Below are 72089 nucleotides of genomic sequence, written 5' to 3'. Positions count from 1 at the left end.
GATTCCTCATTATCTATTCCAGCTTCTCGAGTAAGGCCTTTTGCCACCAATTGTGCCTTGTATTTTTATATTGACCCATCTGTTTTGCGTTTAACTTTAAGAACCCATTTGTTCCCAATGGCTCTACGCCCAGGCGGAAGGTCAACTAGATCTCATACTTTATTGGTTTTCATGAATTCTAATTCTTCTTTCATTGCTTTCACCCACTCATCTTTTCCAGGGCTCGATAAAGCCTCGGTCATAGACTTGGGCTCATCCATTTCTGTGGGAGATATCAAGAAAATGTAATCTTCAATCTCATAAGTACGTTTCAGTATATTTTTCTGGTGCTCTATCATAGTTGAAATTTGGATTCGTCATAAGGATTTTGGGATTGAGAACTCCCACTCAAATCAAGAACAAGATCTTGATCGATTTGATTATCAATTGTGTCAGAAGACACATGCTGACTATCTGAGTTCAACATTTCATAAAGAGGCTCCCCATTCTTTACCTAGCCCTTCTTTGAAAAATTATTTTCCAGAAATGTGGCATCTCGTGATTCAATCTCAGTAACACTTTCATCCTCTAATTCACCAATGAACATATATCCTTTGGAGTGTTCTAAATATATTATAAAGATATATTTCTTACCTTTTGGACCTAATTTACCAAACTTGCTAAAAGAATCCTTTACATATGCAGCACAACCCCAAGATCGTAAATCTTTTATGTTTGGTTTGTGACCAGACCATAGCTCATAAGGAGTGGAAGATACTGATTTAGAAGGCAATTTGTTCAATATGTAGGCTACAGTCAATAACGCACCTCACCAAAAAGAGATAGGTAAATTTGCATGTGCCATCATGGACCTTATCATGTCCAGTAGTGTTATATTCCTCCTTTCTGCTACACCATTTTGTTGAGGTGTGTAAGAAATAGTTAACTATATGTTGATGCCCTTTTCATTACACAATTCTTCAAATTCTTTTGAAAGATATTCACGCCCTTTATCGGTTCTTAAGGTCTTAATCCTTTTGTCTAATTGATCTCAACTTCATTTAAATATTTCTTAAAACATCCGAGTGCTTTAGATTTATGAGAAATCAAATAAACATAACCAAAACGCGTGAAATCGTCAATGAACGTAATGAAATATAAACCACCAGATCTAGCCCTTACATTTATTGGACCACATATATTTGATGGATTAATAGCAATGGAAAATCAGCTCTCTTAGCCTTTCTAAATGTTAATCTTTCCGGCAAGACAATTTTCACAAGTAGGCATTTCAAATTTAGAGAAAGAACCCAAATGTCCTTCCTTGGCCAATCTATTCATTTGATCCTACCCTATGTTACCTAATCTTGCATGCCATGTAATAACACCAACATCATTGTTACTAGAATAACAAGCCATAACACAACAGTCAACATAATAGTTATACGTAGAAGGATTACAATCTAGCACAATAAAACCATCATAATGATGTACAAAATCATAAACAACATTGACTAGAGTATTTCTAAGAATATTGCGACTAAAGTTCAAATTGAAATCTAAATCTGGAAGAACAGACATAGACACTAAGTTTCGTCGAATCTCTGGAACATATACGACATCATGCAACATCAAAGATCGGCCACCACGCATGTCCATTCTGCAAGTGCCTTTCCCTTTGGCTTCAAGCTTTGCATTCTTTCCTACATATACATGCCTTGATCCAGGTGGAACTCGACGAAACTCTATAAATACTTCTCTATCACGGCTCACATGGTCGGTGGCCCATGAGTCTATAATCCACACAAGATAAGATTCAGTTAGTAAAACAGTGCTAGAAACATATATAGCACTTAGATATGTATTTTGAAATGCTAGGATTTTTGGCTTAGTGCACTCACGAGCAAAATGCCCTAGAACTTGACAATTGTAGCACTTCATCTTGCCCTTGTCTTCCTTCTTGTAGAACCGTTTACCTTTTTTGGAATTTGGCATATTTCTTTTCTTGGAGGATCCTTCTCCGGTCTCCTTACCCTTTCTGTCATTTTTCCAGTTTCTCTTCCGCTTGAAGCTTAATCTCTTTGTACCACTTGATTCTTCCACAAAGGCATTAGGTACAGCTTTAGTAGTACCAAGCCCCTCATCTTCAAGCTCCACATGACGGGCAGCATCAACAAAAGTTTTGATGCTATCATTGTGGGTCAAGTTAACCTTCAGATGTTCCCAATTATTGAGAAGAGACCGAATCACTGCTTGAACCTGCTGCTCATCAGAGAGAACATAGCCAACACTTTTGAGTTAAGTAAGTATATTTGACATCACCCTTAGATGTTGCTTGACATTGTGATCGTGACGCTTTTTGTACGTGTCAAACTTGATTGTCAGCTGTCGAAGGCGAGTCACGGTTGTACCCCTATATGCCTATCTTAAATGTGCCCACATGGCTTGAATGTGAGCAATACAAAATGTGCCCCTTTTTGTATTACTCACATTCGTGGATGAGATCATTAGCAACTGAACTTACAATAATACCACGTGCAGTGGAATATTTCTTTTTCCAAATATTGTAAGTTTTCAAATCCCTCCTGTGTTGGGCAGTGTTACCCTCCTCTAGGTGACTCATAACATGGTTAATACTTTCAAGAGCATCTTGCTCTTCGAGTACATATCACATCTTACGACTCCAGATGTCGTAATTTTCACCATTCAGTTTGTCACCTTTGTTCAAGTCAGCAATGATACTTTTCGATGCCATGTCTGTTATTAGAGACAATATTACAAGTTTAACTCATCAATATATACTTCAGTCAATTTATGCATATGACTACACACTCAAGTAAATTAATTATAATATTAATTCTATATTTAGTATAGAATCGAACGGTCACTACATTTCCATTCATCATCTATATCTAAATATTTTAATTAATATTAAAATCACTTCTTAGTGTGTACTTTATTTCATGTCTCAATCCATTACAAGATAAAATAATAAATAATATATGTAACTGGTGAGACAAAGAACATAATTTAAATTTCATTAATATAAAATATATAATAACAATTTACATATTTGCTAGGACATCCATGTACCAATCGAATACTAACTCTTGCACATATACGCTAAAAGGTGCACTAGGCCAAATATCATGATAAATCTCAGTTAAGATTTCACCCCAAGGCCCTCGAAAAGAGTCCGCTAAAATAGCTAATGCTTCCCCATCAGTAATTTTTATGTAATTAGCCAACTCAGCTCTTTTTAACTGAAAAAGGTGTACGTGTTCAGGAATGGAAGTATTGGGGCAAATTTAAAATTCCTTAAACTACATAAATTTCTTTTCTCCTTCCCTTCGCTTAGCCCTCTGATCCCTTAACTCATTTTTCCTCGCTCTTAGAACATTCCTGATGACTTCAGGCTCCGAGTCTGAATCATTACAGAAATAAGTCCTGCGACGACGTATCCCTCCATGTTGTCCCCTTCCTTGACTTTGAGAACTCCCACTTGGAGTAATTCGAACTTGTCCCTGTTCAGCCATATCTGAAATAGGACCAAGAAAATAATAAGAATGGCTACAACTATTCAATGTTACAACATATGTGTAAGGCCCTGTGAATTTTGCCTAAAAACCCGGGGTACGAACCTTTTGAGTTGAACAGTGCGCTGGGAAGTAAAAGAAAATTTTTGGAAGAAGAAGACATTTTTGCGTCCCACTATGCGGACGCAGAATCACTCTACGGGCCGCAGAATGGTAGCAAAGTGAAGCAGGAAACTAGGCAAGGTTGGATGGTATTATGCGGTTAATTATGTGATCGCAAAACCATTTCGCGGGCCGCACATGGACCGCATAACCAACATGAAAATTATCCAGAGGGAGATTCTGCGGTGCATTATGCGACCGCAGAATATATTTGCGGACCGCACAATAGCCGCAGAGTGGGGGCAGGATTGGCCAGTTTCGGAGGGCCATTTCTCGGCCCATTTTGCGGACCGCAGAAGGATTATGAGGTTGCATATGCGACCGCAGATTCTGCTTCGGAGCTTCATTTTTTTTATTTTTATAACCCGACCTCATTTCGTTATATAGACTCTATGGACCATTTTTTAAGTAAGAACCTGACATTTTGAGAGTGAGAAAGTGCTCTAGAGAGGGAGAGAGTTCCTCAACCAATTGTTCCTTAATTCTTACTCAAATCTTGGAAGATTAATAAGAAAAACACATTAGGTCTTCATCCTAGAGGTATATGCTTCCTAAGGTCCCACAACACTACTTTCCCATCAAGATGATGTTTATGTCGTGGCACCGCCTCCCTATGCGATGATGAATGTGCGACCTTACACGCGGCTAGAGCATTATACACAAAACCGAGCTCCACATCCCAGAAATGCTCGTCCCTACCAAAGCTCCATTTAATCCCCAGCCAAATGTTCCCCAATACAATCCTCGCCCAAGAGAGCCCCTCAGAAGGAATCAGTTCACCCCTATTGGTGAATTATATTCAAGTTTGTTTCAAAAGCTAATTGGGCTAGGTTTACTACGGCCAGTGTCCTCGAATCGGCCAAACCCCGAGTCCCCCTCGCACCAAGCTTATGCTAGATGGAAATACCACTCTGGAGCAGTGGGACACGTTACCTGCTCACAACACTGGGCTAGTCGTTGGAATGATCTGTGATGATGAGGAATTTGATCTGGCACTGAAGGCCATGGTAACCATTGCCGAGACAAAAGAAAAGTAAAAAACAAACGGTCGCCAAACCTGAAAGTTCCCTGTCAGACGGGAGTCTCGGTAGCTGGTCTTGTTATCTTTTCTGCATCCAGATTATTTTCAGGGTGTAATCCGTATGTTTTACTTTATTGTCTTACTTTCTGATGTAAACCCTTCTATCTTTAAAATAAATTTTTTTTAAAAAAAGAGCAAATGAAATTAATATCTCATTGTTGAGGAATGTTTCTTTTCTTAATCTTGTCACTTTTCTTATTCTCTTTTGAGTTCTGTTAATGCAGATTTTAATGACATGACATGCTTGCGGATTTCATGCCTAGATCCTAAAACACTGTCAAGCCCCGGATTTTATGCCTCTCTTCGGATCATTGTTGAAGCCGAGATTGAGGATAAAGATTGGGTCCAGAACCGATTGGAATAATTGACACTGATTGATGAAAAATGATTGGTCGCAGTTTGCCATGGGCAATTGTACCAACAAAGAATGACCCGTGTCTACAACAAGAAAGTGAGGCCCATGAATTGTGAAATAGGACAACTCGTTCTGAACGTATCCTCTCACCTCATGAAGAAGCTAAAGAAAAATAGGCTCCAAATTGTAAAGGTCCACACATGACCCTCTATGTAGCATTAAAGTTCTCTTATTGGGATGATGAAGACTTTCATTCTCACTATCCAAACTCCATCAACCCTTTGCTAACCCTTTTGAGCCAGTTACCTTTCTTTGATTACCCTCTTTGGAGCCTGAAGATGTTATTTAAAAAAAACAAAGAAGAAAAAAAAACAAAGAAGAAAAAAGAAAAAGGAAAAGAAAATCAAAATAGTTCATGTGCTTGAACTACGTTTGACTTGATTCCAGAAGGATACGTAGGCAGCCTCTCTCTGGGGTTCAGTCACACCAAAATAAAAATTCACATTCCCCCAAAAGTTAAAACTGGGAAAATGTTACAATGGTTCGGCGATGGTCTCGCCTGAGAGGTTCCAAAGTTGTAATTCAATCCAAATCCTTTTTACCCAAATCCTTTTCAAGTCCTTCCGATCAATCAACGAGAATATTCAAGAATTGGAGGATACAGTCACTTGAATCAGATGCCTCCAAAATGAGAAAAATAAAATGAGAATCTTATTGGTGAAAACCCTCACGAGCACCATAGGGTGATGACGAGCAGAGAAAATGAAAATGAGAGTCTTAGTAGTGAAAACCCGCAAAGGGCACTATAAGGCGATGGTGAGAAGAGAAATGAGAGATTAGCTGTTGAAAACCCGCAAAGGGCACTACTGATCGAAAAGAGGATCTTCACAGCCATTGGTATTGACAGTCCTAGGCATTGTTTCTCGGTTTCGAGGCAAAAGTTGTGATGAATTTCTAAGAGTCGGTCGGTTTACACAGATCAGGCATCCAGTCCAAGAGGCATATCATGGTCATTGAAGTCCGCATATACTCTAGATAAGTCTTTATTTCCTTTTCCCTCAAAAGGGATACCTCTTGTCTAAATTTATTGTCCATTCCATTATTTGTTTTTCTTTGAATCCCTTTCGGTGTAACTCTATTCCAAAACTAAGGCAAATAAGGGATAGCAAAATTGATTTACGGGGCTTTTGTTTGATACAAGCTAATATTCAAGAGGCACCCAGCCTTGGCAAGGGCATCAAGTCAACCCCGACTGGCCATGGTGGTTGATGCTTTGAAATCAAAAACTCTCGAAAGGAAGAAATCAAATTGAAAGTGCCTACAAGGACAAATGAAGTTGAATAGGTTAAGTCCCAGGTGGCTAACCATTTTGTAAAGTTTGAAAAGCCAAAGGTTCCTCAATGCTCTGAAATTGAAAGTTTTGGAGGAAAAAAGTCGAAAGTGAAATGCCCCAAAGGCAAAATAAAGTTGAAAAGGTTAAGTCCCACGCGACCAACCGTCATGTAAAAGTTTGAAAAGTCAAAGGCTCTCTGGGGCCAGAAATGCAAGTGGTATTCACGAAACATCTAGTGGAAGGTTGAAATCATCATATAAAAAGGATGGCCACAAAGCCAAGCTGCCAACGACATCAAGGCCGCAAACCAATCACCACTTTGAAAACTCACAGTTTTTCTTTTTTGAAACAGGAACAAAGCAATGCAGAATGGCGATTCTCAAAGGACGAATATCACATAAGGTAAGTCCCTCAAAATCTCCATTTTATTTTATTTTAAGCATGCATCACTACTATCCATACCTTTCATTTTCGTAGCTTAACCCAAGTAGAACCTTTTCGCCTAGGGGGATCCAGCTCATAGTTCCGGGTAGAGTTACTCTTCGCCCAGGCTTGTTTTTCATAGCTTAACCAAGGTAGAATCTTTTCGCCTAGGGGGATCCAGCTCATAGTTCCGGGTAGAAGTAATCTTCGTCCATGCTTGTTTTACGTAGCTTAACCCAAGTAGAACATTTTCGCCTCAGGGGGATCCAGCTCATAGTTCCGGGTAGAAGTACTCTTCGCCCAGGCTTGTTTTTCGTAGCTTAACCTATGTAGAATCTTTTCGCCTAGGGGGATCCAGCTCATAGTTCCGGGTAGAAGTACTCTTCGTCCATGCTTGTTTTACGTAGCTTAACCCAGGTAGAACCTTTTCGCCTAGGGGGATCCAGCTCATAGTTTCGGGTAGAAGTACTTTTCGCCCAGGTTGTTTTACGTAGCTTAACCCAGGTAGAACCTTTTCGCCTCAGGGGGATCCAGCTCATAGTTCCGGGTAGAAGTACTCTTCACCCAGGTTGTTTTTCATAGCTTAACCCAGATAGAATGTTTTCGCCTAGGGGGATCCAGCTTATAGTTCCGGGTAGAAACACTTTTCGCCCAGGCTTATTTTTCGTAGCTTAACCCAGGTAGAACTTTTTCACGTAGGGGGATCCAACTCATAGTTCTGGATAGAAGTACTATTCGCTCAGGTTGTTTCACGTAGCTTAACCCAGGTAGAACCTATTCGCCTAGGGGGAGCCAGCTCATATTTCCGGGTCAAAGTACTCTTCGCTCAGATTGTTTTACGTAGCTTAACCCATGTAGAACCTTTTCGCCTAGGGGGATGCAACTCATATTTTCGGGTAGGAGTACTCTTCGCTCAGGATATTTTACGCAACTTAACCCAGGTAGGACCTTTTCGCCTAGGGGGGATGCAACTCATATTTTCGGGTAGGAGTACTCTTCGCTCAGGATATTTTATGCAACTTAACCCAGGTAGAACCTTTTCGCCTAGGGGGATCCAGCTCATAGTTCCGGGTAGAAGTACTCTTCGCCCAGGTTGTTTTACGTAGCTTAACCCAGGTAGAACTATTTCGCCTTGGGGGATCCAGCTCATAGTTTTGGGTAGAAGTACTTTTTGCCTAGGCTTGCTTTTTGTATCTTAATCTGGTTAGAAGTACTCTTCGCCCAGGCTTGCTTTTTGTATCTTAATCCGGGAAGAAGTACTCTTTGTCCAGGTTTGCCTTTTAATAGTTTAACCTAGGTAGAACCTTTTTGCTAAGGGGATTCAACATTTTTTTTCCAGTAATACAGGGCACTAACCCCTGGTTACATTTCCTTTTCAGTAATACAGGGTGCCAACCCCTGGTTACATTTCCTTTTCAGTAATATAGGGCACCAACCCCTGGTTATCTTTCCTTTTCAGTAATACAGGGCGCCAACTCCTGGTTACATTTCCTTTTCAGTAATACAGGGCGCCAACTCCTGGTTACATTTCCTTTTCAGTAAACCAGTATAGGGTACTGACCCTTGATTACATTTCCTTACTAGTATAGGGTACACCAATCCCTGATCTCCTTACTAGTATAGGGTACACCAATCCCTAGTTGTGTTCTCCAACATAGGGTACACCATTCCCTAGTTGATTTGATTTTAAATGCAGGATACACCACTCCCTGATATCATTGCCAATATAGGATGTACCATTCCTTGACCATATTTTCCCAACATAAGGTACACCAATCCTTAGTTGAGACATTCTTTTGGACAATAAAGGAACACCATCCAAAAAATAACACAAAAGAATCATCATAATGATCTTTTCAGGGTACACCATTCCCGATTTTTTTTTATTTTATTTATTGCTTTCAATAAAGAAGTAGTTTAGAATTTTGTTACAATAACTCACAAAATTTTCCTAGTGAAAACTAGGGCAGAAAATTTCCATTCGTTTGTTTGTTTTGGTGTCTGAGCAGGTTTTACCTCGAGGCACAAGGTTCAAGATGACCAAAAGAAGAAGTCTCAATCCAGAATAAAGAAAAGAAAAGAAAAAGAAGTGAATCCAAATGCAGAAGCAGATGGAAAGGATATGGACTGCTCAAAACATGACTAAAGTTACGAGCTTCACATTTTCTGTTTTTGCTCAGATGAAGCCGTAGAAGAATGAACTAGCACCTACAGCTAGCAAGTATCAAGGTTCAGATTAGAGTCTGCATGAACAACCAGTCAAGACTCAAGATCAAGCTCAGAGGACTTATAAATAAGAATCTTGTAACTCATAGCCGATAGGCTTGTTTAGTTCCTTTTAGATTTTGATGTAATAACAAGGCCACGGATCGGAGCCTCGACGGAACTTCACTCGACTCTCTCATCCTCTCCACACACTCCATCAATTCATTCATTTCTGAACTACACGTGTCCTGATTCCTTTATAGCCAATGATATGTAGGCAGCTCAGATACCAGGGTTCGGTCACAATCTTCTAACCATCTTTCTTTTCTTTTGAATAAGTGTCGGGCCAGAAATCAATTATGTCGCTTACTTGTTTCTTTGCTCAAAAACACTTCGTGTTTCCAAGCAAAGAGAGGTAGCTGTAAGCACGTAATTTTTGACCCGCATATTAGAATTATCTTTAATAGTCTTAGTATTTCTAGAATATTTATTTAATTTTATTTTTATAGGATTTCACTTTATTATTAATTTTAATTCTAGTTTTAAAGCACAAAAATTGAAAAATACAAAAAACATAGTTTCATATAGTTTGCCTTAATTAATTGGAATTAATTTTATATTTAATAGTATATATTAAAATTATTATGTTTCTTAAGTGATGGACTTTAAGAGTTGAAATCCTAAATTTTGAGCACAAACTTGGCCACTAAAGGACCAAATCTGAGCCCAAATTGTTCAAGCCCATACCCACTCCCTATTTGACCTAACTTAATTCCTACTCCCTATAAAAGCTCTCACTCTCATTTCCAAAGGGGGGATGGCTGGACAGAAAAGAAACATAAAAAAAGGCTAAAAAAAACGAGTAAGGAGAAAGAAGAAAGTAGTCACTGCCTTCTCTTTTTTCTTGACAATTCCATTTCTCCTAACTCAAGTTTCAGCCATGAGAAACAATCTTCTTTCTCCACCCAAAACAGCTGAAAAACTCTTCAAAACCATCTAAAAATTCAACTGAAAATAGCTTCAAAATAGCATAAAGAATCCAACTCAAATCAGCCCCGATGTAACCCCAAAAAACGCACCAAATTTCATTTCTAGTCAGCTCTTTGAGCTTCGGTGTTCTCCGGATCGAGTAGAGTTCGAGTTCGTCAGCGAGATTTGAGTTTCTCCGCCAAAGAACATAATTAGAGTTAAAAGCAAGTTTTGGATTGTGAGTTAAAAAAAATGAATTTGGACTCGGGCTTGTATTTTGAGGTCGGCTTTAAATAATTTTGTTGCTCTTTTATTCTAGCTCTCATTAAAAACCGCTAGTAGCATTGCTTTAGGCGTGAATAATAAATCATCGTGACCATGGGTACGGTTTCCGTGTCATGGTCACGATACGTAATCCCCAATTCGAGTGCACATTTCATGTGACCCGACCCTAACTTCAAACAATAATAAAAATAAACATGTAGATCGTGGGTACGGCTCACGTGACGCGATTTGCAATATGTACAAAAACAAACGAGTGCGCTACATCGCGACTTGTTTAAATAAATTTTATAATTGTTTAAAATAATTAAAAGCGGTATAGAAGCATAAACACAAAAAGAGTTCTAAAACATGTAATAAATCAGATAATTAGGCCAAATATTAATTGTTAAGCGAACGTACGAAAACCACGAAACTCGGGAGTGTCTCACACATTCTCTCGGGTTAACAGAATTTTTTACCCGGTCTTCTTTGTTTGCAGACCATAAATAAGAGTCAATTTTCTCGATTTGGAATTTAAAATAAATCGATGACTTGGGACACCAAAATAATTATCCCAAGTGGTGACTCTGATTAAATAAATAATCTCATTTCGAATAATGGCACTTTAATTGAAAAAATCCCATATCCCCTATCCCTCGGGGAAAAGGAGGTGTGACAGTATGGTTTTATGCTAGGGTTTCGTGTGGTGAGTTTTGGTCGAGTATCGTGGTATTATGGTAAGGAGAAGTATCAACTTGAAGGAAATTCATAAGAAACTCGAAGGAAAGAGGACAACTTGATAGTAGGTTGGATCAGTATGGTTATGGAATGCTCGGTTCTTTTGGTTCTTCTGATGAGGTTAGGTTTTACAGGTATTTTGTGGTAATACTCTTGGGTTTGGTGACTTGCGTGGCTTGGTTGAGTTAGAAAGATTAATTTCTAATGGCTTGGTTAGTGCAAATGGGTTTCGAAGAGTTCTCGATAGTCTCTACCACATTTTGAGATGGATATTTCCTACCGGCGTGAGGAGCATGTTGCGTATTATGATTTTCTCCTGGATGGGATCAAATGGAAGGTTTCTGACTTATCGGGTATGTATTCTGTTGGTGACTCAAAGTTGATTTTGATATTCTCGTGCTTTTCATATGATGACATGATAGATGCGGTATGTTGTGTTGGGTTTAGATTTGCATCTGCAAGGTCATGGTTCAGTTTTGAAAGGAAGGACAAATTCTTAGATAACATGGATGGTTTCATATGACTAGATGAATGTTATTACTACTTGGTATTTCCTAAGAAAGGTGTGCATTTCAGAAGGCGCATTATGTTTTGACTTACAGATGCTTCATTGGTATTGCGGTACTCGCCTGGTTGATCGACTACTGATGTTCAGATTTTGCTATGTAGCATGGAAGAATTATAGAAGTATTTTTCGTGGGGATGATTATGTGTCAGAGATATGTTATTCATTCGAGTGGTGGAGTTGGGAACTGCTACGGTGATTCATGTGTTCTATAGATCTGGAGACTAGAAGTTCACAAAAGCATATTATTTCGGGGTTGTGGACTGTGAAGATGTGGCCAAAGTTAGTTAGATGGTGATACGTGTTATGATTAGATCATTGAGGACTTTGGAGGGCTATTTATCCATTTATGGATGACCAGAGTCTATTTGTGGGCCCATTGGTAGGCCCGAGGAGGATGTATATCCTACACCGGGTCGGATTTATTGACTCCGTACTGCTATTATTGAGGAATGTTCCATTCAGTTAGAGTTGATTTTATTCGTATTTGATATTTTCTATGTGTTACTATTCTATGCTATGATGGGTTGTGATTTGTTGTTTATATGCACACCGATGCGATTCTGTTTGGGCCTTGTAGCGAAATTCGAGCGAAATGGTTATTGGGGTGTTGAATAGTTAATCGCGCCTTGGTTATGGTCATTCTAGGCTATAGTATATTGTGTTATTTGCTTCTTCATGGTTATAGTCATGCACTTCGTGTACTTGATGTCGAACTACATGTGGTTGTTGATTTTGAGCATTGTGGCTTTAGATATTTCAAATGGACCAGTGTTGGATGGGGTCACGCATTGCAGCTGGGTTATGAGTTTCTGCATGTTTCTTTCATCATCAGCATTGTGCGAAGGTTTTAGTACGAGATTTTGTTTGATATGAGGTTTATCACCGGTACCGAGTTTGTTTTTAGCAGTTATTATGGTCGAAAGTTATTGCTATAAGTACGCGAGTTAGGCGGTATATCATGTGATTGCATCTTGGGTTATGGTTATGGCTAGATACAGCTTGTTCAGACTTATACAGTGTGTAGATGCGAAAATCAGGTCTTATAGTAAATCCCGAAAGTTGGAAATCTGTGGTTTACAAGCTAAGGTTGAAGCAATAATCTTTAGTTATGTGGTGTTGTCAGACCTATATGGAATGGGATGACGTGGGATCACCCCCGGGTATGTAAATGGTAAGGTTACACGGCGGTTTGATGGCTTTGGAATGACTCTTGGCACGTTCGAGGACAGACATATGTTTAAGTGGGTGAGAATGTAACGACTCGATCGGTCGTTTTGAGAACTAGCATTCTATTCAGCTATTTGGAGTCTCGATTAGCTTCATATGATGTATTATGACTTGTGTGTATCGTCGATTTTGGTTTTCAGGTGATCCGGAGTTTGATTTGGAAGAATGAATTTCATGTTTGAAGCTTTAAGTTGGAAGAGTTGACCAAATTTGACTTTTTGTATTTGACCTCGGATTGGAGTTTCGATGGTTCCGTTAGGTCCGGATGGTGATTTCGGACTCAGGCGTATGCCCGGATTTGCATTTGGATATTCCTAGAAGGTTTCGGCACTAATTGGCGAAAGTTAAAAATTTGAAGGTTTGGAAAGTTCATAAGTTTGACTGGGAGTTGACTTTGATGATATCGGATTCGGATTGTGGTTTCGGGAATTGAATAGGTTAGTTATGTCATTTGGGACTTGTGTGCAAAATTTGAGCTCATTCCGGGTTGATTTGATATGTTTCGGCACGGGTTTTGGAAGTTGAATAGTTCAAAGTTCATTAATTTAGATTTGAGGTGCGATTCATCGTTTCAGTGTAGTTATGTATGATTTGAGGCCTCGAGTAGGCCCGTGTTGTATTTCGGGACTTGTTGGTATATTCGGACAGTGTCCCGAGGGGCTTGGTGAGTTTCTAATCATTTTGGCATTGTTGTGTTCTACTGATTTCTGGTGTTACAGTTCTTCACCGCTTTCGCAACTAGCTGATCGCGTTCGCGTAGGTTGTGGGGGATGGTCTTCTTCGCGTTCTCTTCTCTGCGTTCGTGTAGTGTTTGGCTGAGCTGGCAGTCGGTGGCCTCTTATTCGCATTCGCGACGCCTCTACCACATTCGCGTAGTTCTGTCTTCTGTGTGTATCGCGTTCGTGAGGCTTCTGCCGCGAATGCATAGAGTTATTTGTGGCAACGTATGTTTGTGCATCGCAATCACGTAGAGTACCACTGGGCAGTGCATATAAGTACTCTATTTTCGGACCTTGAGTCATTTTATCATATTTGGAGCTATGGAGCTCGGATTGGAGCGATTGTTGAGGCGATTTTCACTACACGGATTGGGGTAAATTTTCTCTACTTGGATTTGATTTTATTTCATGAACCTATCTTCATTTTTGGTATTCGGTTGAGGATTTCAAGAGGGAAATTGGGGATTTTTGTCCAAAGTTTCATAGAGTGAATCTTTAAGTTTTGAACATCGATTCGGAGTTGGATTTGAGTGAAACTAGTATAGTTGGACTCGTAGTTGAATGGATTGTCGGATTTTTGTAAGTTTCATCGGGTTCCGGGGTGCGGGCCTGGGTTTGACTTTTTGGATGACTTCGGGGTTTTGTTTAAAGATTCGACCTTTATCGTTTGTAATTATTTCCTTAGGCATTATTTGATGTATTTGTGTTGCTTTTGGCTAGTTTTAAGCCGTTCAAAGGTCGGTACGCGCAGGATGGCATTTGTAGAGTATTGTCTGGCTTGCTTGGTATTGGACTTTGCTTGTTTGAGGTAAGAATCCTATCTATACTTGGTTGAGGCGCTAGTTGCCTGAATTATTTGTGATAGCTACGTGCTATGGGTGAGCATATATGTGGGGTTTGAACCCATGTGCGAGCACCGGGATACTTATCCATGCTCGGGGTAGTGCTTAGGCTGGGATACGCCTAGAGTTGACTGTTAAGCTTTAAGCTACAATGTATCTCATATTTGTATCATTGTTGTGAACTATTTAAGCCATGTTTGAGATCACGAAGAGGCTAAATTCCTTAATAAAACTTGATAATTGCTATTTCTGTGATAAATTACCTATTTGAGCTATGATAGCGCATATTGCACATGCCTACACTTTAGCATGTAAATATACCAGTTCAGGAGCATGAAATATGATATTGTATCCATCATATACATGTATTCTTGCATATTTGCTTCTGTGTGATATGATTGGACTGGATGCATGTGACCACGCCGGGCAGATTGTGTTGATATGCATGTGACCACGCCGGGCGGATTGTATTGTTATGCATGTGACCATGTTAGGCGGCTTGTAATACTATAGCAATTATGGCTATCACTTGTCCTTGGTAGCATTAGATTCGGATTTTGTTCATATACATTTCAAACAGATATTGTAATTATTTCAATTTAGTTTTGAAAAAAATAAATCTAAGTCTTAGTGGCTCGTGACTTGTACTACCAGTACTTGAGAATTATTTGTATAAAAATTCAGTTATATTTTTATTATTTTTCTCAATAAATCTTATTTGAATTAGATTGTTGCTAATTGGCTTACCTAGCAGATTGGTTTAGGTGCCATCACGACTAGTTGAATTTTGGGTTGTGACATATTTACTTCCTAGTGAGTGTTAACTTTCTCTTCAAAATAAACTATTGAGCTAATACAGATCATGCTAAAAATAAGGTTCAATTGCTGATTTTAATGAATGTAGATGATATAAATGAGTGAGAAATAGTAGTTAAAGGTTGAGTGAGTCGATATTTGGCCGATTTCGAATTGCATGGTTATGGGTAGGCCTAAGGCAAAGAAATTATAGTCATCGAATTGATCAAGTGTAGAGGTTAGTGAACATAGTTAGGCTATTTATTGTATAGATTAAGAACATAGTGAGTGTTAACTTTCTCTTCAAAATAAACTATTGAGCTAATATAGATCATGTTAAAAATAAGGTTCAATTGCTGATGTTAATGTATATAGATAGTATAAATGAGTGGGAAATAATGGATAAAGGTTGGGTGAGTCGATATTCGATCGAAATTTCAATTGTATCGTTATCGGTAGGCCTAAGGCTAAAGCCAAATCATAGTCATTGAATTGATCAAGTCAAGAGGTTAGTGATATAGTAGGCTATCTATTTTTTAGATTAAGTATAATTAGGATGTTAATAGAATTTTACTAGGATGTTGTTATTGTATAATTAGGATGTCATCGAACACGTGCCTACGACCACACGGTTTGAATGTTTTCAAGTTCATAAATAACTAAACAATGTTTTGTGTGCTTAAGCATGTGAGAATGAGCTTGTCTGAGAGTGTCAAAGTATAGTTATGAACCACATGACTATTGATTGGCTCAAGTGATATTTATGATATTTCTATGACCATCAAATGAAAGTATATTTCATGTAGGTTGCTAAATGAATAATGACTTCATTGGCGATCTATTCGACTTTTAGTGGCGATATAGTCAACATTTAATGGTGACTAAAGTTGCTATACAAAAAGAAAATAATTACAGGATAAAAAGATTCAAAAAATAAATTAATTTTTAGGTAGATCGCCCGATAAATAATGAATTTAATGACGGCCATTACGACTTTTAGTGGCTTGGCGCGTGAAGGTGACGGAGGCGAATTTGTTTTCAGGTTAACCAGTTCAAATCTACCCTAACCCAACCCCTTATCATTGGGAAAACGGAGATTCTCAAAGGCGGAGCTTCAAGTGGAGTTTTTATTGACACTAAACCCGGCATTGCTACAGCGCAAAATGCAAAAACAAAAAACAGAAATTGTACTTAGACAGTTAATTAATCTAAAACCGCCCACTCTATTTTTTTAAATTAGTAATTTGAGAGATTAGGAAAAAGAAACTGGAGATTAAGATGAGATTAATTCGTAATTAATAAAATTGATAACTTTGAAAGAACAGTTGAGCTTGAAGTGAAGAAGAGAGTGGACTGATGTTTAAAATACCAGCTAAATATCCAGCCAGTTCAGATAAGGGTCGACTATAAATATCTACACTTCTCCTTTGACCACCATTATAAACAATTTTACTTTCATTTTTATTTATTTTCTTCATGTAAAGTTCTATATATTTTTTCTCTATGATAAATAATTTTATCGAAAAACATAGCAACAAATAGTTGGATGTGTATGTTCTATTAAAAAACATATGGAATCTTAGACGATAAATAATCCATTTTTTTTCATTACAGTCGGAAGGTATTGCTCACTTTTGTGAGTGATGTGCGGGCGTTGTGCATTTTTGCAACTGAAGTGCAAGTGTTGTGCATTGTTGTAAGTTCAAGTGTTCTGCATTTTTCTGCATTTAATCATTGTATCAAATGCATTGAAAAGACTGTGTAACTAACCAAAACTAAATCATCTATTGTAGAATGGATTAAGCTTAATTAATTCCAATAAGGCAGCTATATTTGAAGAGTGAATACCTCGCTTGAATCAATTTCAATTCTTCAAAGATGGCTGTTCAAAGTGGCACTCCACCACTAACCTTATCCAAATTCCACAATGCATCATCAGTTCACCAACACATTGATAAATTGCACTAATCACTGGCGTCACTGTCCGGATGGGTCATATCTTATTTTATCTTATGATCACCAATTTGGTATACCATTTAATATATTTCACTAGAAAAGGTTCTTGCAGCTCTTTGATTGTACTGACTGCTACGAATGATAATTATAGTATTAAAAGGACTGGTTCTTTTTGTCATATGAATTGAAAAGTTTGTGTGCGTAGTTGATATACGTTAAAGGATTCCTTTGTTAATAGGGTTCGTGTGCAGTCTTATATTCTATATGAATTTATGTATTTGGCTTCTTGCACTTATAGAAGGGGTAACCATTGTAGAAGGAGATGGAAGAATAAAGGCTTTTACCCATTTTTTAATTTTTGATTATTAGTTCAAATCTTTAATTAAACTGATAACTAGATTAGGCTTAATTAATAAGCCATGTATCGTAAATTTGGAACATGTTAAAGTTAACTAGGAGTGTGCATCATACGCAACTGTAAAAAGTCAAAGAATGGTTTTTTAATGAGACATATGGGTCTTGGAGACATCGAATAGTATAAGTAAAAAACAAACAAAAACGTGATTTAAGGCATTAACTCTTATAATTACATTATACTCGAAAAGAAATAGAAGGATGAAAAAATTTCTCATCTTCTTAGGTGAAGTCGTCTTCATGATTTCACTTTCGTCCATTCCAGACTTAATGATGGTTCATACTCACAAAAAGTGGTCTGGCATTGTGGATAGTACAAACGATTTGATGTATGCTTCTCCTATGATTATTATGGTAGATAGAGTTACTTGATATCTTAATTATCTAGAAAAAATATTAGGATTAGCTGAGGATGACATAAGATAGAATATAAGTTTTGAATCTATTTAAACTTGGTGAGAACTTAAAATGTACATGTGACATGTTAATTATCTTGTCAACATGGGAATGATTCCGAAGCTCTAACTTTCTTCGAAAATGGTTTCATCCTAAGAAAATGTTATATGTATATTAGTTCAAAGTTCTTAATAAAATGTACAAAAAATGTATGTAATATAAAAATCTTTTATCATGTTTTACTTCATCTTCCGATCTCTGTATGTCGGGACATGTAGGATCACTAGCAGCAAACTCCATATATTATAGATGACGAAAGGTTGTTCAAAGCAACTTGAAAGATAAATGCATATGCAGATAGAAGGTCAAATATAAGAACATTTATATGAGTAGTCTCGGTCAAGTTTTAGTATTTCTATTAAAAGTTTAAAAAAAATCATGGTAAATGATTCTTTGGATACTTGGATTGCTTACATTTAACCAACTAGACCTCAAGAAATGGAGGGAGTTCAGGTATTCTATTATATTTGTACTTCTTAAAATCATGTTAAGGAGAAATACATTTAATGTGTTACATTTGTATTGAAGTCACAATTCTATGATTGGATCACAGGGGTGAATTAGTGCTTGTACTTAAAAGAATGCATTTAGGCATTCTAGAAAATTGGATATTCTCAATTGTTTAAGGTATATTTGGACTTTTGTAACTATTTATCACATGAACTCACAAAAATGCACAACACGTGCACTCAAAAGAAATGCACAATACCTGCACATTACTCACAAAAATGCACAACAATATAGTTGGAGTAAGCATCTTATACGAAACACTAAATTTTCACATATGCCTAGAATGCATTTACCTACGGGACATGGTTGGTTTCAGGAGGATCAGAGAGCTGCATCTCCAGCTTATTTCTACAAACAGGGCAGGCAGGGTATTTGGATAGCCAACTATCTGCAGTTTGGCTCAAGCATACAACACGCTCATGATTTGTTGCCAATTCTTCGCCGATAATTCTCGGAATTTGCTCCAGTTCCATGGCAAACAAACCCTTTTTTATTATTGTTTCGAATAGTACTATTGTCATTGTCAGGCCGGAATCTAGCTACATAATGTTTCCAACGGCTGTATACGAGGCGACCATGACAGAACTTACTATGCAAATAGCAAGATATATATAAGTCTGTGGAAGACATTTTTAGTTAAGTAAATAAAAAATACCAGAGCACACAAGAATGGAAAATGCTCCAAAGTAGATTTAGTTAATTATGGAAAATGCTCCAAAGTAGATTTAGTTAATTAGAAGTTCTACAAGTACATATAAAAGTAGCAGTGGGGTTTGTATTCAAAACTCTAGCCATCATCAAGTTGTTAAATACGTAACAATATATAAGTATCATTTAATAATAACATATTGAGAATAATATTTAAAGGAAATAAAAGAAGGAAAAGAAGAAAACTGATTTAAAATCTAATGGGTGTATTTTCTCATTGAAGTCTAAAGGGTGTGTATTCTGGGGATAAAATTTCTGTCAAACCATTTGCACCGTGTAAGAAAATTACTATCTTAAATATAGTTTCTTGGAAATGTCTTACCTACTCGTCTCATACTTTGTTGAAATTCTCTTGAAAAAAGTTATCTCCCTTAGATTATCGCAACAATTTGATTGATGCTATTAGAATACTGCAATAGTTTTTATTCTTATTCCAGCTTAAGTTGGCAATGTTATGGATCAATATATTAGGGGAAAAACCAAACTGTTTCTTGTGTACTTCATCTTTGACACCTAGCTACATGTATATAGAATCTCAGCATTCCAAATTAGGGGACAAAGCTCAATTCTAGTTTTTGTTTCCTTTTTAAGAAAATATTTTCAGCATATAATTTATTGTGGACCTAAAGTCAACCGTCTTCGCCTCCAGTCAAGATATCAACTTTATGTCCAAAATAATAGGCTGAAAATATTTTTCATTGCAGTGCATTAAGTCGGTTATGCTGCAAAGGCTTAGACTATAAATGTTCATTGTCCTATATAGGTTTTGGTTTAATAAACAATATTTGATGTAACAACTGATTATCTAGTAATAGTGTCGTTCCATTTTATATGTCATACTTTGATTGGACATAAGATTTAAGAATATGAAGAAAATTCTTGAAGCTTGTAATTTTAAATTAAAAGTGTGTATAACATACAAAAAATGCTTTTTGAATCTCTTGATCTTAAATATGCTATATAATTTATATAAGAGAGTGTTATTAAAGATAAAATACGAATGTCGGAACTAATAAAAGACTAACTAAATATAAAAATATGAAATTATTTTTTAAACAGACTAACAACAACTTTCTGTCTTTTAGTCAGCTTATGATCTTCATCCACCATCATCTTCACCAATTGCTCAAATCTGACTCTAAGTTTCCAACCTAAAACTTCTTCCCTTTGCTTACATCTCCTTTGAGATTATCCACTTCCGCAGGCCTAAAATACCTCTAGTTAATGTTCACATGTTCCTTCCGATTTAACCCCACATAACCAAATGCCATTTCGCAAAACTCCTCCACAGTATGTGACTCTTTAGTAGCCAACACATAATCATCAGGTTTCTCCGGTTGTCTATCCAGAAAAGTTCCAATTTTTCTCCACAAGTGATTATAACTACAACTTTTTTGTTATTAGTGATATCTCAATTTCCTCTACTCCCTTTTACCTCTCAATTTTTTGTTAGATTGATGTTCAATTAGGATTTATTGTTTCATTCTACAACCCTGAAAACTCAAGCTATGTTCTACAACCCTGAAAACTCAAGCTATGTTCTTGAAGAGCATGACTTGAGTTCAAGATCTCACCTTTTCTAAAAGAAAGGCTCATTTTTGCAAGAGTAAGCTTACTTGCCGTGATGATTATGTGTTAGCTACTGAATAGTCACATAATATGGAGGAGTTCTGTGAAGTGACATTTGATTATGTGGGGTTAAAATGGAAGGAACATGTGAAGATTGACCAGAGGTATTTTAGACCCGCGGAAGTAGTCAAAGGAGATGCAAGGAAAGTGAAGAAGGTTTTGGGTTGAAAACCCAAAGTCGGATTTGATTCCTGCAAATAAAGAATTGGCTAAAGAGGCTAACCTAGATGACTCTACAAAGGTCCGAGTAAGAGCAATAACATACGAAATACAAAATATGACGTTGTAATTGAATGTACGTGTACACAATACAAATTAGGACGTTGTAACCTATACAAAATTTATATTGAATTATGAAAGTGAACTACTTATCACATGCCTCACAAGAAAATGCACAACACTTGCACTCAAAATAATGCACAAAACTTGCACATCGCACTCAAAATGCACAGAAAATTGATAAAGTATATATCTACCCCCTAATAAAAACGGGGCATTTGCATCTATACCCATTTTTTGGGTCACCATTTAACTTATACCCGCTTTTCATAAAAAATTGTAAGTGTACCCACTTTTTGGGTAACTTCAGACATACGGGCCTGAAGTAGCAAAAGTTTATGTCTGAAGTTTGAACTTCAGAATTTTTTGCCTGAAATGTAGCATTATCAAAGCAAAACTTCAGATATTTTTGCCTGAAGTTTGGCCTGACTTGCAAAGGCAATCACGCAAATTTTAGTTCATAGTGCAAGGGAAAACTTCAGTTCAATTGTGTATGTCTGAAGTTTGAACTTCAAAATTTTTTGCCTGAAGTGTAGCCTTATCAAAGCAAAACTTCAGATATTTTTGCTTGAGTTTGGGCCTGACTTGCAAACTCCAGTTCATAGCAAGGGAAAACTTCAGTTCAATTGTGTATGTCTGAAATTTGAACTTGAGAATTTTTTTGCCTGAAGTGTGGCCTTATTTTGCTTGGCCTTATTAAAGCAAAACTTCAAAATATTTTCACCTGAAATTTTGCCTAACTTGCAACGGTTATTGGAAAAATTTCACTTCATAGTGCAAACTTCAGACAAATTAGTCTGAAGTTCTTCAATTTGTAGTGCAAACTTCATGACAAAATTAGCTTGTTATATTTGAACTTCAGATAGCGCAAACTTCAGACAATTTCTAGTGCAAATTTCCACATCAATAATGTTTTGAGATTTTGGCGGCAGTTGAAGAACAATTCTGTGCATAATTTTCAGTGATGAAACTGCACAACTGCGATCTTTACTTTTAGTTGGTCAAGAGAAAACGGTCAGCTCAAAATCACTGGCATCCTTTTACACTATTTATCTCAAAAGTACAGCCTCTTTGGAAAGGGGAAAAAAATAATGGGTTTGGTCAGATCCCAAACTGAACTGCTCTCAGCCTCGTCAGAAAAGAAGAGGAGGAAGAAAGGAGCGCATAGGTCAGGAGGAAGAAGAGGAGGCGTCTGAAGTTATCAAAATTAGGGTATAGGTTAAATAATTTTAAAAATATGGGTATAGGTTAAATGGGGGCGACCAAATATGACGTCCCGTGCAATTTTTAGAACAAAAACTACTCAACTATACATTTAGACCAACAAAAAATTAGACTTATCATATATGAAATTACTCAAAGTACCTATATAAAAATAATAACAAAAGGACCAGATAAGCTAAATATCTCAACAACTATTAAAGCTCTTTAACTATATAATAATAAGTAAAGGATCCTTGGACGGCCAAGGGTACTTTCGGTATTATTAATTTAATGAGGATAACTGGATAATTTTGCTTTCATTAAGTAAGTGTTGTACCGAAACTTCAAGGTGTCTAAGTTGAAATACCACCTGGCTTTAATTTTCCCCCACCCTTTTGTGCCTTTGCCTTCTTCTTTCCATCTGAAAGTAAAATTTTTGTTTCCCGTGTCTCTTTCTATCTTCTTCAATGTCTCTCTTCCTGATGTGTGTAGTGGGGCTCGCTATTGAGATAACATTTGTAATTATATTCAGAGTTATTACTCTAAATTCCCTTAAAACTATCATATTTTTATCAATTTTTTATTTAAATTATTCGATATCCTTAAAATCCTCATGAACTATATCCCGTTTGTTATTAAAAAAAATTCCTCCTTAATATTTTTGGTAAAATGTTTGAGATAACTCATCTAAAGACGTGTGGAACATAAAACTATCCATAAAAATGGTCCCGTTGGCATACTCTAACTGCTAATTAGTGTTATAAAATTCAATTTCTTTTCCACTTCTATTTTCTTTGTATTCTCGATTTTTTCATTATTTTTTCATCATTCTTATTCTTTTTTTACCTTTCTTCTTCCTTTGTCCAGATTCCACCCGAAACTTTATTTCTTCTTAAATTACTTTTCTTCTTCATTTTTTCTTTATTTATTTCTCCATAATTTCTCTTTTTTTCAAACCCTAAATTTTTTTAATCCCAAATCCCGTACTAAACCAAAATCTACAGTGAAATCGAAGGTTAATGTGAATAATAAGATTGAATTGAGGTTTAATGGCAAAAATTCAGATTAAAGGCTTTTACCCATTTTTTATTCTTTATTGTTAGTTCAAGTCTTTAACTAAACTGATAATTAAATTAGGGTAAATTAATTAGCCATGTGTCATAAACTTGGCACGTTTAAAGCTAATTAGAAGATTATACTCAATAGTAAAAAGTCGACGAGGAATTTTTAATAATTAGGAAGATATAGTTCAAGGGTTTTAAAGACATCAGATAATTTAAATAAGAAACTGACTAAAACGTAATAGTTTAGGGTGATTTTCGGGTATTAACTCTTATATTTACACTGTACTGAGAAAGTAATAGAAGGATGAAAATTTTCCTTTGTTAGGTGAAATCGCCTTCATGTTTTCACTTGCCCATTTCAGCCTTAACAGTGGCTAATACTCACAAAAAACGGTCTGGCATTGTGGATAGTATTCGCGTAGTGACAAATGTTTGCTTCTCCTATGATCAACCTGCTAGATAGAATTACTCGATATCTTATCTAAGAAAATTAAATTAGGATTCAGTGAGGATGACATAAAATAGAATATAAGTTTATAATCTATTTAAAATTGGTGAGAACTTATAACGTACCTGTGACACTCTAATGCTAGAGCACCAGTGCTTGCTTGTAACGATCCACCCAGACGTTTTGAGCATTTGCACTTTGTTCGGTAGTTTACGGGCATGAGTAGATTCGTATGATATATTATGACTTCTGTAAATCGTCGGTTTTGATTTTCAGGTTATCCAGAATCGAACTGGAAGAATGGATTTCATGGTTTGAAGTTTTAAATTGAAAAAATTGACCAAGTTTCACTTTCTTGTGAATTTGAACCCGGAATGGAGTTTTGATGGTTCCGATAGCTCCGTATGGTAATTTTGGACTTAGGAGCATGTCCGGAAGATTTTTTTGGAGGTCCTTAGTGGATTTTGGCTTGAAATGGCGAAAGTTGAATTTTTGGGAAGTTTGACAGGGGAGTTGACTTTTTGATATCGGGGTCTGAATCCGATTATGAAAATTAGAATCGCCCCGTTATGTCATTTATGACTTGTGTACAAAATTTAAAGCCATTCCAGATTGATTTTGTTATGTTTCGGCACGAGTTATTGAATTTGAAAGTTCAAAGTTCATAGATTCGATTTGAGGTGTGATTCGTCGTGTTGATATTGTTATTTGTGTTTCGAGACCTCGAGTAGGTCCGTATTGTGTTATGGAACTTGTTGGCATGTTCGGACGGGATCCCGAGGGGATCGGGTGAGTTCGGACGAGGTTTGGATCATTTCATTGCATTTTTGGATTTTTGCTAAGCTGCTGGTTCTGGTATGACCGCACCTGCGGTTGGTTTGCGCAGGTGCGATGGTCGCAGAAGCGACAATGGAGTCACAGGAACGGAGGTGTTGCTGGGAGCAGGAGTCCGTAGAAGCGGAGGATTCATTCGCATCTGTGAAGGCGAAGATACGGTGTGAAAGGGTGCAGGAGCGAACGTCAGTGCAAGAGCGCAATTTGGACTCACACCTGCGTGTGCGCAGCAGCAGAGTTTCTACCGTAGGTGCGAAGGCAGGCCTCCAGTGCTTCTCCGTAGAAGCGTATTTTTGGTCGCAAAAGCGATGCTGCAGAAGTGGCTAATGTGTCGCAGGTGCAAGAATACTGGGCAGAATGCTTTAAATTGAGGCTTTGGTTCTTTTATCATAATTTGAGATGTGGGACTCAGATTGAGGCGATGTTTGGAGCAATCTTCATCACAAGGATTGGGGTAAGTGTTCTACACTTATTTTTTATCGTATTTCATGAATCTATCTTCATATTTTGGCATTGATTGATGAATCTTAAAGAGAAATTGAGGGTTTTTGCCTAAAGTTTCATAATATGAATTTTTAAGATTTGAATATCGAATTGGAATCAGATTTGAGTGAAACTAGTATGGTTGGACTCGTAATTGAATGGGTTGTTGGATTTTGTAAATTTTGTCGGTTCCGAGGTGCGGGCTCGGGTTGGGCTTTTGGCCGATTTTGGGCTTTTGATTCAAGATTTGATCTTTTTCAATCGGGATTGGTTCTTTTAGCATTGTTTAATGTACTTGAATTATTTTTGGTTAGTTTCGAGTCGTTCGGAGGTCGGAACGCACGGGATGGCATCTTTGGATCATCGCTTGGATTGCTCGGCATTTGTATTGACTTGTTCGAGATAAGTAACTCTTCTAATCTTGGAGCTGAGGGTATGAAACCCCGAAATACGTATTATGTGATTGGTATTGAGGTGACACACATGCTAGGTGACGGGCATGTGGGTGTGTACCATGGGAATTGAGACTCTGTTGTTTCCATAACACTGTATAGTGGTCCTACTTTGTTGAGGTCTGTGTTTTCACCATGTGATAAAGTAATTAAGCAGTCAATTATACTAGATATCATGTTTAGGCTTTATGACGATACTGCTAGGACCCACAATGGTCGTTTTTTTGCTGTCATTTCATTGATATTTTGTACTCAGTTATATTCATACATTCATATCATATCTCAGTCTCAGTTGTTATTTATAGATACATCAGATCATTATTGTCGGGCTAGTCTCATGACATTGGTGAGACTGGAGATATTGATGACTGACTGATGTTGGGGGCCTGTTTGTGAGGATATTGATACTATAGCACATGAGTTATCCATGCAGACCCAGATATTGATACTATATCACGTGAGTTATCCGTGCAGCACGTGAGTTATCCGTGCGGATCCAAATATTGATATTATAGCACGTGAGTTGTCCGTGCGGATCCAGATATTGATATTATGACACGTGAGTTGTCCGTGCGAATTATAGCACTTGGGCTGTAGGAGCCCCTTCAGAGTCTGTACACCCCCAATGAGCGCAGTTGATTATATATATGTGGATCGGGCTGCACGCCGCAGCAGATATTGTACAGTGCTGGGTGATTGAGTGTGCTGAGCATTGAGCATAAAGAGAGGGAATGCGAGATAGTGAGATTGATTACTCTGAGAGTGTGAGTATATAAACTCATCATTGAGATGCATTGCATTTAACATGCGTACTTGACATACATGCATAGAGATGCATTTCCTTCTGCTACCGGGTTTTGGTGTCATTTATGATTTTACCTGTATCTTGACATGTAGGCATAGAGACGTACTTTCCTCATGCTATCTGAAAATGAAACATCTTACTTGTTATTGAAAGGAGTTTTGGAAAAAATCAAAGGTTTCAAACTTACTCGTATTTTGGCATTTTTGGTAAAAGATTTGAGTTTTCACTAAGATACTTGAAAAGTAATGCCTATTTTTCTAGAACTGTGAACGAACGGGCATTTTATTTCTAAGATACTTTTTTTGTTATTTGTACTATGCTGTTATGAACTGTTGTGGAATATTGGTGTTGGACCCGACCTTTGTGTAAGCTCGTCACTACTTTCAACCTAAGGTTAGGTTTGTAACTTATTAAGTACATGGGGTCGGTTGTACTCATACTACACTTCTGCATATTGCGTGCAGATGTTGGCTACTGATATTGTTGTGTTCGATGGGAGCTGGATTTGAAGTTGTACTTGTGTCTCGGTTGTAGCTGCTTCTTGGTCATGATAGCCTTAAGTCTATAAAACTCTGTTAATGTATTATTTTTCAAACAGATGATGTATTTACTTTATTTCAACTTTGTAAATTCTATTCTTAGAAGCTCATGATTTGTACTTCCAGTCTTTGGAGAATACATCAGATTAAGATATTTGTTTACTTAATTGCTTATTTAATTGTTATTGGAATTAGTTAGTGATTAATTGGATTACCTAGCGGGTTGGGGTAGGTACCATCACGACTAGTCGGATTTTGGTTCGTGACATTGCTGCTCTTGTCAACACGGGAATGATTCCGAAGCTCTCACTTTCTCCAGAAACTGTTTCATCGTAAAACGATTATACGTAAATTAGCTCAAAGTTCTTAACAAAATGTATAGAAAATGTATGTAATTGCAACGACCCGACCAGTCGTTTTGAGTATTACAACCCCGTCTTTCCATTTACTGCTCAAATTGTGCTTTACGGTTATTATTTGACTTGCCGAGGTAATTGATTCGGGTCCGGTGAGAATTTGAAATGATTTGGAACACTTAGTTTCAAGGTTTAGAACTTAAGTTGAAAAGGTTGGCCGGACGTTGACTTATGTGTAACGACCCCAGAAAAGTTTTGCTAAGAAAATTAAGGTTTCGTGGTGCCGAAATAGGTTTACATGTTTGAGAATACATCGGGGAATAAAGAAATTTTTTTGCCAGAATAAGTCATTTCTGCGGCCCACTATGCAGACCGCATAATGGCCGCAGAATGAATTAGAGGTGGGGCAAGTTTGGAGGAAGGTCGGCGGCATATTATGCGATCACAGACCAGTTCTGTGGTGCATTATGCTACTGCAGAACAGGTCTGCGGATCACATAACGGCTGTAGACTGAAACAGTGTTGCCTTGTTCCGGAAGGCCTTTTTGCGACCCATTATGCGGGCCGCATTACGATTATGCGGTACGGTCTGCGATCGAAGACCCGATTTCGGCAAGTTTAAGTTTTGAAAATTTTACCCGATCCTATTTTTATAAAAAGGCATTGGGGGTCATTTTGAAGGGTTCATCTGATATTTTAGAGAGAGGTGAGAGAATCTAAGAGAGAGAAAGTGAAGACCTAGTCATTTGTCCATCAATTCTTGTTCAAGGTTTAGAAATTTCACAAGGATCTTGCTAGGGTTTCAAAGAGGTAAGAACTTCTAACCCTAGTCTTCAATTTCGAGTTTGGGTAAAGATGGGTGATTGAGAGTAGGATTCTTGGATGTGAGAGTATTATTTATACATACACGTACCAATAAGGTTTGTGAAAAAATTATTGAGTTCAAATGGGTAAAGATTGGGTTGAAAATGGTAGAAATCTTCAAAGACTTTAATTGAAGATTTGAGGGTCGAGTTGATATCGTAATTTGGTAAAATTTGTGTGGTTGGACTCGTGGTTGGATGAGCATTCATAGTTTATAATTTTTGTCGGGTTCCGAGACATGGACCTCACAGACGATTTTTGAGTGCAATTTCGGATTTTGTTGGAAAATTAGTATTTTCATATGGAATTGATTCCTATAATTTGTTTTGACTGAATCAAATTATTTGTGGCAATATTCAAGGCGTTTGGAGGCCGATTCACAAGGCAAAGGAATTGCAGAATAAAGAATTAGACAATTTGAGGTAAGTAACCGTTCTAAATTTGGTCATGAGGGTATGAAACCCTGGATTATGTGTTATGTGATTGGTTTTGAGGTGACGGGTGTGTGGGCATACACCGTAGAAATTGTGACTTGGTCAATTCCATGGAACTGTGTAGTTGAATGACCTGTTGATATCAATACAATTTTCACGTGTTAGAGAAATTGAGACGAGACTCGTATTAAAAATAATGCTTAGGCATATGCTGTTATTATTGGTACCCATTGGGTTCATTTCTACGATTGAATTATATGTTCAAATTATAATTTCACACTCAGTCATGTTCATTCATTTCATATCATATCTTAGTCTCTATTGTTATTTATTGATACATTATATTATTATTTTTGGGCTAATTTTAATGACATTTTGATCCCGAGAGACTCGAGAGGTTGATGACTGAGTGAGGCCGAGGGCCTGATTTGTGAGGATATTTATGGGATCGGGCTGCACGCCGCAGCATGTTTCATTGATGTATGCCATGATTGGCTTGTTATAGCGCTTGGGTTGAAGGAGCCACTCCGGAGTCTGTACACACCCCTAGTGAGCACAGGTACCTACTGAGTGCGAGTGCCGAGTGATTGAGAGGAATGAGTGACTGTGAGGAAAGAGTGATTGTGAGGATGAAGTGAATGGGAGGACTGACTGACTGCTGCTCTAAGAGGATGCATTGATTTTATTGTTGTTACACTTCAGCTGTCATATATCACTGTTTTGGAAATTTCTGAAAGATATTATCTCCTTTTTCAGCCGAACTTGATATGAAATTACTGTTGAGTTTTAAATGGTAAGCATGAAAGCATACCTATCTTCTTATGTTGGAAATTTCTGTAATTGGACTTAGGAGTGAAGCTCGTCACTATTTTCAGCTCTTTATTTAGTATTGTTACTTGTTGAGTTGGTTGTACTCACACTACACCCTGCACCTTGTGTGTAGATCCAGGTACTTCGGGACAAGGCGATTGCTAGTTTTTCGACGGTTTATCCGTTGGAGACTATCGAGGTAGCTGCTTGACGTCCGCAGAGCTTGACTCTCTTTCCTTTTAGTTTTTGTACTATTCTATATTTTTAGACAGTGTTTTATCAGTCAAACATTGTTATCATTTAGATGCTCATGTACTCAGTGACACCGAATTTTGGGAGTGTTTGTATCGGTATTTGCAAGATTTTTGTGTTGTATTTAAATATTATATTTTCAAACTTAAAGAAAATCGTGATTTATTGAGGTTGCCGGCTTGCCTAGTATTAAGATAGGTGCCATCACGACAGGTGTGATTTGTGGGTCGTCACAGTAAAAGAAAAATCTTTTGATGTATTTCACTTCATCTTCCGGTCTCTGTATCTCAGGACGTGTAGGATCACTAGCAGCAAACTCCATGTATGACAGATGATGAAAGTTAGTTCAAAGCGACTTGGAAGATAAATGCATCTGCAGATAGAAGTGTAGGAAATAGGAAAATAGAAGGTCAACTATAAAAACATTTATATGAGTAGTCTTTGTCAAGTTTTAGTACTTCTGTTAAAAACTAGAAAGTGAAATTTACACATACTGTATATACAATAAATGATTCTTTGGATACTTGGATTTCTTACACTATCAAGCTGGTCCTCAAGAAATGGAGGAGGGAGTTTAGGTATTCTATCACATTTGGACTTCCTAAAATCATGTTAAGGAGAAATATCTAATGTGTTGACATTTCTATCATATTTTCTGATTGCTAATATTTTGTTTTGTACAATAATAATTGTGTTGACATTACATAAATTAGAAAGAGTGATGAGACATAGAATAATAGAAAAAGGAAAATATAAACTGTGTTAAAGTCACCATATTAGCGCTACGATCTTCCAAAATTGGATCAGAAGGGTGAAATAGTACTTATACTTGACAGAATGAATTTTCAAGTATTCTAGATATTGCTGAGAATGTTGTTGGTGTCATTGGTTAGTTTGAAATTTAATTTTCTTTAGCTTCTTTGGAGCAGGAAAACACACACACACACTACAAGTATTATTTCTCACTGTTTAGTTAATTAAAAATTCTACATGTATATATAAAAGTGGCAGTGGGGTTTGTATTCAAAACTCTAGCCATCCAGTTATTAAATATGTAACAATAGATAAGTATTACTATTTATTAATAATATATTAAGAATACTATTTAAAGGAAATAAAAGAAGGAAAGAAGAAAACAGATTTAAAATCTAAAGGGTGTGTTTATTCATTGATGTCTAAAGGGTGAATCCATTCTGTTTAGTTACTAACCTTTCTAAAAGCTTTTGTTCAACCGTTGGTGGCTACAAAGCATTGTAGTTAACTTGTCCGTTGTTCTTCTCATTCACAATTCCCTCTTTAATTTTAGAAATTCCTTCTCCCTATTGGGTTGAGTTCTTGTGATAGAATGAAATCAAAGAATACAATTTGATTTCCAGAGTAGGGGGATAAAATTTCTGTCAAACTATTTGCACTGTGTGGGAAAATTATTATTTTAATTATAGTTTCTTGGAAATGTCTTGCCTACTCGTCTCATATTTTTGTTAAAATTCTCAGTAGATTATCGCAACAATTTAATTGATGATATTAGAATATTACAATAGTTTTTATTTCTATTCCAGCTTAAGTTGGCAATGTTATGGATCAATTAGGGCCAAACCAAACTATTTTTTGTGTGCTTTATCTTTGACACGTAGCCTTCCTATATATAGAATCTCACCAGGGCCGGCTCCAGTGTTATGGAAGGTAAGGCTTGTGCCTCAGGGCATCTCTAACCTTTATCCCTTTTTGGGGACAACTTACTCCAACTATTCTCCCATTTTTGCCCCGAAAAGAGAATATTTTTTTTATATTCTTCTCTCTCTTCTAAATTATATTATTATCTTTCATTTCAATTTTATTTTTTAATTTTCATTAAATAAATTCCATCTTTTATTTTCATTAATTTGTAATTTCCATTAAAACAATTTCATAAAATTTTAAATAATATAATTTGTAAGCAATTATTATAGATTATCTAATAATTCAAATAAAAGTGAAATCATTGCGATACAAGATTAATTAAATACATATTATATAACGATAAAATTCATTCAAAATACTATATAAATATTCAACTTCAACCTCTAATTTTCTCCTATAAATGATCTATTAATGCATTACGAAGTACAAAATAAGCATCTTTGTCCTTAATTCTTCTATGTCGAGCTAAAAATTCTTGAAATCGTTGATTTTCATCTACTACCATTTCTACTGTTGGAGGTGGACCTTCCAAATCATCTTGAATTGGTGCATTAAGATCACGCTCATTCTCGATTATCATGTTGTGCAGTATAATACATGTAGTCATTATATCATGTAGCACTTCCTTTTGCCAAAAACGTGACGGTCATGCAACAATTGTAAAACGTTGTTACAAAACTCCGAATGCACGTTCAATATCTTTTCGACATGATTCTTATTTCATCGCAGAATATTTCTTCTTTGCCAAACGTGGCTCACGAATAGTTTGCACAAGGGTTGACCATTTTGGATATATATACCGTTAGCTAAATAATAATACATATTATATTCTTGTCCTTGAATAACAATTATAACTCATAATAAAATTAACTACCAATTTTACATTAAAAAAATAGATGCACGATAATTAATTATTTAAAATTATACATAAAAAGATAAATTAAAAGATTAAATAATAAAAATAATAATATTTTAATGGGGAATAGTAAATGGGGAGATGAATAGTGTGTCCCCAAATTCGGGGAGACACTTTTCACTCCCCATTTTGGGGACAAAAATGGGGGAGGGTAGGAGTGAAATTTTCCCATTTTGGTCCCCAAAAATGGGGAAATCCCCATTTTGGGGACAAGGTTGGAGTTGTTCTTAGGCCCCCAAATTTGAGGGGCATCATTTTTTAAAAATAATAGATTTATAGATATTTAAAAATAATATTTTGTACTTTTAATATAAAAGTAGAGTTTTTAATATAAAAAGAAAGAAAACTTTTTTTATATATAAATAAAGTAATAATTTAACTTACTTAAAAATGGGTAGATGAATAGTTTTCCTAATGTTTCAATTTTTTCCCTAATGTTTCCTAATATAAAAAGAAAGAAAACTTTTTTGATATATAAATAAAGTAATAATTTAACTTACTTAAAAATGAGTAGATGAATAGTTTTTCTAATATTTTAACTTTTCACTTTTTACCCCTTCATTAGATAACATGTAAAATTTTACTCTATTCCTTAATTTGTCCAGTACAGTCTTTCTTATTTTCAATCTCTTCATATTTCAGAAACCCCTACATATTTTCTGTCTTTCTCTTTGATATTCTTACTTACCTTCTTTTTTCAAGATTTCATTAGTTCAAGTGTTCAACAATACTTTTAAACTTCCAATAGTTCTATACTTCTATTGCTCTATAAAATCAACAATTTTTCAAGAAAGATTAAATGCTGAATTTGCTATATTATCAATTGAGAAGGAATTATTAGAAAAAATCGATTATAAAAAAGATTATTAAAAATTTGTATCTCAAAAAGTTAGAAGAATAGAGTTCAAATAAAAACAATCTTATAATTTTCTTTTAAAAATATAGGCCCCATATTAAATTTTGACTTTAGGCCCCGTATGTTCTTCGTCAGCCGCCCTTGAATCTCACCAAGCTCAATTCTAGTTTCTTTTTCTTTTTAAGAATATATTTTTAGTGCATAATTAATTGTAGACTTAAAGTTGACTGTCTTCATCTCCCGCCAATGTATCAACTTTAGGTCTACAATTAATAATATGCTGAAAATATTTTTTATTGCACTGCATTCAATCGTGTATGCTACAATTGTGCTAATATAACTTTTAGTTTAGTAAACAATATTTAAAAGTGTGTATAACATACTAAAACTGCTATTTAAATCTTTTGATCTTAACCATTGTCATATAATTTATATAGGAGAGTGTCATTAAAGATAAAATAGGAATGTTTGAAACTAAATAAAGATTAACCGAATATTAAAATATGATATTATTTTTTAAACAGAAAACAAATAAATTGACACGAAAAGTGTAATTAATTAAGAAATAATCTAAACAACATTTTTTCACGTCTACCAAAAAAACACATTTTTCAAATCGAATCGAAATGAAAATAATAAAAAATTATCCACCACATGTCCGACACGTGGCCAAACATTAAAAAAAGGCTTAGATCATCCCAGCACAAGATTCATTCTCATTGGTGCTATAACTTCACCTCCAATTCTTATTGGGCCACGTCATCAGTAATGACGCCAACAAAGCAAACTAACTAAACGGGTTGACCCGAGAACCCACGGGTCATATTAACGTTCCAACACTATAAATACCTCCTCACCTGGCGGGGGCCTCAATCAAATCTTTCTCCGTATATTGTTCTCACACTATATAAATTTTCTCTTTAATTTTTCAACTAAATTGTATAAAAAAAGTGAAGAATTTTGTTATTTAGAATTCTGAATAATAAAGTTGAAGCCATGGGTGGCGGCTACTGGAGGCGAAACAGTTCTCTGGTGGTGCTAGCAATCGTTTTATTCGGTAAAAAATGCACCATTTATCGTATTTAGATCTAGATCTATTGATTTTATTTGCTTTTTGTAAGTTTAGAATGGAATTATCATGTTATATTATGTTTGTTGACATGCTGAAATTGTCATTATATGTCGTAATTTGGATCGGTTATGTTTATAGCTGAGCTCAACTACTTTGGATCAAACTGTTATCATTCTAAAAAAAAGCAAAAAACAAAGCAAAAAAACTAATTTGGAATAGGAGTACTTGATTGAGATATCGTAATGGATTCGTTCTTAGATTTGTAGGTTGGATATTAATTTCTAGATCTGGTGAATGTCCTAATTTTATGCTCTTTATGTGACATAGTTTGACTCAACACAAAGAACAAACTCGACATGGAGGTTATATAAGAAAGAAAGAGAAAACCTTTGAAACTTATGGTCTTAAACATGTTATAACCTTTGTTTAGCTATAAATACTACTCATTAAGGGGTAAAATGAGAAGTTTTAAATGAAATAACGGACTAATAAGGAAATAGTGTTGCATAAATTGGAATGGAGGAAGTATTTAATATCAGTTTCTAGGGTAGGTTTTGTACATTCACTGTCTACTATATCATGTTCTCCTTCAACTTTTAGATTGAGACTACTTTTGTTCTTTTTCATGATACGTCGAGGTGAAATATAGTTTCAAGGCAATGGCATTTTAATGATTAGATGCTTTCTCATTTGTGATCCATCTGCTTTTTGAGAGGGCCAATTAACGAAATTTTGGTGAACATTCCGCCAATATGCATTTTGTCTTTTGACTCTAGGAATCATTTTAAATCAAGTAGTTGATTTTCTAGTATGCCATCCCATATCCTATATTGATTTCATAATCTTCAAGAGTTATTTAGGATATTAATTAGACAGGCTTACTTCAAAGGCAAGTTTAGTTGCATATAACCCCAGATTTGTAAGTTTGATTTAATGATTTTGGGATGAGAATGATTTATAACAGTTAATTTGGCAAAAGTTGCTGGCTTTATGTTAGCTAATCTAGCTTCCATGACCCTCTTTAGTTATATTTTCTTCTGTCCTGTTTGGTGTGGTTTTTCAAAGAGAAGTCAAATATGTTTAGTGTTGCTAATGGCATACTCTTTCTGCAACAGGTTGTCTTTCTGCACTTTCGATTGCCAAAGAGGAGGCAACCAAACTAGGAACAGTTATTGGAATAGACCTTGGGACTACCTATTCTTGTGTTGGAGTTTATAAAAATGGTCATGTTGAGATTATAGCCAATGACCAGGGAAACCGTATTACGCCATCATGGGTTGGGTTCACCGACGGTGAGAGGTTGATTGGTGAGGCAGCAAAGAACCAGGCGGCTGTCAACCCCGAAAGAACCATCTTTGATGTTAAGAGGCTTATTGGAAGAAAGTAATGGAAAGCTCTCGGTTAATTAGTAGTATGGTTCATTAAGCTTGTGTATTATATTGTGCTTATAGATGCTCCATCTTATTTTTAGGTTTGAGGACAAGGAAGTTCAGAAGGATATGAAGCTTGTCCCATACAAGATCGTGAACAAGGATGGGAAGCCTTACATACAAGTCAAAATCAAGGACGTAGAAGTTAAGGTATTTAGTCCTGAGGAAATCAGTGCAATGATTCTGATAAAGATGAAGGAGACAGCCGAAGCTTTCCTTGGAAAGAAAATTAAGGATGCTGTAGTAACTGTTCCCGGTATGTTGTGATTTAAAAAATCTGTGCGTTCTGGCTTTCTTTTTCTTTTTCAGTTGACTTATATTTTTTGTACTTTGCAGCATATTTCAATGATGCGCAAAGGCAGGCTACAAAGGATGCCGGTGTTATTGCTGGCTTAAATGTTGCAAGAATTATTAATGAACCAACAGCAGCAGCCATTGCTTATGGATTGGACAAGAAAGGTGGTGAGAAGAACATTCTCGTCTTTGACCTTGGTGGTGGAACATTTGATGTCAGTGTCCTGACTATTGATAATGGTGTGTTTGAGGTTCTGTCCACAAATGGAGACACCCATCTTGGAGGTAAGGAGCTTGCGTTATGTGGTCTACACTATTATTTTCAATGCTAATCTCTCACTTCCAATCGTACCCTGATTCTACTATTTGCTGGATTGGGCTCATCTTAGCAAACAACTTGATACTAGTAAATGGAAAGATGATTTTGTGATTGGGCTGCTTTCATTTGACTGTTACATTAGCTTAAGTCTCATATTGGGTTCATGAACTGTGCTAACATGTGAATGAAATAACATAGGTCATCATTTCAATGAGGAAGAATTAGAGTTGTCATTTGTGGGTCAGATTGTTTGCAAGATTTTGGTTTGATCGATCTGTTTTTTCTTGCAGGCGAGGACTTTGATCAGAGGATTATGGAATACTTTATCAAATTGATTAAGAAGAAGCACGGGAAGGACATCAGCAAGGACAACAGAGCTCTTGGTAAGCTAAGAAGAGAAGCTGAGCGTGCCAAGAGGGCATTGAGTAGCCAACACCAGGTCCGAGTTGAGATCGAATCGCTTTTCGATGGTACTGACTTCTCTGAACCATTGACCCGTGCTCGCTTCGAGGAGTTGAACAATGATCTATTCAGAAAGACAATGGGACCCGTGAAGAAGGCAATGGAAGATGCTGGATTGGAGAAGAACCAAATTGACGAGATAGTTCTTGTTGGTGGAAGCACTAGAATTCCAAAGGTGCAACAGCTCCTGAAGGACTACTTTGATGGAAAGGAGCCTAACAAGGGTGTGAATCCTGATGAGGCAGTTGCATATGGTGCTGCTGTTCAAGGTGGTATCTTAAGCGGAGAGGGTGGTGACGAAACTAAAGGTACCTTCTCCAATAGATTTTAATTCTCTAGACTGTTTGGTGATAAGATAATGATGAATTATATCTTCTTTAGTGGTTGATTGTGACATATAACTTTTAATTGTTTCAGATATCCTTCTCCTGGATGTTGCTCCTCTCACCCTTGGTATTGAAACTGTTGGTGGTGTGATGACCAAATTGATTCCTAGGAACACTGTCATCCCAACCAAGAAGTCTCAAGTCTTCACTACTTACCAAGACCAGCAGACCACTGTCACCATTTCGGTACTGTCTTTGCCGCAAATTCTGATAATTTTGCTATCTGCCATTTAAGAAATGTTATTTAATGTATGCTTCCGATGCTCAGAACCTAACAGAGTTATGTACCATATTTTGATGATAGGTTTATGAAGGAGAAAGGAGTCTTACTAAGGACTGCAGGCTCCTTGGAAATTTTGATCTGACTGGAATTCCTCCAGCTCCAAGGTTTGTAGCATACCCATCTTTTTGCATGTTCTTTATTCATTAGTGAGTTTTTGCACTTTGATGGGGTGATCTGATTTGGTATTTTGATTATTGTTCGAACAGGGGAACACCTCAGATTGAGGTTACCTTTGAAGTTGATGCAAACGGTATTTTGAATGTCAAAGCAGAAGACAAGGGTAGTGGTAAATCAGAGAAGATTACCATTACAAATGACAAGGGCCGCTTAAGCCAAGAAGAGATTGAACGAATGGTTCGTGAGGCAGAAGAGTTTGCCGAGGAAGACAAGAAGGTGAAGGAGAGGATTGACGCCCGTAATGGTCTTGAAACCTATGTGTACAACATGAAAAACCAGATTAACGACAAGGACAAGCTTGCTGACAAGCTCGAGTCTGATGAGAAGGAGAAGATTGAGACCGCCGTAAAGGAAGCCCTCGAGTGGCTGGATGACAACCAGAGCGCTGAGAAAGAGGACTACGAAGAGAAACTGAAAGAGGTCGAGGCAGTATGCAATCCAATCATCACAGCTGTTTATCAAAAATCAGGTGGAGCCTCAGGTGGTTCATCAGAAGAAGAAGAAGATGGACATGATGAACTGTAGGTTAAACTTAACACTGCCTTTGACACTAATGAAAAGAGGCAAAACATTAGGATACCGGATAGACCAAGACGAGTTTAGTGTAAGTTGTAAGTTTTGTCATTGTTCAAGTACGAGGGAAAAGGTATCCCTTCGCTTGGTCTTTTGAGGTGAAGATACTTATGAAAGGATGTTTCCTCTTTTAAACTTGTATTCTGCTTCGATCTGTTTTAGAACTTCTGAGATTAGTTGAATCTAATGGAATCAAATTCAGAATGAAGTTTAACATAACAAGTTTCCATTTTGCTATCAGTCTTAATGTCCTGTTTTCCATCAGTTGATTTTATAATAACAACTCTTGTCAGCATCAAGCTCATTTCAATAGTTGCCTATCCCGCAAAATTGATAGAAGGCCGTTCAAAACTTTGTACAGAAACTGATGAAGAAACCTATTGTAAGAGGCAAAAACTTGTTAAGAACTCCTTTTAGTCCTTTGTACTGGCTTTCAGAAACTGAAAATACCTCTTTATTATATCAAAACTTCACTGATTCTAGCACTTCAGTTAGCTGGCCACTTATGGGTTTTTTTTTACCCCATATATAACACAAACTCTGGAACGATAATTACAACAACAACAACAGACCCAGTGGAATCCCACAAGTGAAGTCTGGGGAGGGTAGTGTGTACGATGACCTTACCCCTACCTTGTGCAGGTAGAGAGGTTGTTTCTTGATAGACTCCCAGCTCAACATAGTCACAACAACAAAGCAAAAGGGAAATAAAGGAATGAAAAAGACATGAAAAAGCAACAACAACAACAACAAGATAGTAGAACTATAATTGCACAGTAAATATGTAAAGGTAGTATAACTATATTGACTTGACACTCTCATATCAAAAGGCATAAGGAGCTTATAAAATAAAGAGTACAAACCTAAAAGAGAATAAGAAGAATGAGAAGACCACCAGCAGCAGAAATATTTGGTGTTTCAATTTCATAGGACAATGAGAAACAAACAAAATCAGAAAAATGCAAAACAGATGCGCATCCGGGGAATCGAACCCCGGTCAGTACCGTGGGAGGGTACTATGATACCACTACACCAGATGCGCTTCTTGTATCCGAGAATCAAAATATATATTACTGTAATCCAATAATAATGTAATATGCTTCAAATATTCTAAGTTACTGATTTAAGCATTACCTTAAAATTTGAGGAGTATAAATCGTTGGAAGTAAATGATAAATATTACTCCATCCATTACCAAAAAAAATATTACTCCATCCATGTCAAAAAGATTGACACTATTTTCTTATTAGTCCGTTTTAAAAAGATTGGCGCGTTCCTATATTTTCTTAATAGAAAGAATTTATAATCACCTAAATATGATGACTTATTTAAAACTACAAGTTTTAAAAAAATTATAAATACATAAATATTATGAGATATTTAAGATCATAAGTTTTAAAAGTATTTTCTCTTTATTAAGCTTTGTATCAAACAATCCGGGACAAATTAAAATGGAGAAAGTATGTACTAGCTATGTTAGGTCCCCAATTATATGAACATTTGAGTCCCACATAACGCAAGGGAGAATTCGACTGAAGTAGGTAAACGAGTTTAAAAATTAATTTAGGCTATATATTCATATCCTAAGTATGATATTTTAGTATTCTTTTAAAAGAATTTCTTTAAATTTCACAAGGAAATTAAAGAATACACACCTCGCATACAAAATATACGAGGTCCTTACTCATTTTATTTATTAGTTTATTTATCCTGCTTATTCATTAAAAAATTTAAAACCCACTCAAAACGTGAAGCCCCCATCCTTCAGTTTCTCAGAAAAAACAGCAAATGAAATTTGGAATTTTCTGTAAAATAGGTAAAAACATTTTAACAAATACTAATACAGTATTATTTATGTATCTGATAGTATTTTAGCATAGAAACATGATAAACTTTTTTTCATTATTTTCAGATTTTTTATGCCATTAATTTGAGTTTCAGTGTTTAGTTTTAGCTTTTCTTATAGATTAGTATACTTCAAATTAATATTAGATAATTCTAGCTTTACAATTTAATGAGTCGATGTCTCTCTTTTATGGCATAGCAAAGGGCATCTAAAGTTTGATTTGGATTAGAAGACAAACCCCTCTTTGTTAGCTTTGTAATGAGAACTCTTTTTTTCTCTCTGTTTTTTTCTTTATCAGTTTATTAGTTTATTAGTTTACTTATTTATTAGTTTAAGCTTTATGCATGTTTAGTGTAAAAATGCATAACAGGATCCACCCATGAGGGAGTGGGGATTATTTATTATTTCAGTAATAAAATAATTAATTTTTTATTAGACCCTCTAAACAAATCTGATTTGGTTAAAGAAAATAGAATTACAGTCAGTAGTATTGATCCCCAACTTGGTTTAAAGAACTGATCTTAAGCTGCAGTGATGCCAAGGTTCAAATTAAATTCCAGCTGAGGTAAAAACACGACGTGATTATTTTTTTTATTCGTGTAAGTATTAGTGGACAGAGTTACCGCTACTTATATTGGTGAATGAACTACCGGACATAAACAGATGGGGGCTGCCTTCATTTCGCATTAATAACAGAAAAAGAAAGCTCATTTTTTGGGAGCCACCTTAATTGGCGGACAATTTTTGTGTAGCTGTAGCACTGATAGGTTTTTTGTATAGATTGGATACATTGAAGTTCATAGATATATGACTCCTGTATACATTTTCTAGTTCATTTACCTCATCTCCTAAATTGAGATAATTTATCTATCTCACTTATGGACTAGGGAATAGAGTAAGTTTTTGTAAGCTCCCTCAAATCAAAGTGTACTGATTAGAAGATGAATAAAATGTCACTTATTATTTTTAAAAACCTCTTTCTGTCAGACATCAACCTATGAGTTATCTCACTTGTCCAGAGGAAGTGGAGTTAGTTGCCTCTTTAACAAACCTCTTTCTGTCAAACATCAACCTATGAATCCCACTGCTTAAGAATTGGTAAATACGAGTTATAAATTGATAAATGTAACCCTAAAATTATCAAATGCAACTTATAAATCGTTAGCATTTATGATAAATGTGACACATAAATGGCATTTGTCGATTACAATTGCGCTCACTTGTGCAATTGCGACTTATAACTCTGTGATGACCTGATAGATCACTTCGAGTTTTAGTCTTTATTTCTGTATATCGAGACCTCGAATAGCTCAGTTTAGGAAAAATTAGGACCGGGGCGAAGTTACTCTTTGCGAACGCGAGGTACTGGTCACGAACGCGAAATGGAGGGGGGCTTGCCCTACGCGATTGCGAAGCTTCGGGGGGTTCTGAGGGAGCTGGACATGTGACTCTACGCGAACGCAGGCTTTGGCTTGCGAACGCAAGGCAGGGGGAAGGCTAAACCTTCGTGAACACGAAGAGTTGACCTCGGTCGCAGTGGCCTTTTGGCCAACGCACTTCGCAAACGCGTCAGGTGCTTCGCGAACGCGAAAGACACCTGACGCCCAGTCTTTAAAACTTCCAAAATCGGGATTTAACCCATTTTTGACCATTTTCACATTAGAGTTCGGTCTAGAGACGATTTTGAAGAGAAATTTCATCTCCACTTCGTAGGTTAGTATACTTTAACTCGTTTTTTTCCATTTCCATCAAACACATTGATTTCTAACCTTAATTTATGCTCTTTCACGTTAGAAAATAAGGGATTTAGGTAGAATTGAGATTTTTTGTAAATCTGAGAATTAGACCTCAAATTAAGGTCGGATTTCGAAACTAATCACATAATCGGGTTCGGGGGTGAATGGATAATTGGGTTTTGGTCCAAATCTCGGGTTTTGAACAAGCGAGTCCGGAGTTGACTTTTGTTGACTTTTTGGAAAAAGTGTAAAGATCTTAACTTTATCTATTATAATTGATTTCCCTAGCATTATTTGATGATATGGAGTCGGTTTTGGTTAGATTCAATTAGTTTGGAGGCGAATTTTAGAGGAAAGGCCCCGGTTGAACTTTGATTTGCTTCGGAGCGAGGTAAGTATTGGGTCTAACCTTGACTTGAGGGAATTAGGAACCCTTGAACTTCAAAATAATTATTTTCATGCTTTCCCGTATTTCATTAATTATATTATTCTATGTCTTAACTGTTACATACTTTAATTGCTTTCTATGTCGTAACTTGTTACTTGTCATTAATTGCTCTTGTATTGAAATATTCGTTTCTTCCATGATTCCATGATTAATTGCTACTTGCCTTAATTGTCTTACTTGTACACTTTAACTGTCATATATTTGGCTTGTCTTGTTGCTTTGTATTAATTATAGCATTCCTTGATTTGGTACGGGGTTCCTTTTGTGCTTTGCTTCATATTCTTTAATCGTAGAGATTTCTTGTGAATTGAGTTGTTGGATTGATTATATTTATTGAATTTGTTTATGGATCGGGTTGCACGTCGCAACGGTTGTAATATGGTAGAATAAGGGAGGATTTGATATTGATATGATAGGATCGGGTTGCACGCCGCAACAAATTTTATATGTGATTTTGATATTGATATAGTGAAATAAGGGAGGATTATTATATTGATTATGATAATTTGGTGGGATCGGGTTATGTGCCACAATAGATTGTACATGTTATTCTTGATATTGATATGGTGAAATAAGGGAGGATTGTGTTTGTACAATGGGATTGGGTTGCGCGCCGCAACGGATTGTGTGTGTTGTACTCATTGTTGTATTGTGTTAACTTTCAGTATTTTCATATGAGATTCTGAGAACTGATATTTCTAGATTCACTAATTTCGAGGATTGAGTTTTTTTTCATTAGTTAACTGCTTTGTCGTCATTTCCTATTTTCCTTTCCTATTGTTATTATTATTATATGTCGTACATGTTATTGTAAGTGACCCGCTTTAGCCTCGTCACTACTTCTTCGAGGTTAGGCTCGACACTTACAGAGTACATGGGGTCGATTGTACTCATACTACACTCTGCACTTCTTGTGCAGATTTTGGAGTCAGTCCTAGCGGCGGTTAGTAGATTGCTCGGATTCGGTGCTTGACAGAGACTTGAGGTACATTGCACGACGTTCACATCTCTGAAGTCTCCCTCTATATTACTCTAGTTGTTTATTTCGTTTCCGGCAGTTGGGCTTTCATTTAGACTCTTATCTGTAGTACTTTAGTCGCTCGTGTACTTGTGATACCGGTTCTGGGACTGTATCTAGATATCGTTGTTGTTTTGGTTTACTTGCTCTATTTCAGTTTTATTCAGTTTCTTGGTTATCATTTAATTTGATTTGTTAAAATGTTTAAAAACTATTTCTAATGTCGGCTTGCCTAGTAAGTAAAATATTAGGCGCCATCACGATCCCACGGGTGGGAATCCTGGATCGTGACAAAATTGCATTCATGAATTGCAACTTTTAAATCGCACTCATATATTGCGATGTATGAATCACTATCGTATATTGCGCCTTATGAATCACATTCTTTAAATCTTTTGGGAAAAAGTTCTTTCCTAGAAAGTGTCGCTCATATTACTTCACTCTCCTTTCTCTCTCTACTACTTTCTTCTTCGTTCAGAGTCACTGTTTCTCTCTCTATTATCAAGTAAACCAATTGTCGAAACACAAATAGATCCACCCATGAGGAACTGAATTAATTAAATTTTGATTAGACCCACTAAACAGATATGATTTGGTTAAAGAAAATAATGTTATAGTTAGTAGTATTGATCCCCTAACTTGGTTCAAAGACCTGAGCTTAAGCAGCTCTGATGCCAAGTTTCAAATTTTAGCGGAGGTAAACATACGTCGTAATATTTTTTCTTATTCCTCCAAGTTTTGATGGACAAAGTTATTCATTGCCTGTGCTCTGGTGGGATGTAGCAAGTATATGTAGTAAGATTAGTTATGGTATACATAAGCTGACCCCAACACTATAATTATATTAAAGGAGTAAATGATAAATAATATGTATAAAGCTTGCGCAGATGCAATAAAATGATCCTAAATAAAGAGTGTACATTTTTTGCATTATGTTCTTTTCGTCCTGTCTTTTTTGCTTACTTCTTTCTTGTTTTGGAATATATAATATTTAATTTATTATTTTCTTCTGAATCTTTTGAAATTACCAGATATGTTAATGGTCTGCATTGATTTTTGCTCAGCTCTTGAAATCTGTTCTACAAATAGGTTTTGCATGATTTCAATGCCTAGTAAATCGAAATAAGATCTAAAAGTAGTACTTGCATATTGGGCTAAGCTATAGTTAATGCAAAATTACCGTATAAGACACATTCATCAATTGCGACAATAAATTTGCGTCAAGAAAATATAATCGAGATCGAAAAATATTGCAACAATCGTAGTATTTGATTTTAAATGGTTTGAGTATTACGATCTCTATGAATTCTCTGATTCTTCTTTCCAGTAGTAGATAAATTCAAGGGCCTTTGATCTTGATCTTGAATCTATATTTGTTGTCACGAGATGATCTTGAATTCAACTAGCACGAACTTTGATTTGAACTCGTACTCATTGAACGTTGATTTATTCTTCGTTCTTGAGCTTGAACTTGATTTCTTAGACTTGAACTTGATTGCTTGAGGCTTGAAACTTGTGGAGGAATTTGCAGCGTTTGATCCACGAGCACTTTCTTGCTTCTTGTTATAACTTCTGGTATCTTTTCTCGCTTATGAAGACCTCTATTTATAGTTGTGAGTGGGAAGAGTTATGATAAGAGTAAATTCTTTTCGACTAATCAAATTGAAGTGTGACAAGACCACATTTGATTTGCCAGAATATGTCACTTGTCCATGTGGCATAATTTTATTGGTATTTTAATTTGACTTGGCATGCCTTGTCATTTTGACATGTGGCACGATCATATTGGTCTTCCGTCTAACTTGGCATGCAACATCATTTGACATATGGCACCAAACTAGGTCTCTACGAAGATGACATCTTGGGCCTAATCAAGTTGGTTCATCACTTGTAACTCAATTAAATGGATTAGCCCAATGGATTCGGGCTTATTTATTTAATCTATATATATTATACTAATATAACTAATCCAATTATATTAGCCCAATAATATTTATTTGAACTAATATATCTTGAATTTAAAATATAATTTTATGGACTTAAATCCAATAACATTTAAATGCCTATAAATGCTTCATACTTCAAGGCTTGTGGTATACATAATTTGAAGACTGAGCTTGAAGTATCACAACAAAACATTTGCTTTTTCTTTTCCCCTTTAGCTTAGTTTAAGATTAAAGAACATAGATCTCAAATACCAAGCTATTCTACTTAGTGCAGACTTTTTAAGGCACTTAAAATTGGACTATTAGTGAGCACATGTGATGTTTGACTATAATTATATATGTTTAGTGCATTACTTACGTTACATTTAGGTGCTTTAATGCTAAATTATATTATATGTGTGCTTAATTGAGTTTAATTTATGTGTAGGTATTTTGAAGATGAAATTGGAAGCGAACTAGAAATTTTATGTGTATTTTATAAACTACAAGAATGGATTCATGATTATTTAATTATTGGACAATGATTGAAGTTTAGTATTATAAAGGAAGACAAAAGAAAGACAATTGCAAATTAAAAAATAAAGGAAAAGAACGAGAAATTAAGGAATGCAAAATTTGGCAGCTAAGCACAAAGTGAATCAAACTCGGGCCGAAGTCAGGCGACGCGAGGCAATTTTCTTGCGTTTAAGCTCGCGTCGAGCAGTCGAGAGCGAGATGCTTTGCGTGTTCCGCGAGGCGATGCGTGGTCCGAGTTTCAAGCCTATTTTGTCTCATTTTTGGTTTTAGACTTGGTTATTTCGTCTAGGCTTTTTCCTACATCTATAAATAGTCTCTAAACACCATTTTTAGGGGAGATTGGACGAAGGGAGAGCACACAACCGTCGTGGAGGCCGAAATTCATCAGATTCCATCTTTGTTCCATCAAACTTAGTAATCTTTACGTTTCTTTGGATGAATTATTGTTTTGCTACCATGTCTATGTGGAGCTAAATTTTGCGTTCTTGGGTTGTGGTTGTCATGAATATTGAAGTTTATTAATTATATTACCGTTAATTCGAGTTATCGTCTTTGGTTGTTTCTCTAATTCCGTGCTTAATTGTTTGACCAACAGTTAAGTTCTATTTACTATCTACGCTATGCTTGGGAAAGCCGTGTTTAGATTAGAGTGAAATTAGAGAGAGCTTGTTTCTGAACCCGTGGCATGGGGAAAGATTTTGCGGTTAGGAAAGGAATATACCAAATAGTCTTGCTTAGTTGAATACCGTATTATATTCGTTCATGATAGATTCAAGACCATAGGAATATATGGTTGATATATTATGGATAAACAGATAGTATTGTGGGAACATGCTATTTATATAAACGATTCGGTCAACTAGCAATCATAGATAATGGGGATTAACATGTGTAATTACGAACCCAATAGGATTGACAAACCGACCACAACCCTGGAATCTTCATCTCCTTTGATCAAAATCCAACCACAATCGCTTGATCCTAGTTAATTTAGCTAATTAAGTGTTTAAATTTCGCAATAGTAGTTGTAATAGAAAAACTAAATTTTTGATTATCTTGGACAGTTAATTGATTTTAGTTTACTTAGTTAACGATTAATCTAAGTCTCCGTGGGTTCGACATCCGACTTTCGATTCACTTTATTACTTGACGGCCACGTATACTTGTGTGTACTTGGGGAACCAACAAATTTTTGGCGCAGTTGCCGGGGACTTAGTTCTTGATTGTTTATCTAAGTTAAGCTTTTAATTGATTTATGTTCGAATTTTTAATTTTTCTATTTAGTTATTTTTCTAGATTGGACTTTTACTTTTATCTTTACAGGTTTTGCTTATTTATTTTTTTTGTAAATATTTTTATTTTTATAATAATTTGATTTTTCTCTTAGTGTGTTCATGACATCTGGGGATGAAATATCCGGAGGTAAGGTGATTGATGAAAAGCCTTGGTTGACGAAAGACTTTTATGGCCCGTCTTTTTGGGCTTGTCATGACCTGAACTCTGGGAGGGCTGAATTTGAATATGGGAGTAAGGGTTGGTATTGGAACGGATATTCATGATTAAGAGAATAAGCGGAACGGCGTTATCTTCTAACAAAGTTGGTGAATGATTGGTCGAAGGAGAGAATTGATCTTGCACAAGAAATTGACAAGTTTGGCTTGGCTTTGCACAACTTGAATGTAGATTTGAGTACAAAGGTTGATGAGTTCAACGCCCAACAATTTAATTATAAGTTGTGTGAAACTGAAAAAAATCTTTTAGACCAAATTGAGGAGCTAAAACGAGAATACCAAACATTAGACCATATCTTTCTTGAGGATGCCAATGTTGAGAAGAGTGTTCTAGAGTCATGTGAGAAAGTACATAATGTTATATTTGAAGACTCTAGTGTGGGTACATATGAGGATGTAAATAGTGACGCAGTTCTAGAATTGGAACGCATTGGTCCTCATTCCATGCATTTTTCGACATTGTGTTTGGATGATGATATGAAAATTGAGTTATTCGAGCCTTTGTAAGAGCCAACGAACGAGGAACAATGTGCTTACATTTTGGAATTTATCGTGCCCGAGAGACATAATTACATACCTCATCTGAAAGCCTAGAAGTGTAGAATGCAAAATTGGTTACTTGGCCCAATTACATTTATCCCATCACCCCGCGCGAATAGCATAAAGCTTGAAGCGAAATTGAGGGCTCAATTCATAAGTTCGAGATGGAGACAAAAAGTGCTTTAAGTCGTGTCACGACGTTAAATCAGGCGCTTGTTGGGAGTCTACCCAGCTTTACTGCTTTCTTTTGTTTTTATTATTATTGTATTATTTTTGTAGTGTCTGTTTTTATTTTGTAGAATTATAAGCATATAAAGCAAAGCCATTGGAAGAGTGCAAAATCGAGCTAGATGGTGAGAACTAAGTGTGGGGTGCTCACACAAAGGACCATGCCTGGGGGAAGTCTGAGTATCTCGTGAGCCGTGATTGCTTCGGCCTTTAGCCTTTCAGAGAGTTTCTTGTCCACCCTCGTTATTGTTTTGCTTTATTTGTGTATTTGGGATATTACACTCGTTTAAGTGTGGGGTGGGAGAATTCCTCTAGATAATTAGTAGTAGTATGTTAGAAAAATGTTAACTTTTATTTTGATTTTAGCTTCTTATTTTTATTTTCGTAGTTGTGTAGTATTTTAGTATCTCCTAATTCTTTTTTTAAAATGTGGAAAAAAAAAGAAAAATATAAAAAAAGGTTAGAAAAATTAGACTTTTCCCGACGATGGATCTCCTAGACAGTTTTCTTGAGGGATTAAATTCTAAACAAAAATCCAAAAATATGTCTTTTAGTTTCCTTTAGGTAGTAAAAATCCTCCGTGGTTTTTCTTTATGCGTCGGTTCTTTTCCATGGGATGTAGTTTGAACCAGGTAGTAGTTTTTTTTCTTTTATTTTCTTTTATTTTTTGAGTAGGACTTAGGAAAAAGTGGAGGAAGAAATATGAGATTTTTAGGCGCCCTTGACTTGTTTCATAGTAGTATATTTAGGCTTTGGCGTGTGTAGTATCTTTCCTATGCGCTAAAATTGCTTATGATGCCTTGGTTATTTGGACAGCATGTTTTGTGACGCATATGTCTCATTTTCTTGACTTATGTTCACTTTGTGCTTAATGCTTAATATCTTGTGATTGCGTGAATACTTGCATTAGTTTGAGAGTCGTAATGAAACCGTCCTTAGTGAGTCATGTGCCATGTATGAAGTGAGATTTTTGTGTAGTCTATGTCATTGTACTTATGTCTAGAATTTGTCCCGTATGTGAGTCGAAGCGAATGTTTAGGTGAGGCTCGGTTTGAAAAATAATTTTAGGCATGCGAATGTTTAGGTGAGGCTCGGTTTGAAAAATAATTTTAGGCTTTCTTTGATCATTTCGAGCGTTATTGCTATCACAAATAAAATCTATCCCTAGTTAACTATTTTGAGCCTACAGACTTTTATTTGGCAGCCACATTACAAGCCTATACTTTTTTTATTCTTAATTGACGTTGTTTTGATCCTTTTACCTCTTAAAGCACTTTAATTGTGAGATGAGCGCTAAAAGAAGTAGGGGGAATTTGGGTGGCTTTTGAGTGGAACCAATAAAAAGAAGAAATGTGCACTTGTTTTGTAAAAGAATACACCACTGGTGGAAATTGCAAAAGAGAAAAAGAAATGTAGATGAATAAATATCTTATTTTTTTTCTAGAGGGGTGTAAATAACGATAGTGCTCAAAGAAAGAGGGAACATTGTTAGGGATGATTTTAGTTGTGAAATTAAATTTGGGATTGAAGAATTTTGCGCTTACAAATGATTATGTGATGTGTTTGCTTAGGAGGGTTAGCCACTATTCCTAAATATATCCTTCCCATACCTTAGCCCACATTACAACCATGAAAATGTCCTAATTGATTTTAGATCGAGTGATCTTACATTAGTAGAGATTTACATTAAGGGCAAGTATATAGTATCAATTGCATGCATGTGACTTCTTTTGTGAGAGTGAGTGATATTCTTTGATATATATGAGTCCTTAAAATATATTTGAGTATTTGATTTAAGTGCGTGGATTCAATTTACTCTTTTGTTCTTGTTGTGAGGGTACATGGTTTCATGAGGGATATCTAACGTTATTAGACTTCTCTAGGATGTTGGATGTTCAAGCCATGAGTGCATTGTGATGCTGAGTCGATTTTTAAGGCTATGATTGAGCATGTTGTCTTCGTTGTGAATATTTCTTTTGAAGAATGACATGAATTATGGTAAGTATGTGTATGATTGTATATGCTCTAGTTTAATTGTTGCTATCAACCATATGAATTGATGGTTGACTCGAGGAGGAGCAACATTTAAGTGTGGGGTAGTGATGTTTGGTTATAATTATATATATTTAGTGCATTACTTACCTTACATTTAGGCACTTTAATGCTAGCTTGTATTATATGTGTGCTTAATTGAGTTTATTTTATGCGTAGATATTTTAGAGATGAAATTGGAAGCGAACTAGTAATTTTATGTGTATTTTATACATTACAAGAATGGATTCATGATTATTTAATTATTGGACAATGATTGAAGTTTAGTATTATGAAAGAAGACAAAAGAAAGACAATTGCAAATTGAAAAAGAAAGGAAAAGAACGAGAAATTAAGGAATGCAAAATTTGGCAGCTAAGCACAAAGTGAATCAAACTCGGGCAGAAGTCAGGAGATGCGAGGCAATTTTCTCGTGTTTAAGCTTGCGTCGCGCAATCGAGAACGAGGTGCTTCGCGCGTTTCGCGAGGCGATACGTGGTCCGGGTTTCAAGCCTATTTTGTCTCCTTTTTGGTTTTAGATTTGGTTATTTCGTCTAGGCTTTTCCCCACATCTATAAAATAGTCTTTAAACACCATTTTAGGGGAGATTTGACGAAGGGAGAGCACAGAGCCGCCGTGGAGGCCGGAATTCATCCGATTCCATCTTTCTTTCATCAAACTTAGTAATCTTTATGTTTCTTTAGATGAATTGTTGTTTTGCTACCATATCTATGTGGAGCTAAACTTCGCGTTCTTGAGTTGTGATTGTCATGAATATTGAAGTTTATTAATTATATTACCGTTAATTCGAGTTATCGTCTTTGGTTGTCTCTCTAATTCTGTGCATAATTGCTTAATTGTTTGGCTAGCAGTCGAGTTTTATTTACTATCTATGCTATGCTTGGGAAAGCCGTGTTTAGATTAGAATGGAATTAGAGAGAGCTTGTTTCTGAACCCGTGGCACGGGGAAAGATTTCGCGGTTAGGATAGGAATATACCTAACAGTCTTGCTTAGTTGAATACCGTATCATATTCGTTCATGATAGATTCAAGACCATAGCAATATAGGGTTGATATAATATGGATAGGCGGATAGTATTGTAGGAACATGCTATTTATATAAATGATCTGGTTAACTAACAATCATAGATAATGGAGATTAACATGTGTAATTACGAACCCTATAGGATTAACAAACCGACCACAATCCTGGAATCTTCGTCTCCTTTGATTAAAATCCAATCACAATCGCTTGCTCCTAATTAATTTAGCTAATTACGTGTTTAAATTTTGCAATAGTAGTTGTAATAGAAAAATCAAACTTTTGATTATCTTGGTCATTTAATTGATTTTAGTTTACTTAGTTAACGATTAATATAATTCACTGTGTGTTTAACATCCGACTTTTGAGTCACTTTATTACTTGACGGCCACGTATACTTGCGTGTACTTGGGGAACCAACAACATCATTACTTTATTTCAAGTGCCATCACTAAAGCAATTTTGAATTCATCATATTGGCTATTGATAGTATTCCTCTTCGTCCTACTGTCATTCTCCAATCCCTATTATGAAAACACTTTTGAATCCAGTTAGGAGTCAAATAATCGTGTACCACATCGAACTCTAAAGGAGTCAACCATCGCTGTTTGACATCTATAAATAGTGCATGCTCTCATGTTTGTTGAGCATCAATTTGTAGTGATCCCAAGTTTCTCGAGTGCATATTTGACAAGTAAATTCTTTTCTTTTCTCTTACAAATTCGTCACCTTTTCATTGCCAGCATACCTGTGATGTAAAATTAATATCTTGCTGTAGAAAAGTTAAAATCATGGCCTGTTTGATTCTACAGAAGCTAAAATTTTTGTTCTAGTACATATCCAAAATTCAGAATTAGAATCTTCGCGGATCACCCTAGGTAAATTTTCGAAATCAGCCTTAATTTCTGTCATGCTAATATTTTTAGATTTGTGCGATTTCACCAAAAGTTTTATATCTTGATGTACGAATGCAGAATCACAAACTGTTTAATTTCTGAGAAATTAGAGATCAAGATATACTACATGTCCAAAATTAGGAGTTAAATACCTATTGGATCGTTTCAAATGATTTTTTGAAGTCGACTTTAAATTTTGATACGTCAACAGTTTTAGATTATCGCGGCTTCACCAAAACTTTTGTATCTTGATACTGGAATATCGGAATTGAAAACCGTTATCATTACTAGAAACTAGACTCAGAGTGATTCATTCTCACCAAAACTTATGGCCTGAATCATGCCGAATATTACTAGAAAATAGTTTGAATTCAATTTTTGAATTTGACATGCCTTGGCAGGTAACCAACTTTTTTGTACTTGTGTACTTTTTGCTGTCTTCTTTTTGTAGGCAATGAAGATATCTTCATCAACAATATTAGACGCATATAGATGAAAATATCTATGGCAACAAATAGAAGGATAAGTTTTCAATATCATATGAGAGGACAAATCCATGACAACATATAGAAGGACAAATCCATGACAACATATAGAAGGATCAAATCCATGAAGAGTCCAATTTAAGGTACAAAGGGATTTAAACGTTCACCTTGAGATTGGAACATTATTGTTCCTTTTAAGGAGAAATCCATAAAGAGGCCAACTTAAGGTACAAAGGGACTTCATCGTCCATTTTTAGATTGGAAAATTATAGTTCCCTTTTAGGATAAACCCGCGAAGAGGACAACTTAAGATGCAAATGGACTTAAACGTCCACCTAATATCGGAAAATTATAGTTCTTTTTAAGGACAAACTGGCGAAGAGGCCAGCTTAAGGTGCAAAGGGACTTAAACGCCCCCTTAAGATTGGAAAATTATAGTTTTGTTTTAGGACAAACCGGCGAAAATGCCAACTTAAAGTGCAAAGGTACTTCAATGTCCCCCTTAAGATTCGAAAATTATAGAGCCTTAACTTGAAGACTTGGTGGACTTGTAGACTTCAATTTGAAGACCGAAGAACTTGAAGATTTGGTAGACTTTAGCGCTTCAACTTGAAGAGCGTGGGCTTTTAAACGTCAACTTGAAGAATTGATAGACTTGAACACTTTAACTATGAGATTTAGAATGCTTAAATAATTCAACTTGAAGAACCACAAATTTGAGGACTTCAACTTGAAGACTTGGAGGCCTTGAATACTTCAATTTGAAGATTGGCATACTTGAATACTTCAACTTGAATACTTCAAATTGAAGGCATAACAGACAAGACGAATTCAACTTGACATAGCATTAAAGACTTCAACTTGAAGATTTGGCCTTCTACTAAGACTACATCCATCCACCACAGATGCCAATTTACTATGGAGGTTTGCTTCCCTTTAAATCATATGTGATCCAAGGTTCAACTGAGGAATGGCATTACATCCCTATTTCCAAGTACCTATTGCATGGAGTATATTCCTATCATATTCTATTTGAATAACGATTAGAGCAGTATGTATCTTTTGAACTTATGCGACTGAACTTAGAATGAAACTCTAAGCCTGTAATACCCCGAAAAATTTCGAAGTACTTAAGCGCTATTAAGAAAGTTGATGTGCGTTAATTATATTATTTTGTGTGCAAACGAGGACTATTAATATGATGGATATCAATTAGATATGATAATAAGTGTACGATGCATATTATACGTGGTGTGGGATCTAAGGTGAGCCCTAAGTCAAAGTCAAGTTGGAAATTTCATGATAAACTAAAGTTTCAAGTGGGTACGCACAAGAAACGACTTTGGACAAGCATATCTATATACATAAAAGGATATATATGATTTATTACCTATAAAATTAATTATCTTCGAGTCTAGTTTCTAACACTTCAAACCGTTTGTCATTTGGACACTCCTACAAGAAGTTATAACCAAATTACTAAAGTCTGACAGAATGCAATTCTGCGGCCAATTCTGCGACCGCAGAATCATTCTGCGGGCTGCAGAAGTGGTTATGGTCGCAGACCTGTCCTGTGAAGCCCATTCCTGGGCATGAGTTTTACGGTGCATTGTGTGACCCACATACCAATTGTGCAGTCCATTATGCGACCGCAGACCTGAGTTCGGAGGGTTAATTTTTTTATTTTCATAACCCGACCTCATTTTGATAAATAGCCCCTAGGGCTTATTTTGGGGTATTTTTCTGAGGGTTTTTGAGAGAGGTAAGATCATTTTAGAGAGCGAAGGAGGGAACCTAACATTATAATCATCCAATCTTACACCAATCTTCAAAAATCAAGGAATCCAATCACAAGATCTTCATCTAAGAGGTAAGATTCAAACTCCTAGACTGCAATTTCGAGTTTGGGGTAAAAGATGGGTGATTGAGAGTATTATTCTTGGGTGTAAAAGTATTATGCATATATGCTTGTACCAATAAGGTTTGTGAAAAGATTGTTGAGCTCAAATAAGTAAGGATTTGGCCGTAGAGTGAAGAAAATCTTGTAACCAAATGTGCACACCTAGTGTTTGATAAAATGCTCAAATGAGATGAAACTATGCATATCTCCCTAATTATGGTTCATTTGTTTTCATGTTTCTAAATAAATTGAAGTTGCTAGGATTTCCGAAACCTCATAGTAATGTAAGGAAGGCTCAAGAAAGATTGGAGCCGCCCGGAGGTCAATTCAAGTGAGAAAGCTATTTTGGAATATCGGCCTAACTTCAAAAAGGTAAGTATCTTGCCTAACCTTGAGTGGAGGAATTACCCCTTAGGCATTGAGTCTTATGTGGAAATTGTGTGATTGAAAACTATGTATGCGAGGTGACGAGTACATACTTGGTTTAAATGTGCAAATTATATCGATTGAAATTCGTAGACGCCCTTATGTATTAAATTGGAAAATTGTTGGAACTTAGTAAATCCTTGATTTGTCATGCCTCATTCCTTGTTTGTCGAGTTTGTATTGTATATGATAATTTGGTGTGACTTCCACTTGAATTTTTATGTGAATTCCGTGTGTTTGTTGATTTGATATTTCTTGAAATAATCACATTTTGGATTTTTCATCTGCAAATAATTAATTAAATAAGTGTAAATTGAGGCGTTTATATATTTATCTAAAATTTAGATTAAAGAAGGCGTTGTCCTATGATGAGTTATTTTCCCATCCTTGTGGTTATTTTTGAGATTTTATATACATTGTGTTGAGCCGCGGACTATCTATTGTGAAATTAATTGACTTTATTGTACCTTTGGAATGGTTGTGGCCTACGAGAAATTTGTAAATACGAGTTGATGATGTTGTGCTATTGTGCTAATATTCTGTGTGAATTATTGTGTGATATGGGTTACTGTTAAGCGGCGTATAAGGGTGGCATTCTATTGTTGACATTATGTGGGCATAAGAGTGGCATTTCGTTGTTGTTATGTATCTTGGGATATTGTCTGGGCGAAGTAATAAGGGAGGCTATTATAGGAGCGATAAGGGTGGCTATAGGACCGATAAGGGTGGCTATATGAGAGATAAGGGTGGCTATAGGATGATATGTGATGATGTGGGGTTATTGTATTGGTAATTTTTATGTAATGATGTTGGGTTATTGCGTTGGTAATTTGTATGTGATGTTGTGATTTTCCTTGTGTTTATTTTTATATCTTGCGCAACTTGTCTTGTTGTTTTAGTAAACTTGATAATAGTCTGATATATGTTGAAACTGTGGCTATTGCCGGGTGGATTATATTATTGGCACGTGAACTGTCCGTGTAGATGTAATATGAAATGCGAGCACGAGGTTCCGAAAAAATATGATTATTTTTTTTATTGGCACGTGAGTCATCTGTGCGATTTTGATAGAAACATGGGCATTGGGTGCCGTGAAAATAAGAAAGTGGGTTGAGACCCGTGTTACGAAAATATGAAAGTGGGCTGAGACCCGTATTTTATGATTATGAAATGAGGTGTCACATAGTGACTTTCATTTGAAAGAAATATATTCAAAATATATTTATTTGAAAGAATTATATTTTAAAGATATTTATTTGAAAGAAATATATTCGGAAGGTATTTATTCGAAAGAATTATATGTGAAAAATTTATATTTGATGGTCTTGTTTAATTGGTTGTACTTGTGTTCCTTATTCGTTTGAGTAATAATTATGGTATTCTTGTTGCCTTACTGTTTATATTACTGGTTGATTTTTGTTGTTATCACTGCTAGTTATTTTTCAGTACTATTGTATGCTGCTATATTGCACATGTTATTTGACTAGTGAGTATCTTGACTGTACCTCGTCACTACTCTACCGAGGTTAGTCTTGATACTTATTGGGTACCGACTGTGGTGTACTCATATTATACTTCTGTATATTTTTGTGCAGAGCCAGGTATTTGATTTCATTGATAACCAAGGGGTTAAGGCATCACAAAGATTCAAGGTAGAGCTGCTTGGTCGTCGTAGTCCCTTGGAGTATTTCTATTTTATTGTAATATCAACTCTTATTAGAACAATATTGTATATTCGATCCTTGAGATCATTACATATATTCAGCTAGAATTCGTGACTCAGTATTTCCAATCTTGGGAGGTTGTTATAATTGTTTCCGTTGTGGGTTTCGATTATCTATTTTATCAAAAACAAAATGGCTTGAAATGAAATTGAAATCGACTTACCTAGTCTTAGAGACTAAGTTCCATCACGACGCCTGAGGTGGGATTTTGGGTCGTGACAAGTTGGTATCAGAGCTCTAGGGTCATAGGTTCTACGAGTCATAAGCAACTTCAGTAGAGTCTTGTGGATCGGTACGGAGACATCTGTACTTATCTTTGAGAGGCTACAGAACTGTTACGAAATTTCCACTTCATTTATTCTTATCGTACGGAGTTTATTAAACTTGGAATTTGAGCCTTTGTATCTCTATTCTCTCACAGATGGTGAGGGCACGTGCTACCGAGTCAGCTGAGCAGACACCCCCGCATATTGCTAGGGCAGCAAGAGGCTGGGGCTGAGGAAGGGCACGTGCCATGACTAGAGCACCTGTCAGAGCAACAGTTGAGGGGCCGCCGATAGCTCCAGTTGGGGTACATGTACCAGAAGCACATGTTGTTACCCCTGGACTTCAGGAAACTTTAGCACAGTTCTTGAATATGTTTGGTACATTAACTCATGTGGGATTGATCCCTGTTGCACCAAATATTGCACATATTGGGGGAGTAACTCATAATCCTACCGCTCGTGCCTCAAAACAGTAGGTTCACATTGGTCAGGTTCTGGGTATAGTACCGGTATATCATGTTATTCTGGCCCAGCCTGAGGTCAGGCCAGAGGCATCAGAAGAAGAACAAAAGAGACTTGAGAGATTTAAGAGGTATAGTCCACCTACCTTCAGTGGCACAGCTACTGAGGATGCCCATGGATTTCTAGAAAAATGTCACCGTATTCTCTGCACCATGGGTATTGTGAAGGTGAGCGAAGTTACCTTTACTACATTTCAATTGTCAGGAGCAGCACATCGATAGTGGTAAGCTTATGAAGAGGGCAGACCAGCCAATGCAATACCACTAACTTGGGCTCAATTTTTGGAAATGTTTTTGAAATAATTTGTTCCCCGGACTCTACGGGATGCATGGCGCACAGAATTTGAACGGTTGCGTCAGGGCACCATAATGATGTCAGAATATGCTATCAGGTTCAGTGAGTTAGCCCGACATGCACCTATCCTAGTTCCTACAGTCAAAGAGAGAGAGTCCGTAGATTCATTGAAGGGCTCGATTATGATTTTAAAATAAGTATGGCTCGAGAATTGCAAACTGACATTCCATTTCAGCAAGTAGTAGAGATTTCGAGGATGTTAGAACATGTTCGAAGTGAGGAAAATGAGTCTAAAGAGACCAAAAGGTCTCGAAGCTCTAGAGGGTTCAGTGGATTTTACTCTTCAGCTATGACCCATTATGGCAGAGGCTCGAGCAGTCGGCTAGCTCAACCCGCACATCAGATTACTCGGGGTGCTCCAGTAAGTTTTTATAGTACACCACCGGCACGAGGTTCTTATAGTGGTTATTCCAGTTATCTGGCACAGACTCAGTACGAGCAGTCGCGACCTCAGAGGGGTTGTTATGAGTGTGGTTATACTAGTCACATCATGAGAGATTGTCCCAGACTTGGAAGGGGTGGATTTCATCAGAACACTCGGGAAACAGGCGTTATTCCAGTTAATACTCCACGTGAACATCCAATTAGGGGTGGAGGACATGCGGGTAGGAGGCGCCCTAGAGGGGGAGGCCCAGCCCGTTGATATATTTACTATGGTGTGGCTGAGGCCACCACACCAGATGGTGTCGTTATAGGTACGGTCCCGATTTATTTTAAAGGGATATTTTCCTTAATTTGATTCGGTTCTAAATATTGAGGCGAGTCCTCCTATTATGCTCCGCTTATGGGTGAGCTTCTTAATTTGTGACACACTTATATGTTTATCCCTGTTAGCAGATTTGATGATGTTAGCCTGTGTCTATCATTTTTATTTTTGTACACGATCGAGGGCTATAAGTCCAAAAATGACTTTCTATTACTCACTACAGTGGATTATGATGTGATTTTGGAATAATTGGTCTCAATTTTATGAATTATATGCCCTATTGGTATGGGGGTTCATTATGTGTTGTGAAAATTATTTACGGAATTTATTAAAAAGAAGAAAGAAAGGGAATGGAAAATCTTAGTTGGCAGAATGTGCAAAATACTTGTGATTCGGAGTTGAGGACGAGATCCTCACATTTTTATATGATGTAAAATATTTAAACTGGGCTATAAGTCGCGGTTGAAGTTATATAAGGACGAGGTCCTTGTGGTAAAAAATTTATGAGTTTAAATTCTCCCTTTGTGAAATTAAATTTGTACTATAGTATTAATAGGGAGTCATGCATGTTAGGCTTATTTGATAATTTTGTATATATTTTTGTGCATATTTGGCCATATTCGTGATGTAAATATTGAGTTTTAGCCTATGAGATGAGCGACTAGGTGGCGTTAAATGTGACTCGTTAATTCGGGTAAATAATTATGAGGTCTTCATGCCTCACGTGTTGTTGTCAGTGTTGTAAAAAATTTGAAAGGAGATTTTGGTTAATATAAGATTAATTGAGGATGCTGGAACTAATTATGAACATTTATTATGATCAGAGATGTGATTGTGGACATACATATAATGTGTGTGTAAGCACGAAATTGAGACTAACTGTGTTAATATGGGAAATTAGGCCTTTTAAATATGAAGGAAATGGGCCAAACTATGAACATGATGTTTCCCCCATCATGGTCCTCCATGTACCCGGTGGTTCATGTGTTTATGTCTAAGAAGGTAGTTGGAAATCCTTTATCTATTGTTCCGGTGGAAGCTAGTAGAGGTGAAGTTAATGGATAGTTAGCTTATGAAAGGTACCTAATTGTTATCCTTGTTAGATAAGTCCGGAAGCTGGGATTGCCTACTTTAATATGTTATGGCAAAGTTTGTAAGTCGAGAAGGTCACCTTGAAGGCCAAAAGTGTTGTGGAAGAAAATATTTTCGCTTGATTGTATAGAAATCGGTTTTGATTTGAAAGATACTTTCTTGGTGTTATGATTTAAAAATGTGCAGTTCATGTCCAGATATCACTCTTGATGATATAATGCCGGTAATGTTGAGATTAGTGTTATTGATATACATTGTGATGCTTTGTCGAGTTGTGGATGTGTGGATAGGGTGATTTTGGTGATTCTCTGGCAGGTGGATATGCCCAGTTATTGGAAAAAATTTGTCGAAATTTTTAAGAATTTGTAAAGATAGCCAAATTTTAAGGGCCATAAGTAAGTTGAGATTTTGGATATGAAGTATAAGACCCATGTAGTCATAAGTGCTTATACATAATGGTTGGAGGTAAAATGATGGTAACTTTGTTATTAGAAATGACTTTTAAAACATTCGAGGACGAATGTTCTTAAGTGGGGGAGAATGTAACACGACGAAAATCTTTGAAGTAGTTAAGCGCTATCAAGAAAGTTTATGTGCGCTAATTATATTATTTTGTGTGCAGACGAGGACTATTAATATGATAGATATCAATTGGATATGTTAATAAGTGTACGAGGCATATTATAAGTGGTGTGGGGTCTAAAGTGAGCCCTGAGTCTAAGTCAAGTTGGAAATTTTATGATAGACTAAAGTTTCAAGTGAGTACACACAAGACCAAACTTTGGACGAGCATATCTACATACATATAAGGAGTTATGTGATAGATAACCTATCAAATTAAATCTCTTCGAGTTTAGTTGCTAACTATTCAAACTCTTCGTCATCTGGACACTCCTACAAGAAGTTATGACCAAATTACTAAAGGCTAGCAGAATGCAATTTTGCGGCCAATTCTGCAGCCAATTCTGCGACCGCAGAATCATTCTGCATGCCGCAGAAGTGGTTATGGTCGTAGACCTCAGTTTTGCGGTGCATTGTGTAAGCCGCATACCAATTGTGTGGTCCATTATGCGACCGCAGACCTGAGTTCGGAGGGTTAATTTTCCTATTTTCATAACCCGACCCCATTTTGATAAATAGCCTTTGGGGCTTGTTTTGGGTTATTTTTCTGAGAGTTTTAGAGAGATGTAAGAGCATTTTAGAGAGAGAAAGAGGGAACCTAACATTCTAATCATCCAATGTTGCACCAATATTCAAGAATCAAGGAAGCCAATCACAAGATCTTCATCTAAGAGGTAAGATTCAAATCCCTAGTCTTCAATTTCGAGTTCGGGGTAAAAGATGGGTGATTGGGAGTATGATTCTTGGGTGTAAGAGTATTATGCATATATGCTTTTACCAATACGGTTTGTGGGAAGATTGTTGAGCTCACATAAGTAAGGATTGGGTTGTGGAGTGAAGGAAATCTTGTAGAAGAACCCTGTAACCAAATTTGCACACCTAGTGTTTGATAAAATGCTCAAATGAGATGAAACCATGAATATCTTCCTAGGATTTCCGGAATCTCGTAGTAATGTAAGGAGGTCGTAAGAAATATTGGAGCCGTACAAAGGTCAATTCACATGAGAAAGCTATTTTGGAATATCGGCCTAACTTCAAAAAGGTAAGTATCTTGCCTAACCTTGAGTGGGGGAATTACCCCTTAGGCATTGAGTCTTATGTGAAAATTGTGTAATTGAAAACCATGTACGCGAGGTGACGAGTACTTCTTGGTTTAGATGTAAAAATTATATCGGTTGAAATTCATAGACGCCCTTATGTATTAAATTGGAAAAATGTTGGAACTTAGTAAATCCTTAATTTGTCATGCCTCATTCCTTGTTTGTCGAGTTTGTATTTTATATGATAATTTGATGTGATTGCCACTTGAATTTTTATGTGAATTTCGTGTGTTTGTTGATTTGATATTTTTTGGAAACAATCACATTATGAATTTTTCATATGCAAATAATTAATTAAATAAGTTTAAATTGAGGCGTTTATATATTTATCTAAAATTTGGATTAAAGAAGGTGTTATCCCGTGATGAGTTATTTTCCCATTATTGTGATTATTTTTGAGATTTTATATACATTGTGTTGAGCCGTGGACTATATATTATAAAATTAATTGACTTTATTGTACCTTTGGAATGGTTGTGGCCTACGAGAAATTTATAAATACGAGTTGATGATGTTGTGCTGTTTTGATAATATTCTATGTGAATTATTGTGTGATATGGGTTACTGTAAAGCGGCGTATAAGGGTGGCATTCCATTGTTGACATTATGTGAGAATAAGGGTGCCATTTTACTATTGTTTTGTGTGTTGGGATATTGTCTGGACTGAGATAATAAGAGAGGCTATTATAGGAGCGATAAGGGTGTCTATAAGAGTGATAAGGGTGGCTATATGAGCGATAAGGGTGACCATTGATATTGTCAGGGCGGAGTGATAATGAAGGCTCGTATAGAAGTAATAAGGGTGGCTATAGGAGAGATAAGTTTGGCTATATGATGATATGTGATGATGCAAGATTATTGTGTTGGTAATTTTTATGTAATGATATGGGGTTATTGCGTTGGTAATTTTCATGTGATGTTGTGATTTTCCTTGTGTTTATTTTTATATCTTGTGCAACTTGTCTTGTTGTTTCGGTAAACTTGATAATAGTCTGATCTATGTTGAAATTTTAAGCATGTGGCTATTGCCGGGTGGATTATGTTATTGGCATGTGAACTGTCCATGTAGATGTGATGTGAAATGTGAGCACGAGGTGCCAGAAAAATATAATAATTATGTTATTGGCACGTGAACTGTCAGTGCAGATGTAATATGAAATGTGGGCACGAGGTGCCGGAAAAAATATGATGATTTTTATTATTGGCACATGAGTTGTCCGTGCGATTTTGATAGAAACATGGGCACGGGAGGGGGGCGTGGAAATATGAAAGTGGACTGAGACCCGTGTTACGAAAATATAAAAGTGGACTGAGACCTGTGTTTTATGATTATGAAATGAGGTGTCACAGAGTGACTTTTATTTGAAACAAGTATATTTGAAAGATATTTATTTGCAAGAATTATATTCGAAAGATATTTATTTGAAAAGAAATATATTCGGAAGGTATTTATTCGTAAGTATTATATGTGAAAGATTTATATTTGAAGGACTTGTTTAATTGGTTATACTTGTGTTCCTTATTCGTTTGAGTAATAATTATGGTGTTCTTGTTGCCTTGCTATTTATATCACTGATTGGTTTTTGTTGTTATCACTGCTAGTTATTTTTCAGTACTATTGTATACTGCTATATTGCATAAGTTATTTGACTAGTGAGTAGCTTGACTGTACCTCGTCACTACTCCACCGAGGTTAGTCTTGATACTTACTGGGTATCGACTGTGGTGTACTCATACTACACTTCTGCACATTTTTGTGCAGAGCCAGGTATTGGAGATATCGGACCCGGGAAGAGTTAGTGTGTTGATCGCAAGGATTCAAGGTAGAGCTGCTTGGTCGTCGCAGTCCCTTGGAGTCTTTCTATTTTGTTGTACTATCAACTCTTATTCGAACAATATTGCATATTCGATCCTTGAGATCATTACATGTATTCAGTTAGAGTTCGTGACTTAGTATTACTAGTTTTGGGAGGTAGTTATAATTATTTTCGCTGTGAATTTTGATGATCTATTTTATAAAAAAAAAAGGTTTGAAATGAAATTGAAATCGACTTACCTAGTCTTAGAGACTAAGTGTCATTACGACGCTTGATTTGGGATTTTGGGTCATGACAAAGTTGCGTACGTACCTCGGTGAAGAGGATCAAGTCACACTATAGTTCAGAATGGGTGAGTTTTTTTATATTTTTATTTTTATTTTTTTATGTCTAACTTCTGACTAGACCGCCTCTTTAGAGGTTTTCAACATAGCAGACTTTTTTTTGGGCCGTACACAGTTTATACTCTTGCGGGGCCAGGAGTAATATGCAGTTTATGCTCTTGCGTTAAGAAGCGTGGTGTCTTGCGATTTAATCTCGTGTTTTGAGAAGCTTTGTAACTTGAATATTTTGCTCAAATTTAAAGAACTTCATGACATGCAGTTTAGGCTCGTGTGTCCGGGAGTATAGTAATTTGAGCTTATATTTTGAAATGCTACGCAACTTGAAGACTTGATCAATTTTGAAGAGCTTTGCAACTTAAAGTTCGGCTCAAATTTGAAGAGTTTCATGAGTTGATGATTTAGCTCAAAGTTGAAGAGCTTTGGAACTTGAAGCTCGGCTCGAATTTGCGGAGATTCATTGATTTTGTGATAGCTCAATCCACTAAACCAATTCTTGAAACGTAAACAGCTTTATATTCCAGGATATCCACCCACGAGGGAGTGGGGATTATATTAATTATTTCAGTAATGAAATAATTAAGTTTTGATTAGACCCTCTAAACAATTACGATTTGATTAAAGAAAATATAGTTTTATAGCCAGTAGTATTGATCCCCAACTTGGTACAAAGACCTGATCTTAAGCAACAGATCAACTGAGGTTCAAATGTCAGCTGAGGTAAAAAACAATACGGCATGATATTTTTTTTCTTATCTTTTCAAGTCTTGGCGAACACAATTATTTATTACTGTGCTGATGAGATATAACAAATATGTGATAGAAATTAGTCGAGACATGCATGACAGTTGCTTCTCTACCAAACCTCTATGTCAGCATCAACCTATGAAGTGAGAAAATGTTAATGATTATAGACTGTGGAAAACTGAAAGTTTAAGCTAATTACTTTTCATGCTCACATTTGTATATCTTTGTTGATTGCATGACACAAAAGTTGATCAGCACATACATGCATAATTTAATGTTAGTGGTAAGACACAGTGGCGAAGCCAGAAAATTCAATAAGGGTGTTCAAATCTTTACCGGTGGGCTATGTAAGAGTGTTCAAAGTCTATTTTTAATCAATAACACATAATATTTTACTTTATACGGAGTATAATTTTTCGGCGAATGGTGGTTAGTTGACCACCATTGGTTTAACGTAGCTTCGCCCCCGGTAAGACATTGATAAATCACTTCGAAGATATAATAATTGTCTATTCCTATGATCAAGAAAAGAAACGCCTAATTTCTTGGAGATTAGCATCAAATCAAGAGTGTGTTGTTATAGTGGTGAACACCCTCCACTTTCAACCAAGAGGTTATGCGTTCGAGTCACCCCAAGAGCAAGGTGGAGAGTTTTTGAAGGGAGAGAGCCGATGGTCTATCGGAAACAGTCTCTCTACCCCAGGATAGAGGTAAGGTTTACGTACACACTATCCTCCCCAAGAAAGAAATCATTTCTATAATCGTGTTCGGTAATTGTGACTTACAACATCATAAATCACATTTGGCAAACAATTGCTGCGATTTATAATCTCAACTGGACTAGTAAATCATATTCCCCTATTGGGACTTACAAATCGCATTTCAATTGCAACTTACAGAATTTTACTAATAACGCTACTGCGACTATAAATTGCGTTTTTAATTGAACTTATAAGTGCATTCTTTCAATTGCGACTTATAAATCGCATTCTTGCGACGTATAAACCGCGCTCTTCAATTGCGATTTGTGGTAACGGGTATCACTTTGGGGAAAAGTTTTTTCCTGGCAAGTGTCGCTCACATTAATTCACTCTTACTTTCTCTCTCCACTACTTCCTTCTCTGTCAAAGTTTGTGTTTCTCTCTATACATTTATTTATGAATTTGCCTTTTATGTGCTTATAGTGTAAAAATAACTTACATGTATTATCATATCATAGTTAAATTTCAATTATAATTAACCTGCTAGACCCTCTAGGCAGATATGATTTGGTTAAATAAAATTGTATTATAGTCAGTAGTATTGATCCCCCAACTTGGTTCAAAGAGCTGAGCTTAAGCAGCAGTGATGCCAAGCTTCAAATCCCAGCGAAGGTAAAACTATGAAGTGATTTTTTTTTATTCGTTCAAGCGTTAGTAGTTAGATTTACCGTTCTTATGCTGGTAAAAAAAGTAATATGTATATCGTGAAATTAGTCGAAGTGCGCACAAACTGACAAGAACAACAAAGTTATAATAATATGAATATTTGCTAAAGAGTGATCACTGATTAAAGCCATCTTGATTAAGAATTATATATAGTGTTCCAAATGCAGTGGAGTTAGTTACCTCTTTACTAAACATATTTTTGTCAACATCAACCTTGGTGACAAAATGTTAATGATTATAGAATGTGGAAAACTGAAATTTTAAGCTAATTAATTTTAATGCTCACATTTGTATAGCTTTGTTGATTGCAAGATGTAAAAGTTGATCAGCACATACATGCATAATTTAATGTTAGTGGTGGGATATATATTGATAAATCACTTCGACGATATTATAACAACAATTCCTTTAATCAAGAAAAGAAAAGCCTAATTTCTTGGAGATTAGCATCAAATTATGCTTTTTGTTTAGGCACTAAATGATATGAACAAGAAAGAAATCATTTTTATAATTTTTACACCAATGAGAGAAGAGGAGTTCATGTTGAATGAATCATCCAATTACTTCCGAGCACGTGTCATGTACATATATAATCGTTTTCCCCCAATTTCTTAGAAATAATTTCTTTTGTTTTTATATCCAATATTTCTCTTTATTTTAATCAATTGGTATTCGAAACACGTTAGCCAAATAAATTCAGATTTACACCGAATAAGACCGATTTAAAATAGAAAACGCTCCTTATTAAGAATTTTATAATTTTTTGGGGATTAAATCCGAGAACTTTGGTTAAAATATTCAATATTTCTTTGATGACACTTCTTTTTGTCTATTTTGTGCTAAACACATCTAATATATACTTTGGCCTGTTCTCGCCCTCCTTTATTTCTTTTGTTTTCTTTTGGATGAAGTGCTATATATATGTTAAATTATTGTTAAGACAAGTGATGGTATGGATGGTGAAGTGGGGGTGGATTAATTAATTCAAAAGAAAATTATAGTACATTTGTCGTTTAACATTAATTTGCATAACTAAAAGTGCATTATTTATAATCATGGAGATTAGCTATGAAGGGGAGACAAGATTAGTCAAATCAAATCGAGATTAATTTACATAGTGAGATTTGAAAACCAAAATCCTTAATTTCAATGAAGGGTCCTTAAAAAAAATTCGAGGTACCCACAGAAAAAGAGTAGCAATCATTGAAGTAGTTGTGTTCAATAAATCCATTTAGGTGTAGCCATTAGCTTATTTTGTTTAAGTATATTCGGTACATGCACTTACTCGACTAATCGTGATTCATGTTGCATAGGATTTATCATTAAAAAAGAAAGTGTTTCCTAATAGGATATTTTCTATTCCTGAGACTCGAAACCGAAATATCCAATAAAGTTTGGAAGGATTTCATTTATCCTTCTATATCCTAGATGGTCAATAGCTTATAATTTACTTTTATTGATTTCTCATTTTCTTTATTCTTCATGGCAAATAATAATAGTCAAATACAGTAGTCTCTAAAGTTTAGTGGAGATCGAAATCAAGATTTTCTTGAATAACACACAGTGTATTACTTTATAATCCATGTTAAACATGAGAAGAGGAAGATCTAAGATTTTCATATATGAGTGTCATATTTTCGAGAGAATCAAAGTGGCACCTCCAAAAATGACAGTAGAATGAGATCAAAAGATTAAAAGGGAATAGAGAAAAAGAACAACAATACAACTGAAAAACAAAAACAGCCATACACGTGACTGTCTATAACATCTAAATTATTAATCTAAAAATACATCAAATAATTTAGTATAACTATTAAAATATATTGATACACACTAATCCCTACTGCTAGTTTTGAAAACTAATGCACGTATTAGTCAGTCTAGATATAGCTCTTTATATTAAAAGGCTCCTCGGGCCAAATGATTACGACCACAAGTTGAAAACAAGCGTAGCTTAAAAACTATAAGCTTCATTTTTCAAAGCTATGTAAGAGCTAGCTAGTATTTTTCTTTCTTTAATATGAAGCTCTGCATAAGCAAAAATTTTGTAGTTACTTTTGTTTCATTTCATGCAACGTTATCTTGTTATTAGTTATTATATTCAAAAAAAATAATTTACTTTTGATTTGAGTTTTTTATTTTACGCTTAATGAGATGCTTTTATAGTTACAAAAATCAAGTTTAGTACTACAGTTTTTTAAAGCCTTTCTTTTTTAAATTTCACGCCAAGTTAAATTCCGCCACATAAGTTGTAACGAGGAAATACTTCTCGGTCATTATTTTGCCGAGAAAATGACAGTTAGGTGCATAATAATAATAATAATAATAATAATAATAATAATAATAAATCCACCTAATTAAATCATAATACATAGCTTAGATTGATTTTCCAAGTTGTCTTGTGTCAAAGAGTAACAAATAGAAATGAAAAAGGTAAAACTGAATCTTAAACAAAGAAATATGCCTGTCCAACGGGACGAGACAAAATTAACGTGACGGGACGACATTTAGCCAGGACGGTGGCGAGACGGGACAAACGGGACCAAACGGTAGGCACATCCCGTCCCGCTATCAAACGGGACGGGACGAGACAGACGGTAGGCCCATCCCGTCCCGCTAACAAACGAGATGGGAGGGAACGGGACGGGACGGGTTCGGGGACCTTAAGTGCCGTTTTAAAAAAATAAATATTTAAGCATTGAATTTGGCAACTGTTATTCTTTTGACAATGGCTAAGTTTTTAAAGTTTGCAACAACTAGTTTTTTGACTTATTTAATAAACTTAAAAATTAAACGGAAATTAGAAAACTAAGTAAAGAATTATAAAATATTAAAATAAAAGACTTGTAATAAAATATTCTAGTAATTATAAATTTATAATAGAGTTATAATTTATTTAATATAATTTCAAGCTATTAAGTAACTAAGTAAGAGTGTAAGACAATTCATAAAAACAATTCAACGCTTAGAGCTTTTTATTTTATTAATAGAACTTTCAAATCTCACGTACAAATATAATTCTTTTGAAAAGCACTTAATCTACGCAGCCACCTTCTAGGAAGGGTTCTGTTTGAACTAGGCCTCTTAGTAGCCAATTATAAATTATCATACTAATATTTGTAAGCTCCTATATAACTTCGTTGTAACTTATCTATAATTTCTCTCGGACATTGTTCTGGAATTGGCAATGTTGATTGATATTCCATGAGTTCCATGCCGTCATAACTCCTAGTGCTAAGTATCTCATTGTATTCTTCTTCTTCCCTAGTTTCACCACCTGTTGTTTTCATAAATTTATATTTATCAAACATTGATCTAACATAAGAATATATGTTAGCTTGGCAGTCTTCGAGAGATGGTTGTTCATTTTCTTGAATCGCTAAATTTTCATAAATTTTACGAACAAGTCCATTTGCACCTCTTAATTTTAAAGATGGGTTAAGTATAGTAGAAATTAAATAAACTTGGGGAATATGGAAAAATACTTTTTAAATTTTGCAATCATTTCATTAATGACTGGTGCATAAGTTGGATTAATTTTGCAATCATTTCATTAAGCTAGTTGCTGCAGTCGTGTTAGTACTTAGCAGAAGCATTATCTAAGGTGATAGTTAAAACTTTATCAATGAGTCCATAAAAATCAACAATTTGTAAAACATTAGTTGCAATATATGCTCCGGTATGTTTTGAATCAACAAGTTTATAACCAATAATACATTTTTGCATGTTCTAGTGATGATCAACCCAATGACATGTAACAGTTAAATAATCACAACCATTAGGACTACGACCTATATCAGATATGATAGACACTTTACAATCTAAGTGAAACAATACACAACGAATATACTGAAGATATTCGGTTTGAAATTTAAAAACATCATTTCTAACCGTGGTCTTAGGAAAACCTTGAAAAGCAGGATTATAAGTTTTTTGTATATAATGCACAAAACAAAATAGGACGCGGGACGGGACGGGACTGGACAGACGGGACAGACGGGACGAGACAAAACGGGACGGGACAAACGGGACGAAATGGCTATCCCGTCCCATCCCGTGTCTCGTTTAATATAGACCCATCCCGTTTAGAATTAAATGGGACGGGACGGGACGGGACGGGACGGCCATCCCGTTGGACAGCCTTGCGAAGAAATAAGAAAATAATGCCACAACCACGAGGGGAAGAAGGAAATTATCGAGCATTTCGCTAAGTTGGAAACTATATATTTTAGTCAAAGCTTTCCCCATGTGCTGTTGCTATAGAAAATCTTGTTGAATAGCTCTCGCATCAAACCCTATATGTTCAGTGTTCCTACTCTTCTCTACGCTTAATAATCTACTAACCTTTCTAACTTTTTTTTTGGTCATAAAAGTAGTAATATAATATAACAAAAATATAGGGTTAAGTAATAAACTTTCTAACTTAAATGCATTGTGAGTGTTTCTTTTGACCAAATGTTGATTGTTGTACCCAATCTAGACGGCAATAACTTCTCATGCGTTCAACCATTATTTTATATTGTTTTTTACATACTCACGCTGAAAGTGTAAAAAATTGTTACATCATCGAAATATCGAAATGTAATTTGATGCACAAAGTATCATGTGTTCATGTAAGGTAGGAGGAAGGACCGCAAAGAGTATCTCGCGTTCACGCAAGATCCAAGGAAGGGAGGCACAAAATATTCTCGCGTTCACGCAGGGTCCAGAAAAGTGTGGGTCCCCAAGATGTGCATGTAATATAGACAACGTACTCTAATGCATGTAAGCATTAGTGACTGCTTCTACTGTTAATATTATTTAATATGGATAATTTTCAAATCCTATTTTTCAAGGTATTGGTACTCTGCATTTACTTAAAGTTTGAAATGTGTTTCCACTTATGCGTAACACCTTGTCTTTGTAAAAGTGGGAAGAATACTTCTGCACTTTCGTCGAATGAGTGAAGAAGATTTGCTTTTGAATACTAAAAGGGGAGGAGAAGAAAAAAACTATATGAGAGAACGAATGTAAGGAACTGCAGCTTAAAAAATGCTCCAAAAAGCACTAACTTTCTTTGCTTTTTTTCGCTATGGGAAAAGCCTTTTAGCTAACAAAGGGACTACGTCAAATGTGCCTCCAGCAATCATTCAGGAGTATTATATTTTTTCCCACCTTAATATTTAGTATTTAACCGATAAGAAATGTGACATTATTATACATTGTGGTAGTGGCATGCATTTCGAAAAATAAATTACAACTCCATCATGTAGGGGTGTATTTAGAGTATAGCCGGCTTCATCTGAACCCAGTATTTTTGACGTGGAGCATAAATTTATATATAAAAATTTATTAAAATTATAACAAATAGTAGATTTGAACCCATAATTTTAATAATATAACGAGTTTAGTGCTAAAAATCGTAAAGACTGAACCCGTAGAGTTTAAATCTGGGCTATCATGTATTCATCATGTAGGAATGGAAATAGTCGGATTCATGATTGGGAAGTGATGTATTATCCTACTTGTTATGATAAAGTTATAAGTCATTACCGTACCTTCTAGTTATAATCTTCAAACTGTTATTACAATTAAGTATAAAATTGAAAATGTTCTTAAATAGAAGTCTCATGTTCGAACTTTTAAATCATTATATATTCAAATTACAGTATTACGAGTTTGAATTTCATGACCTTCTAATCACTACTGCCCTGAGTTCTGATCAATTATTTTCTACTACCCCTATCAACTTCAAGATTGAAAAAGTGCAAGTACAATTGTTCTAGAAAGAGTCTCTTACTTATTTCCAAAATAATTATTCTTTATATCTTTAATCTCAAGTAAAGAAGCCTTCCAGTGCAAAAATACAGCGGCTAAATTTGTAATTTAATGAAGAGGATGGAAAGAATAAATAAAGTTGAAGAAAGCAAGAAAACAGGGCGTAGATTGACTCATTCCCACCCTCACGTGCGATTCTTTTCTGGTGACAATAAGATTAAAATTATAACAATTTAATTTTTAATACTACTTACTACTACTATATGAAAGTACAAGTGGGGGTGAATTGACGATTTTTATTTTCAGTATTTTAAGTAGTTGACTAGTTTACCAATTAGTCGACTAGAGATAAGAACAGAATAACAATAATGCAGAAATAAAGTGCAGGAAATAAAGACACCAGGATTTTTATATTGGTTCGGATTCAATGTGAATTCTACGTACAGTCTCCTTGGGTTGCAAGAGTTATCTCTTTCAGTATTTGAAGTGTCTTGAGTATAAGTTGGTTGATGTAGCTTTACACCAACAACTTAGTTTCTATGTCACCTTCTTGATATAATGCCTCACTAGTGTTTATCTCTTTTTCTTCTCTCACTAATTACACAGTAGATCTAAAAAGAAGTACAATGCTTGTTTGAAGTAGAACAAAAAGAGTAATAATGATTCATTCAAAGTATATCTTTTTCAAGCCTGGAACATATGTATATATACTTCGTGAGGATTTCTTGACTCTTGATTGACGGGAATCTTGAGAGATTATAAACCAAGGGAATTGATCCTTGAACCAAATCACAAATTGATTCTTTCCAAGAATAAGGTTAGGTTTTCGTTGATCTTCCTTGACATGCTTTTCTTCCGTTGGGCCGATTTTTCCGTTACTTGAGTGATTGATGATGGATCCCTGAT

At 35.8% G+C, this 72089-nt stretch overlaps 1 protein-coding gene and 1 non-coding gene across 2 annotated transcripts; one reads left to right on the top strand and one right to left on the bottom strand.

Moving 5' to 3' along the window:
- Positions 1-34006: 34006 nt before the first annotated feature.
- LOC107776733 (luminal-binding protein 5-like) lies at positions 34007-38356 on the top strand. The gene is made up of 8 exons (XM_016596646.2): positions 34007-34201; positions 35332-35599; positions 35688-35902; positions 35983-36225; positions 36550-37029; positions 37139-37293; positions 37412-37494; positions 37597-38356. The coding sequence occupies exons 1-8, from the start codon at positions 34141-34143 to the stop codon at positions 38090-38092; spliced, it is 2001 nt and encodes a 666-aa protein (XP_016452132.1). The 5' UTR covers positions 34007-34140; the 3' UTR covers positions 38093-38356.
- A 755-nt stretch (positions 38357-39111) lies between these two features.
- TRNAG-CCC (transfer RNA glycine (anticodon CCC)) lies at positions 39112-39182 on the bottom strand. Its single transcript has one exon. It is a non-coding gene; the product is annotated as a tRNA-Gly (tRNA).
- Positions 39183-72089: the final 32907 nt, after the last annotated feature.

This window comes from Nicotiana tabacum, chromosome 15, assembly GCF_000715075.1.
Source record: "Nicotiana tabacum cultivar K326 chromosome 15, ASM71507v2, whole genome shotgun sequence".
NCBI lineage: Eukaryota > Viridiplantae > Streptophyta > Magnoliopsida > Solanales > Solanaceae > Nicotiana > Nicotiana tabacum.
This window is presented reverse-complemented; position numbering and strand designations above follow the sequence as displayed.

What these genes read in the sequence shown, in the direction of transcription:
- LOC107776733 (XM_016596646.2), top strand. Translation starts at nt 34,141, where the DNA reads ATGGGTGGCGGCTACTGGAGGCGAAACAGTTCTCTGGTGGTGCTAGCA. An exon ending in TGCTGTAGTAACTGTTCCCG is followed by an intron (nt 35,903 to 35,982) that starts GTATGTTGTGAT and finishes TGTACTTTGCAG; the next exon opens with CATATTTCAATGATGCGCAA. An exon ending in TGGAGACACCCATCTTGGAG is followed by an intron (nt 36,226 to 36,549) that starts GTAAGGAGCTTG and finishes TTTTTCTTGCAG; the next exon opens with GCGAGGACTTTGATCAGAGG.